This window comes from Pecten maximus, chromosome 17 (genome assembly GCF_902652985.1).
Source record: "Pecten maximus chromosome 17, xPecMax1.1, whole genome shotgun sequence".
NCBI classification, from domain to species: Eukaryota; Metazoa; Mollusca; class Bivalvia; order Pectinida; family Pectinidae; genus Pecten; species Pecten maximus.
This window is the reverse complement of record NC_047031.1, coordinates 19,674,413-19,738,034: the sequence shown is the minus strand read 5'-3', so window position 1 is coordinate 19,738,034 and position 63,622 is coordinate 19,674,413. Positions and strand designations below refer to the sequence as shown.

General features: G+C 35.0%; 2 protein-coding genes across 3 annotated transcripts in view; both read left to right on the top strand.

The window, feature by feature from the left end:
* Positions 1–3,246: 3,246 nt before the first annotated feature.
* Positions 3,247–18,838, top strand: LOC117316018 (blastula protease 10-like). The gene is made up of 10 exons (XM_033870507.1): positions 3,247–3,307; positions 5,857–5,927; positions 7,076–7,169; positions 8,103–8,212; positions 8,701–8,862; positions 10,408–10,510; positions 10,792–10,913; positions 13,957–14,091; positions 15,784–15,789; positions 18,701–18,838. Exons 2-10 carry the CDS (start codon positions 5,882–5,884, stop codon positions 18,796–18,798), a joined length of 876 nt encoding a protein of 291 aa, XP_033726398.1. The 5' UTR covers positions 3,247–3,307; positions 5,857–5,881; the 3' UTR covers positions 18,799–18,838.
* A 38,486-nt stretch (positions 18,839–57,324) lies between these two features.
* The window catches only part of LOC117315759, a 7,833-nt gene continuing 1,535 nt past the window's right edge, over positions 57,325–63,622 (top strand). Inside the window, exons 1-5 of one of the 2 annotated variants that reach the window (XM_033870112.1) lie at positions 57,325–57,459; positions 58,736–58,801; positions 60,258–60,352; positions 60,933–61,118; positions 61,808–61,915. In XM_033870112.1, coding sequence (XP_033726003.1) covers positions 58,748–58,801; positions 60,258–60,352; positions 60,933–61,118; positions 61,808–61,915 — 443 coding nt within the window. In that variant the 5' untranslated portion in view covers positions 57,325–57,459; positions 58,736–58,747. Of the gene's footprint in view, positions 57,460–58,732; positions 58,802–60,257; positions 60,353–60,932; positions 61,119–61,807; positions 61,916–63,622 lie in introns of both variants that reach the window. The other variant, XM_033870111.1, reaches the window with a different exon arrangement.

Sequence of the window (63,622 nt, the reverse complement as noted above, 5' to 3'; positions counted from 1 at the left end):
ATTAGTATCTGAGCATAGCAAAAGAACGAGCATACGGGCACTAAGAACTTTTTAGATTTTCTGCTATGTCATTAATTCTCATTTCCAAAAATGCATACGAGAAAAAAAGTTAAATGCAAAATTGTGTTTTTACATCACAGGTGTACATCCTTAACATAGATTTATAGTGCAGTACGTATTCTAGTGAAATAATTAGGTTTTCACACTCTGTCCTTGTTTGTCTATGTAGCAAACATAGGGAGTTACTAGTCTTCAATATTTTAAAATTTTCGAGATTTCCCCATAATATTATACAGTTGTTTCATGTCTTATCATTCAACAGTCAATACTCTTCCTCGAAGTGTTGGTCCAAACACCGATGACGAGAGTTTCGACTTTTGACTTATAAGACATAAAACAACTGTTTTGTTACCTGAATAGCCGACAATATTTCACTCATATGCTATTTTGATTAGGCTGAGGAACGCGTAAAAAGTCTCAAGTATCTCTTACTAGAAAGTTGACGATCCTTTGGTCCCGCAGTACGCTGTAAAAATTCATACAAACATTTTATGCAGTAGCCGAATCCCTGTTTTCTACGAAAGCCTATTTGATTCATTTTGAAAAGCACAATACGAATATATATCGTTAAAACGCGTTAGTTATCTTGTTAAAACGCGTTAGCTATCTCGTTAAACATGTTATGTTATTTTGTTTCTGATCGAGCTGGACGAGACTATTATCGCGTTAAAACTAGATGAAATCGTACGCGTTTTAATGATATATTTATCGCGTTTTAACGAGATAACTGTCGCGTTTTAAAGATATATATTTGTATACGCCCGACGAAAGATGGGACGTATTATACGTTATCATGTTGGCGGGCGGGCACATATGGTGTCCGGACCATAACTCAAATACTACACAATCCAGGCTCTCCATACTTGACACAGATATACATCTTGATGAGCCGGAGTGTCGCATACCAAAATCATGCCCCTCACCCCCTTATTAGCGGAGTTACCCCACTTTGATGATTTTACTTCGGGCACATATGGTGTTGAGCTCTCCATACTAAACACAAATATACGTCTAGAAGAGCCGGAGTGTCACATAACAAAATTTTGCCCCGTTCCCCCCTCATAAGCGGAGTTATTGCCCTTTGATGATTTTACTTATCCGGACCATAACTTCATGCTACCCAACCCAGGCTCTGTATATTCTGTATATAAACATGTGAACTAATTTTGTGTTGTTGTGTCTAAACCAACGCTTCCCATATATGCAACATATATACATATCATCATTTAAAGTTGCTCTTCGGTTTTAACTACACACCATTATGGTATCAATATCTCCTTCCAACTTTACGACAATGATACTTCATTTTAAAGCATTACAACCTGTGAAACTACCCCCTTCCAAGTGTCAAATATTGCGGCGGGCGTATGTTTTGGCTCTCCAACGGGCCCTTGTTTTAGTTTACATTTCAAAATGACCCTGATAGGCTTTCGTAGTTTTCAATTACAAAAACTCTGATTGGAGAGTATTTCTGACTTCGAATCAAGGGAGCGTTGCAAGAAATCTTAACTGTTTAAAAATCACTATCAGAAAGACGCTTTATTGTAACCATTTGGGCGCGTGCGGATGTTCCTCGCTGGTCATATATGGGTCAAGCATGGCAATACCTCAAACTAGTTCGTGTTTCAGGGCGCCAAGGTTAAGGTCAAGCTCTCTGTTACTATTTATAGAAAGTCTTTGTCAGCGTTGTTGCGACTTCATTTCTGAATGGATCCTGACTAATCTGCATATATTGGTCCAGCAAGGCAATACCTCGAAAATGCTTATACATGCATATAGATACACACATATTTGTAATAACTATCAGGAAATGAAGTTGCTAGTGTGATGCGTAACCAAATACTGTTGAATGCATAACAATATAAACCATATTTATCTGGCAATGAGCCGATGCCTGATAATAAGCCCATCCATGTCTATTGCAGTTCAGTGCAAATGACAACTGATGTTATTTCAATGTCCTGCAATAACCCCATCCCTCATCTTGCGTCAGAGTTTATGTGTAAGCACGCGAGGGGATTTGTATCGTTTGCGATGCCTTGTTTGTTTTAAAAAACTGATTGAAAACTTGCAGTTAAGCAATGAACTATTAAACGTGCGAGAAAGTATGGTATTAATCGTTGATGCTTAAAAATAGCAAAAGTTGCGCCTGAAAGAAATTTGTTTTGCAATGCACAAAATTGTATCAAGTCTGGTACGTGCTTTTTTATTTTTGAAGATATACCAATACAGTGTGCTATATAACTTCTACCATATTTTATGTTTCTTTTTGGGGTAACCGAAAAATAATATTTAGGTTTTCGAGTAATTTGAAAGTTTATTTATTTCTGATACTTAAATACTTGATCATAATTATCAATATATTTAAAAAAAAATTGCATATAAAAATTCCCCAGTCACACACTTGAAAACATAGACTCACATAAACATGTTCGTCGAGATAATCAAAGATGAATTAGTCCTTATCTGATACCTTAACAACAAAATGTCACTGTTTTGCCCTCCTTACAGTCCTTCGTGCAATTATTAAAAAGAAAACTGAATCATCAGTACTAATGAAGTTCCTTAGACTAAAGAACCAGGCTCAGTGCATCGGATGCAATGCTCCAATCTTAGGGGGGGTGCAACCTAAATGAAAGTAATGAACCTGTTACCAAATACCAAAATTTAAATTATCCAAAAGTTGTTCGGTCTGTAGCATATGGTATGAATAACCATAGCCGTATTTCATTTTAAACTATATACGCTAGTACATTAATATATATTTTCCATATTGCGTCTTAGCTAACTAACACAAAATTACTTACTGTTTAGCAACAGTAAGAACTTCCAAATCTACTAGAATCCAAAGTCTTGCTGCAGTGGTAACGTTTTAATTCTGTAAAATAATTGATATAATTGAAAATTGGTTTATTATATTGTGGAAACTCGATATAAGTTCTGGTTTGTCAAAATACTATAAAAAGCGAAAATTTTAAAGAAAATTTTGATAATATGCAAATTATATTTTTATTTGCTTCTTTGAATGATCTACAACATTGCACGACACTAGCATGACCACAACACATTCATCACGTATATGGTACCTATACATACACTTCCTACTCCTGATGTTCAAGGCGTATACAGCAGTATAAAAATTGTCGGATGGCAGGGAACTGCCACATTATATAAACTGTGTTTCACCAATACGACAAGTCTGGTGCCGTGTAAAGTTTAGTTATACTTGATATCACCAGCTGAAAAGGTAAGAAAATGAGTGATATTTCAATTCTTTCATAACATCTGATTTATAAGATTTGGTTAGTTAGATTTTATTTATTTTCTAGTACAGGATGTAAATCCTCTATACCAGAATCAATGCATACAATGTATGCATTCACTTAATAATGGGGTTAGGATGCTGATTCCTTACATAAAGGTTATTTTGGTGCGTGGCATTACTTTTGTATGGATAAAACTGAAAAAACATATTTTCATTTTTTGAAATATTTGCATATGATCTTAACTTTTTTCTCTGAATTCTTCATGTTAAAGTTTTTGTTTAAGTTTTATAATAGCACACTATTCACTTAATAATTGGATTAGGATGCTGATTCTTTGCATAAAGGTTATTTGGGTGTGTGGCATTACTTTTGTACGGTTAAAACTGATTTTTGTTCACTTTTTGAAATTTTTTGCATGTTATAAACTTAACGTTTTTCTCTGTATTCTTCAGGTTAAAGTTTTGGTTAAAGTTTCATAATGACACACCATTCACTTAATAATAGTATTAGTATGCTGATTCTTTGCACAGAGCTTCTTTGGTTGTATGGCATTACTTTTGTACAGTTAAAAATGAAAAACAAAATTTCCATTTTTTGAATTTTATTCCATATTATGGACTTAACTGATTTCTCTGTATTATTGAGGTTGAAATTTTGTAATGACTCTCCATTCACTAAATAATGGTATTACTACTATGCTGTGCTATGCAGAATCATGTTCATATTTTAATCCAAGGCTGTTATTACATATTTCATTTTAGATTATTTTACTCTGTACAGTAGACATACCAAAAGAATACATGAATATCTTTCAGAGGCAGGAAACATTGTTTATTCACTCCAATAGAGTTGAATTTTCACATTGTTTGGAATGAACTTAGTTTCATAAAATGATCATGTTTCAGTTTTGCCTAAAATTTTTTACTCAAATTTGGCTAAAGTTTTAACTTGAGGGCACCGGCACAGAATGGTTGTTCCTGTAATGTTAACTATAAAAATGTATACATAATTGTAATCTGTACAATATTTTCAATTATAATACAGTTGATAAAACAATTAGTAAACTTATTCTTCTCTGTTTTTCAGACCTGATAAAACCATGCTAACCACATAAAAAAGAGAATATCACAAATTAGGGCCAAAATAACCTGTGCATCTTTTTTTCTAATAGTTATTTCAAAATCTAACATGTTCATCCCAGTAACAGAATTAAAATTGCTTTGACATATGTTCATTTGAATAGAATGATAATCTGCAATCTTACTTTGTTACAAGCCTACAAGGTATCATTTGTTGTAAGTAGAGTGACCTTTTCTTGTGAAACACATTTTCCAAAAATCCTGAACGCATTTATTTATTTGTTTTAAGTTTTTGGCAAATTTGAAACCTGTATATACTACTTCATATTACATAAATATACTAATTATAGTATGCATTCACTTTTTCAGTTTTTTTGCATGTCAGAATTATCTATTTAACAAAAAAAAAAAAAAACAAACAAAAACACACCCAAGGCCAGGCTCTCCTACTGTGGTTCAGCTATGTACAGAGTGCTCATTCATGGGACATTGAAAATATTTTGTCCAGCTGCCAAAAGATCTTTCCACCTTGTTTCCTTTGTAGAGTAGCTTTTAATAACAATTAATTTGTAATCGGTAATTTACAGAGAACACCTGAGTCTAAATACAATTTTAAAACAGAAGAAGAGTTATAATAACAAAATGTGCCAGAAATGGCCGACATCTGCAATTCATTGGTGTCTAAGTAGAGGTACATGTAACAAATATTGAATATGGTTGAATTTGACTGCAATATATATGTAATATATAATTCACAATTGTGGTTGACCTTTGCTAAGGAAATCATATGCAAAACTCCATATATGGCTGTAACTGTTCCAACTAAGGTCAACCAAACTTTGCCATATTTTGATATTTTTTCAGTTAGAATTCTTTGCTGTTTTCAGGTTACCATAGCAACAATTTGTAAATATTGCCAATTATATTTTTTTTAAAATTATATGTTTAAGGGGGGGGGGGGGGGGGGGGGGGTTACCATTATTAAATTTTGGAAATAAATACTTTAATACTCACTATCATTCAGGAATCAGAGATACTCTAAATTCTAAAAACAATATGTAGTCGATGTCTTATTTGAGCCCGTAACTAAAGAAGTCATATTGCTTGGATACAGAACCACAGATATAATCGAAATTCCATTTTTGTTATTCATATCCACCAATTATAACATAATTTAACATTTAAGGTCACTTCTTCTAAAATCTATATTTTTTTCACTTTCCACCTAATGCTCGATGCTTGCTGACGTCCACTCTTAACACGAACATACCGCAGCCTCCCAAAACATACATACACACTCACCACACGCATGCATGTCGCAGGCACGGTAGGCCGTCCTTAAATGACATAAGCTGTAAATAGGACGTCAAACAAAATCAACCAAATCAAAATCCTTCTAATCATGTATTACATGGATCAGCCATCTCTTCAAAGTATATTATTTGTTTCAGTTTTTAGCAAAATTCATCCTAAGAGATGTTGTTCCTGCATGTTCTGGTGATTTTAGGAGCAGTTTCATTTGGTAAGTAATTAAAATTCAGAGGTAATATTGACAGGGATATTATATGAAAACAATTTTTTACTGGAGAGTAAAAACACCCAAAGGCAGTAAAACAAGAGGTAAATACTCTGTTATCCTGGATATCTTTCTGGAATTTTAGCATTATTCTCCATTCTTTTGACTCATATAATGGACCGTTAGAATACTACCTACTGGGGAAAATCATTATCAACTCCTCTTCTCGAATGGTCCTTACCTTCTATACATGTATTTTAGTAGCTTTTATCTAAATACACTGACAACTTTGTTTTTTTATCAACTATAGCAAAACCTGCTGTAGAATCCACCTCTCGTATTTTATGTGACCTTTGCATCCCCCCGTGGAAAATCTCATGTCAGGTGGCTAAAGCAATATCGCTTTAAACGCATAGTTACCATAGGCATCCTAGGTGCCTTGCTAATACCTAAAAAGCATTATTCTGTTTTGATTCAATGACAGGCTTCTGTTCAAATTCGGTCTGAATCATCCTTTAGTTAATAGAATTTAATTTCAAATAAAAAGTGATTATTTGACACCTAGGGTCTGAGAGGCGGAGCCCAATGGTGGAAAGTCGGCTAATTGCTAAAAATAAATGACAAGATTTTTTTCGTTATTAGTTGCCCTATAGTAGTAGTCTGTCTGGTTAGTTCAGTTAGCATATATATACTTAGGTCAATAATCAAGGTGAAGCTCATACTATCATTGTCAAATTTTGAATAATCACTGATGAATATTCGGATATTATATTACGACATTATTAAGCAAAATTGGTTGGAACAAGGGGTAAGCTGACCAAAGGTCAAGGTTACTGGGTCAAAGATTACGGTCATTTGGCTCAAAACATCCGGGACAATGTTGATATCTGACAATGACATTGGCTGTAAATTCAGCTTCAGATAAAACATATTAAATCAACAGTCAATCGTAGATTACGTTTAATGTATGTCTATTTTTCTTTATATTACTTTTGAAGTCTAAATGTTAAAGGAAAGTGTGAAAGATCTCAGACTAGAACATTATTATATAACTTAAATGGGAGTGTTTTGTCGTAATCACTGAAAAGTCCATATGGGTGATAAAAGCAAGTTGGGCCTTGTGTTTATTTAAACGTATAACTTGCATTTTCTAGGTAGCAGTCAAAACTGTTGTCAACCCAACACAAATTTAACCGCTCCACTCAACCAACTCCAGGCTATCAGAGTAGCATGTCAACCAAGATTTACGTAAGTATTATTTTGTAGATAAACAATCTACAGCTGTCTTAATGAACCTCATTTCATCAACTATGCGAAATTTTCAGGAAATCAACATATCAACTGATTGAAAATATGACGTAATATATAAATCCACACTCGCCACAAGCATGCATGTCGCACGCATGTGAGGCCGTCCTTTACTGACCTTAGCTGTTGATAGGGCGTTAAACAATAATAAACAATACGCAATAATTTACAACGGTATCGTATTAAATGATTGTAACAGTTCTGTAGCCATCGCTGCATTTTCATATGTCATATCCTACTTTTGGATTTGTTGTCCTCAAAATTATACAATCAGGTATGTACATGTACTTCTAGCATGAGAATTGTCTATTATAGGAAATGCAAACAGTGATACAAACATGAACACATTCTTTAGAAAAAAGTCGAAATATGATATTACGTTTATGAAATTAAAGTTCAGTTTTGTTTTATTTGATTTGTACTGGTAAACGACCTGTCGTTCAACAGGTATGGTCATTTAAGGACTGACCACCCTTCCCTTGCGTTCAAATGCATGAATTTGTTTTGGAAGGCATTGGTATAATCGTATGTTTTCGTGTAAAAACGCTTTCTCTGTAAACTGAAAACATGGCTATTATATGTACTTTATGTAAACACTGTTAATACAAAAGAAAGTATTTAAGTCTCAGTACAACTTTACAATGTCCAATATTTTCTATGTGGATTAAGGGTTTGGTCTCTAAAATGTCAAAACAATAGAAGGCATGGAAGAGATACCCTGGTAGTTTCTGAATTGTTTGTCCTTCTTTTACGGAAACGAATGATATATAAGTTTACGGATATATATAGAGTTGCCTACTCTTCAAAGCGGAAAGCAGCACCGTTCTTGCAAAACAGTATGCAACAAACAATGATTGTGTGTTATGGTTTCAGCTCGCCCTGTAAATGGACCGTCACAGCCCCACCAGGAGCGGTTATAGGAGTGGAGATTACTTCGGCCACTATCGAATACCCTTCCATTGTAGAAACTAAGAACGACGCAGGTAAGTAAAAGGTGCGATGGAAATGGGTTTTTAGTTGGTGTTATCTCCCTTTTACATACGTTTATTTTATCTCATTGATTGACAGATGATTACTACTAGTCTTATATAACACTAGTCAACATTTCCTAAATTCTGCAAAGCCTACTTTTTAAAAATAAGATTTAAAATTTGCCTTGATTTAGAGAATATTGACGAAAATGTGGCATTAATTATGAAACTTAAGACACATAAGGAATATTACATTGTTGATATATACATTAAATATCTGGAATATCTGTGTAACTGTGTACAGATATTTATAGATATAAAATATCCCTGTTAATATTACCTCTGAATTACAATTACTTACCTAGGTAAACTGCTCCTAAAAACACCAGAACCTGCAGGAACAACATCTCTTAAAATGAATTTTGCTGAAAACTGAAACAATTCATGAGGAAACAAAACCATTCGGTATGTTAATATGGGAATGTCTGATCTATTTACAGGAAGTATCTTAAACACAGTTTATGGGGAAGGCATATTCACGGAATTAAAAGCCGCAGGGACATTTTTTACCATCGAAATTGATCCGTCAGGCCTTAGCGGACCCGAAACGGGAGAAGAGGTCCTGGTTTTTAAATACGTCGCCTCCATTCCAACTGACACAGGTAAATACTATGTATCCTTATTTTTACATTCATTCAGGAATAAACCATGAAAGGACTGACATTTATGGCCATATTTACAGATTGTCAAATATGATTATCATCTTTCCGGATATCATAGTATTTTTGTTAAAACTTTTTGAAATGAGAGAAACAATATATCTCATAATATGTATGTAGGAAAAGTATATTCCACCCCGAGGTCATACAATGTGACTAAACCGAAAACCCTCGGCATGACCCGTGACCTCTTAGTTGAAGTATCCCTGTCTGACATACCAATATGATATTCTTATTTATTACTTCTATGTGTATGTAGTTATAAGATCGAAAAGGATCGACAGTTAATTAATTTCCTGCAAGTACATTTCAACATTTTGTGTGGTATGTTGGCACAGTGGAAACACTTTTACCTAGGCGGACGGGGTTCAATTCGCCTATCGGACGTGAAATGGTTATGTATTACCTGTCTGACCTCAGAATTTCCCCCCGTTTTTTCTCTGTTTCCTCCCACAATAAGACCCCTATAGCGCTTCAATCCGGGCTAACAAGCATGATTGATGATTGCATTGTGTGATTAAATGCAGGTAAAACTGTCAGGTAACTGTTAGTTCACACTATTTCAAGGTATTTGCCCTTTTCAGCAAGATTTAGCTAAGCATTGTCATTGCGAGATGATACATGTCATCTACATTTGTACGATGTAATTTGACACATCTGTCTTATAGATAAGCTGGGTTATCTTTACCTATTTTACCCATCATTTATTTTCTCTACTAAAAACAGATTTGCTGTAGTCATTTGCCGTTAAGAGGAGTATAATAATCATGAAATTATCTCTATTGATTGTTTAATATAGTGTAAACGTGGTCACTTTCGCGGTTGGTTACTCTCACGATTGAGATACGTAAACTATATGCGTGGGGGTAGTTTTCGCGATTGGCCCACCTTCGTTTGTAGTTCGAATCTACTCAAAATAATATCAAACTAATACACGTGGGGGAAGTTTTCGCGATCAAAAGGGATCCGTGTAATTAGTGTAAATTTTACCCTCGCGTAAATGTTACTCTCGCGTAAATATCCACGTTTACAGTAATAGAGAATACTAAAACCAATTATTTCCATTTAACTTTTTTTTTTTTGATGTCTCGTGTTGCTGTTAGCCAACATTAATCCATTGTTTTATATATTTTACGATAACTAAACACGACGTAACGATTTTCATTGTCGTTAAAGCTTCAAAAGAAGCGACAAAACCCTGTTTGGTTTGATCCACGTTGTTGAAAAGCGGGCTAAATTCATAGAAAAGGTTTAATGACACGATTTAAATTTGCAAAATTAAAAAAAAAAAAAAAAAAAAAATGAGGTAACTCAAAAACACTACGATTTATTTCTGTACTGTCAAAATGTCCAATATGTTTCATAATTAAATAAGTATATTTCTTAAATGAAATTAATTTCTTTTTAAGTATATTTCCCTGGTATTTTCAAGCAGCGTTTGCCTTAATGTAAGCAACTGTTAGCAATAGAAATATGTTTCGTTTACAGCTACTGCATGCGGAAACCCTCCAGGGGAAACAATTGAATTGGATATGTTTGGTGGTGGGAAAAAGTGCATCTCCTCCCCAAATTTTCCGAATCGGCATGACAAGTAAGTATGTAAATGTGATTTAATTCCTATATCATGTGAATATTCCCATTTACAACTCCCACTCATCCAATAGAACTTCACAGGAACATTGTTATATAAACTGCTTATATAGACTGCTTTCGATGTTTAGGAGATATACGTGTTACCCCTTAAGTCAACCTAACATAAAACTAACAGTATAAGTTAAGGTAGTCAAGTTTTCTACTGATTGAAACATCAATTATGGATAGTTCTCATGTATATGACATTTACGTAACTTTTATGTTGTCTTTTTTTTTTAGTGACGCACACTGTACATGGACGATTGAATCAGCTTACGGCATTGGATTCAACGTTGTTTTCTTTTACCTAGAGGACTGGTCGACAGATGATATCTACTGTTACGATCCTGTGAAAATCAATGGTAAAAGCGAGCGAAATGTTGTCTTCATTTTTACAGGCTCCAAACTTCCATTTGTACAAGGGCCTTCTTGTCAAAGTTCTTATCCAGCCGTCCTTATTTATAGGGGACAAATAAGGTTTTTCCCCCTTAAATCATACTTTGCATATGCTATTTAATGGTCGATAAACGCAATTAATACATGTTTTATTCAAGTGTAGAGCGTATCCCACAACTTTAGGAGCACTGATTAACGTTCTTCATTATATGCAAAACATACGGAACACCTTTACACATTGTATGGCTGACCTAACATCTGTACCTTGTGTTCTTTCCGGGTCCCGTACCGGAAGTAGTTACTGGCCCCAATAAGTTTTAACAAATTGGCAGACTGCACATTCAGTCACATTCTACTGACAGCGGGAGATGTTTCGAGGATTCATTTATATATAACATCCTTAAATTTTATTCAACTGGGCATGACCTAGAAAAGTTAAAACAACAACATGACTTATCACATGTAACAATTGTTGTGAATGGACTTTGATTACCAAAAATGTAGGATTTCAGCTTGACAATTTAATGACTACATCTTCATAGGACCAATGGTCAGTGCAACGGAAAGTCGCGCGCGAATCTACATTGGTTTTGGTATCGTGAAGTCCATTCACATTCATACGTACTTACCTGAAGAGCATGTTTTGTATTATCCATCGTTAACGATAACTATTTAGAAATAAATTCTATTGAAAAATCGGAATATTTCACATTCATAAGATAGTAGTATCCTTAACGATAATGAAGCTTCTCTTTTGACCAATCAGATCAGTATCTTTTATTTACCCCATACAATTCCGACCATTCGCCGGTTAAGACTCTCCAAATAAAGCGAAGGTAAAGTAATTCGTGTTTTTGCTGCACGTCTGCAGTATTTAATTAAAAAAAAAAAAATAAGATACTTAACAACGGTTCTGCAAGTAAACCTCAACAGATGAGCGCATATCAGACTGAAATTGTGATCAATAGCTCATCTCAATATGACGCTGTCTTCTTGTCAGGCGGTACGTCATAACGATACGTATAGCAAAATGGGCAAGATAATTTGTGTTTAAGGGAATGGAAGTAGTAGCCGGTTCAATGCAGGTGTATGTAAGTATTGCAAAGAGCAGTGCTTATATTAAAAGTCATTGAGGTGAAACAACATCCATTGATTGACAGGTTGTTATGTAACGTTTGATAATAGGGCGCAGTCGGTTGACAGTATGGCGCCAAGTATCCTGTGTGTTGATTAATTACCTGCGTACGGCTAAGAAATTCGACAGGAGTTTTCCTCCAAAGCTACCAGATATAACAGTTAATGTGATGTGTGTGTGATGGTGGGGAGGGGCTTAATGTCTGGTTCTGGTCACACAGTCGCATGTGGATTAACGTTGTACCCGATTATGTTGCTCATTAGTGCATTCATGTACAATATACATTGTTTTACATTATTGAAACTTGTACATTCCGGTGACGTCGTTTTGTTAACAGGTCCCTTATTGTGTCGGTGTTCCCTCACACGAAGTCTTTATTTTGTTTTTAGTGTTTTTGTTAGGTTTCTTATGTTTTAATGTCAGATAGAATGAAAAAAAACATCAGTGAATACGAGGTATGAATGTAGTTTTCCGAAAAAAGGTATGTTGTGGTGAAAGTTTCAACTTTCTCTTTGTCAGTGCATTCGTGATCGCAGCTTAGATCGGCTCCTATGAGAACGACAGTGGTTTGACTGATCTAAAAATCGTATAAGAGCATCCGATTACCCTAAATCATTATTTATAAAACAGGTCAGAGCGTTAAGTTATGTGTATGTGAATAACGAAAAGTACTGTACATTATTACGAAAATGACAAACATCGACAAAATTATTAAAAAAGCAGTCAATTAATGACCACTTAAAATCAATGCAAGTTTGTAACGGCGTTGAATTAAATAGAGGAATGTACAGCACTTCTTTTCCAGTTTCTAAGAACGATGAACAAGTGTATCATTTTATTTCTACGAACACATACATTAATCGGATGATCTGGCCGTATTTACCGAAATCATGTTAATGTAGGCTTACGTTACCACATTAACCCACATGCAATTAACGTCAGACAAAAGAAGTTAAAAGTTAGTTAATAACTTAACATTACAAGGTAATGAAGTATAAAGGCACCAGCAGCGAAAGCTTCTTCATACGAGGAAGGGACTATTGTAAAGTGAATGGGGAGGGGGGACTCCTCCCTTAAGGGAAAGGAGGAACATCAATTGACGACAATAACAATCATCCGCGAGGAAAGTTCACAATTATAGGTAGCAGAGTACCATAATGGGAATACGCTACGGAAAAACAAGATTGGGTTTGGGTGAGAGAGTTAAATAGCAGAGCTGTGAAGACAACGCTAAGTTGGTGTTATTTTATTTGTTAAACGTTTTATTAACAATCAAGGATGACTTCCCATGCTTGTGATATGGATTCGTGATGGAGTAGCCATAAACGTTATTATAGAATTATATATGAATAGGAAGGCGACAGAACCCAAAACCTTATTTACTGCGGCGAACAACTAACTAAAGGTCAAATGTGAGGCAGTGTCAAGCGAAATGTTAGGAGGAAGAAGGTGTTTTATAATAAAGAGAACATAACAAAATATAGTCGCCTGCTTCGAACATACAGTGGGGGCAGCAATAAACAAATATGACCCCCTATATGTAGATCAGCACTAAAAACCATTTTCAGAACCTAAAAAAAAAACATCTGTCCGATTCTATTATGTGTAAAGTTTGAGAAATCTCAAGGTGTCTGGATTTTTGAAATGCTTTATTTAAATAGTGACATCGCCTGAAAAGATAAACATGTATTTCTAAATACACTCCCTATCATATATGGTACCTTTTTTTTTTATCAAATTAATAACTTCCAAATGGTGTAAATGAAGAGAAATTCGAATGTTTTGACACTCTTTTCAATACCATACGCATAACGCTGATAAATGTCAATAATTGTCTTTCGTGGATTTCATATATATAAATGGAGTATTTTCAGGGGAAGCAAAGGAATACTGTGCAAGATCACTCCACAGTACTTCCAGGACCAACCAGATTAGTCCAGTGGTAGTGGATTTTACAACTGACTTTTCAGTGACTTTGCCAGGATTTCTGATATGCTTCGAAACACTGGGTAAATCAAAATCTTTATTTTTTCTCGTGAAACAAAAATTCCGACATATGTCATTTAATCCAATAGTTAAGCAATACTTGGTAAATCTACACGTAAAACTGCTACTTCTTATACATAAAAATTACTTCTAATAATACACCAAAAATACTACCACGAATACACCAACAATCGTTACCATTAAAACACCAAGAACTACTTCCACAAATAAACAAAAAACTACTTCCACAAAAACAGAAACAACTACTACTACAACTTACACACCAACAACTACTAGCACTTACACAACTACAACAACTACCACAAATACACCAATAACTGCTACCACAAATAAACCAATAATTACTACCGCTAAAACATCAACAACTACTACCACTAAGGCACCAACAGCAACTAGTACTCATACACCAACAACTAATACACCAAAAACTACTACCACTAATACACCAAAATTACTTCCACAAATACACCACTAGCAAATACAACTAATACATCAACAACTACTACCACTAATGCATCAACAACAACTAGCACTTATACACCAACAACTAATACATCAACAGCTACTACCATCTACACAACTACTACCACAAATGCACCATTAACTTCTACCACTTACACACCATTAACTACTACCATAAATACACCAAAAACAACTACCACTTACACACTAATAACCTCTCCTTCTAATACACCTACGGCTAATACCACCTTTACAAAAACAAAATACAACTAATACGCCGACAACCTATACCAATAATACACCAACAACTGCTACCTTTTATACAAAAAAAACTACAACCACTTATACACGAACAGCTACTGCTTCTATTACTATTCTTACTACGTATACAACATCTACTGCACCTTATAAACCTACAGCAAATACACCAACATCTACTACAATTCGCTCAAAAGTATCTACTAGCGCTTACATAAGAACATTTACTATCATAGATACAAAGCCACTAATACTTCTACACCAACAGTTACAAACACTTTTTCTTCACCAACCGCTACAATCACTAATTCACCAATAACTATTACCACTAAGACACCAACAGCTACAACCCTTCACACACCAAATACTACTACCTTTAATAAACCAACATTTACTACCACATCTACACAAACAGCTAATACCACTTCTACAAAAACAACAGCTACCACATACACACCAATAACTACTATCATTTATACACAACCAACAACTATCACTTACACACCAACAGCTATTACCACTTACACACCGATAACTACTAACACTTATACTTACAAACTACTACCATTTACACATCACCAAACTACCACTTACATAACAACATCTACTACCACTTAAATACCAACATCCACTATTACATTTACACAAACAACTACTACCACCACTTATATACCAACAACAACTTATACACAAACAACTTCAACCACTTATACACAAATATCTACTGCAACTAAGACGCCAACAGCTATTATCCTTCAGTCACCAATAACTACTACCTTTTGGAAACCATCAGCTAATACTACTGCTTAAAAAAACCTTATCACACATACACCAACCGCTACTATTTCTACAACTTATCCACCAACTGCTGTTGCGTATACACAAATTACTAACAATTTAACCTATGACGTATTCCTTTCTGTGTTAATCATTTTTATCTCCCTTTTAACTGCTACAACAACGTCGACCTCTAGAATCCGGTGAGTACTGAATAATCATTTGGCGATTTATTTTTTAGGTCATCTGACCCGAAGGGTCCGTCGTCGTGCGCCGTGCGTAAACTTTTCACATTTCAAACATCTCAAATTCCACCAGTGGGATTCAACTCTTAACTTACCAGAAATGATCCTGAGATGGTCCTGACCAAGTGTTGTTATTTTTCAGGTCTGTCAGAAATCCAAGATGGCCGCCATGGCAGCCATCTTGAAACACACATTTTAAACTTCTTCTGCAGTTCCTCTGCTACCATTGAGCTGGAAATTGGTGAGGATGTTAAGGAAGGAGAGCCAACAAAGTGTTGTTATTTTTCGGCCTCATAAAAAGGTTGACATGGCAGCCACGGTGGCCATTTTGTAACATGATTGCGCAATCCTTGTTTTCCTGAACAACACCTATTTCAAACTTTCAAACTGTTATTTTCCGGGTTGATCCAAATTCAAATATGGCCACCAGGGCCAACATTGCAACTATACCTTCTACAGAGAATGCATACTACAAAAGTATAAGGGTGTTTTACTTTGAGTCAGATGACCGTTAAGACCCTTGGGCCTCTTGTTTAAATTATCAATTCCTTTAAGGAAAACGATGATATCAATTGAAAATAGCAATTCATCCGATGTTTAGTCTGGGGAGTTAGGTCTTCTGATACTATGGGTAGTGTGCTACATAAGTGCGACATTGTTAGTACGATTACTTAAAATCATGAGGATTTTCGATAATTTTCACTCGTGCTTCGCATTTGTGAAAGTATCGATATTTTTTCATACTCGTGAAATGTATGTTATATTTAACGGAACCCTTTCAATATTCTCTATATATTACATTGTATTGTGATGGTGAGGGTATATACTGTCTGACGCTTGTATATACATGTTTATCCCATAACTACGCTTGTTTCACAACTGAAATGGCACGTGATAAAATTCGTAGCAGTGTGTTATTGTTTTTGTTTACACACCGCAGTGTGTAACCACTTTCTAAGCCTCCGATTGGTCATTTGTGACCTACAACAAATCTGATTGGCTAACCTCTGGCCTTTTGCAACGGACTATTTTTTTTACTCTCATTTTGTTGTCGTCTGTCTTCAAAACATCAGCATGGACGCGTTTTGTGGATTTTTCGGTGCTCAACATTAGCATAACTGGGTGAGAGGGGTCTCCTCATGGAAATGTCGATTTGGGTTTTGAGTCGTAAGAAATATAATTGGATGATGGTAAATTAGACGACGCACGGAAGCGAGATATTGCATCGCTAATAGGTCTACAGTAGCGAACCAAAACTTCCCCTCCCCCCCCCCCCCCCCCCCTTGATAATGATTATATATTGCAGTGGACCCCGATAGCCATGTATGAATTATCAAAACAATGAACAAATGTAATACAAAATGGTTAAATCGCTGTCTCTAATCGTAGTCATTTGAATGGAACGGTCGCAGCATCTTAACGTTAACTGTTCGCAGCTTCCCTTTCAGTTGGGTGTCATTCGGTACGGTATTGTACCAGCAGAAAAAAAATCAACGAATAAACACTTTCTTATCATTCCACTTACCTTTATTACGAATATATTTATCCCAAACACAAAAATGTAAAAACCATCTTGGAACATTAGTCTCGTGTCAGTAAACTGACAAGATTTCGTGTAAACACACTGACAAACGTAGACTACATAGACATATATTGCTCAACGCTCCAGCTCGGTTTCCGAAATATTTGTTGAAATACACGATATCTAGAATGAATAAATCTCAGAATGAACATTTAACATCACAATAACCAGTAACCAGTAACCAGTACCTACGAAATCCAGGAAAGGACCGATAATTGAATCTGACAATGATTAGACTTCGCGATGACTGTGTCGTCTTCGAATATTTCAAGCGGAGTTATTTAAAGAAGTTACCTATTAATGAATTACACAAACACAAGGACTTTCAAACTAATATTTCGTTTGTAAAATTATATCGTTTACAAATATAGTACAGAAGATATGAGTCGTGCATCTAAAACAGATGTTAAGCTTTCGTTCATAACGACCTATATTTTGTGCGATAGTGATTTGGTTCACGGAATTTAGTTGCTACGTTGGGAGAATTTGAACATGACTGGCTTACATTTGTAATTAAAGAAGTTATGGGATAAACATGTTCCCCTACACGTGATGATTGTTTATCATTTTTATCCAATTTTCGTGTCTTTTCAAAATTAAAAAATTAACTAGCTCGAGTTGGATAAAAATGATAAACAATCTCCACTCGTTGGGGAACCTCTCTATATACATGTATTATACTGTATTGTGATGGTGTGGGTATATACTGCCTGACGTTTGTGTATATATATGTATTATACTGTATTGTGATGGTGAGGGTATATACTGGCTGACGTTTGTGTATATATATGTATTATACTGTATTGTGATGGTGTGGGTATATACTGCCTGATGTTTGTGTATATATATGTATTATACTGTATTGTGATGGTGAGGGTATATACTGCCTGACGTTTGTGTATATGTATGTATTATACTGTATTGTGATGGTGAGGGTATATACTGCCTTGTGATTGTATATATATATATATATATAATACTTTATTCTGATGGTGTTGGTATATACCGCCTGATGTTTATCTATCTATATATATATTAAACTGTATTGTGAGTACTGAAAAGAAATGGGCTAATTTTCGGTGTAATATGTGAAGATTTGATATTTTTGTTATCATGCGTTTTGTATTTTAAATCTAATATATTTAAAACGAAAAGATTTATTGGGATTGTATTATTTAAACAAATGATGATATTTTTTATTTATTTTGTTCCGATTACCTATATATAATTCTGTACTACTTTTTGATTCATTTAATGTTTGTATAACCTTTTTTTATGTTTTGTTAGATAACGACGATGTGATTATTGACACCGTTTTCCCACTGGCAGCGGTCTTCGTCGCCTTTAGCTTGCTTTTTCACTTTTTTGATACTTTTCCTATGTAAAACAATTGACACTTTTGTCTTTCAATAAATCTGTCCTGTTTACGGGTTTTCTGTTGTCATATGATATAAAATTAATATCATTTACAGAACATTTTTTCTCTCACCTTGGACATGGATATCCGAAGTTTTACGTTGGTGAGATTTCCTTATCTCACCCTACGGAAAAGACAAGCTACATGTATTTTTTTAGGTTCACAACAATTACATTTCGTCAAGTACACAATACCATGACGTCACAGCGGCAATACAGTGACGTCACATCGACAATTATATCACTTCACGTAAACATTTCCTTGCGTTGATTTAACGTCCAGTGAAAGAGGAGGGAAAAACAAATCATCCTCATAGAAGTGACAAGGGGATATCTCTACCCGAGGAGGAAATTATTAATTTGCCTAACACGAGGCTTTAGGGTTTGGAAATCTTAATCATCGGGGTAAAATACTTTAGACGTCAAATACTCCGCAAGCCTCGTGTTTGGCAAATTAAGAATCCCCTCCCTCGGGTTTAGATTCCCAAGGGGTGAAATATTATATTTGTCTACAATGGCCACTCAAGGATCAAGAATAAAGAACGAGAAGACATAACAAGTAACTGTTATAATACTATATACAATAGGATCATATTGTCATTATCTTAAGAATGGCTAGCTGGCCTACTATAAATCTCGCCTTTCCCCCTCAAAAAGTCAATATATTTGTTTAAGAGTTTGATTCTCACCAGGATAATAAACCCAACCAGGTTTCGATCGATAGAAAACTGTAGAAAAGGATATTTAAAGTCTACAGATAACCAAAGGGCACAAGCGTCGGAAAAAAATGTCGAGTCTCATTTTATATCATGACTATAATGCATCCCCAGTTTCAGAGAAATCTCGAAAAATACAGTAGATCTCAGATCGCTAGACACAAATAAATATTCAAAAAAGCAAAGGGAAGTAACTTTTGAAAAATTATCGAATCAAAGTTCTAGCTGTGCAAATACAACATATAATTATAAAACCTACGAAGTTTCTAATAAATCGGTCAAAAAATGCTGAAGATCACCTGACAAAAATCAAATACTCAAAAGGAACAAAAGGTCTGTGCGTTACTAATGTACCACCCGACTACGCCTTAATTGACTAATTCGGATAAGTGTAATGTTTTATTTTATACCAATTTATCTCTCTTTTATCTTTGTAAATTAAACACAGATGTTTCGAACACTTCATTCTGATAATGAATATATCTTAGGATCCCTCCCTTCAGATAAAATATAACCCCTCCCTTTAGATAAAATATAACCCATGACATCGCGATCCTTACGGACAACAACTTGTTGGTTTGCCTGGCCATTAGTATCAACTAGGCTAACACAATACAAATATTTACCATCTTAAATCCGTTTTGGTCGATTTTGAATCCAAACTGAAGATAACTTCATACGTATAGAGTGTTAATAACTTCCAGTTATTGAAAGTGTTGTTGCTGTTTTCATTTTGAAGAGTTAAAAATAATCTGAAATATTCTTATAACATTGGATGTGCCGACACCAGGAATCAGTGTGTATTTATTAATGACTTGCAAATGAAACATTGATTGGTTTCTAACAAGTAAATGTAAGCATTTTTCCAGAAGTCTTATTTTCAGTTGAAATTTTATGTTACCACAAATGGACAGCGGCGTACATAATTTACAACAAACATTTAAACAGTTTTAGTGTCAGCTTGAATTGTTTGAATAAATTATTTATGATCCTGGAAAAGTGCATCCTTCCTTTTTCAAATAATGTCATTATATCAAATAATGGAATGATAGTGCTTCATGATTTGCCGATAAAACATGACATTGCAAAATGATGTCATTTGTTGACGTTATACGTTAAAACATGCATATTGTGTATGAGATACAATTCTAACGGATGTTCCATTTTACCAAAATTGTAATTTATTTTATCATTCTCTATAACTAACCTCATTTGCGGTGGGGTATGAGTTTGCCCCCGGACGACAGTTCTTGTTGAAAAGTAGTATGTATCTTTTTACATAATAGAGCGTTAAATTTACCCCAACAGCATGCTATTGTTATCATTAACATAATCAATAACATTTTATTCATTCATCAGTATTGATATTTAATAAGCCAATAAAATTCGTCCAAACCATAAAGACTAGTCTAAGCACAAATGTTCAGCAACATTTTACATTTGTCTACACAGTGTCCTGTACAGCTTTATTGATATGGATTTACCTGTTCTCGTGTGGCTGCTTCACTGTCTCCTTCAAGGTAAATTGAAAATATGCCTGCCACTTTTGCGAATTTTTCTATAAACAGTAGACATGAAAACAAAATCTTAATTTGGTTTGATAACCTCAACTTATTAAGTTCTATGACATACGACATTCAATATTCAGAATTTGAATGTTTTGCCAGCGCAACGCAATACACTGCATTCAACATAAATACAGGTGTGAAAGCACGACATATGACATTCAACATTCAGACTTTGAATGCTACACAGGGAGACACGACATATGACAATCAACATAAAGGGTTAGAATGCTGTACCAATGTGACATATGACATTCGACATAGGGCATACAGCATTCAGAATTTGAAATTTGTGCCAGCGAATTTCACTATTGCGACAACGTGACTTATGACAAACGTCATTCAAAACAATGGCATTATATCTAAGTATGAAATGATACCGAAAAACGTTTTTTTCTCAAAATGTGTAGGCATGAGAGATTCACAGTCGGCCCGATATTATTAACACACAAGTGAACATGTATTCTTCTGTATTATGTTAAAATGTAATAATGGTATTACCTCTACTAATGAAATGATTCCGAAAAACATTTTTCTCCAAATGTATGCATGAGCGATTCACAATAGGCCCGATATTGTTATATATTTCTTTGTTTGACCATACCGTAATTCTTTGTGCAATACCCCCCCCCCCCCCCCCCCCACCCCCCCCCCCCCCCACCCCTCCCAGCATAATCCATACTTGTGGGTGAAGTGCCTAGCCTATACCAGAATAGGATTATTCATGTTACAATCAAAATCCAAGATAATTGTGGCATTTAAAAAAAATATTTTAATGAGTTAGAATATATCGCTTTTTAAATTGGTATTCAAACGTAATTAGTATGCTTATTACCCCGAAATTATCTGCTTGCAAATGCATACAAAGGCATGATCATATTTAGCACAACAAAGCTAAATATGTTTTTCAGCTTAAATATTTTTTTTAGCCGTTGGATATACACAATACTTTACGCGACCGTCTAGACGGACGTACAAAAAAACCCGACAAGGATTAGAAGGAATTCCGGAACGATAATATAACACAAAAACATTCATAATTTCACGATTGCGCCAACGTGACTTATGACAAACGTCATTCAAAATTCAGTAATGAATGCTGTGCTAGCGCGATATTCAGCATACAGTTTTTTAATGTTGAAATACAACCTACCTAGCGTAGGTGGAGAATTTTGATACTTTTTGGGAATTGCTGTGCAAAAGCATTCCATCTATATTTTAGACGGGAAACGGCGCTCTGCTTTCCGTTAAACGATAGTATGCTGGTGCGTCAAAAGTCGTTATCTAGGTTTTCTGCAATTATGTGGGAAAAAAATCTGCTTTAAATGCTGGAATACCAGGTAACTCGCCTGATAGGTAATTTGTTACAAAACAATCCATCCGGCCCAATAGTCAATTATTTTAACACCAATTTCGGTGGTCTGTAAAGCATACCATGTTACTTTCGGCAAGGACACTCGCCTGAATGAAAACTTTTCGCTGATACACACAAAAACCCATAAAACCTGATATTCATGCGGGGATACTCTCACGCTTTTCTATTGTTGAAAAATAATTCCTTGGTTTGTAAAACATTAGGTTCCTGTTGTGCAAGCACACTCGCCTATAGTATTCTGTTTGTGCATAAAACGTGTCATATATGTCTTTTGACGAGGAGACCAAATTTACATTATTACATTTAGTACTACATGTAATATTTCCCTGTGTATTAAAATACTGTTACAAACTTTATACCTATATAATATACGGTCCATATCATAGAGTATTATAGTATCAAGAGATATATTACAAATACACACACATATATATATATATTAACTAAGGGATGGGACTTCGTTCCCGGTTTATTATACTATGATAGTCAATTGGAAGTATCATTCTCTGGCTAAGTGTTAGGATTGAAGTGTATTTTTAAATGGTTGTTGGATGCAATCGCTTCTTTAAGACAACCTGTCGATCACTTAAGACATGGAAGTGTAGGAAAGGAAATATGAAATATATACGTCACTCTATTGTGATATCTTAGAGTCATGGTATTTGACGCATTGTGACGTCATCAAAAATAAAAGAAATATGCAAGGGAAAAGTTCAAGAAATATTAGCAATTATATTGTGACCTTTGACCTTGAGGTCAAGATCACAATGACCTACAGCAATGTACTGCATATTATCTGTAAAGGATGCAAATATGCTTCAGTTTCATCGTCACATCTTCAAAAGCGTCGACAGTTATATCCCCGACAAGAAATTATTGGAAAATGTGCACTTATTTGATCTTTGACCTTGATGTCAAATGACCTAAGATATAGGCTTTCCCTAGAAAACCTTTCCTCATTTTGACCATTATCACCGCCTCTTTGAATACTGAGAGAACGTAAAACATAGATTACTGGTTTCCATTGCCGAAAGGTGCTGTCTAAGTATATTGGCGAATCAATATAACTTCAATACACGCTGCGCCTAATTAAACTAGAAAACAACAATATCAGAGAAAAATAAACAATAATCAATACCTTTTGTTTCAGTTTGGGCAAGTTTATGTCCGAACGAAAACTGGATCCCGTACAAGATGGAGTGTTACCTTTTCATGACTGCAAGGAGAAATTGGTTCCAAGCCAGGGTAAATATATATGATGTTAATATATTCCACAGAATACTAACTCTCCCTTTAAGCAATATGTATATGCTAAGCTGTATTACAGTTATATAGAGGATCTTACACCAAAAGCTTTGTCATAGTGAAATTAGTAATCGAGTTAGATAACTAGATATGTCACTCGCCTTAAAAATAATGGCATATCAAATTATTGAGCGAGCTAAGACAATTTCATATGACATAGTCACGAGTATATTATTATATTTATCACAGTGTAACTAATATTCATCTAAATATAAGCAAACACTTTCAATTTCCGTTTCGATGTCAGGCTTTATTTAAAGATCTATTGAAAGAGATAATGCTTCACGCAATTATGAATTTGAGTTTTTGATTCATGAATTTAATGATCTGTTGACACAGAGATCATTACGACTACAAAGGTAAAGACAAAATTTGCATTGTGCTGAATTCACTGGGCCATATAACATATTATTGTATCATGTATCATAAAACAAGTTCATTACTAATGTAAGCAAGTGAAAATGGTAATTTCAAGTTTTTACAGTGAAAATATAATGGAAATAGTTGGATGCCGTAGATCGTGAGTTCGAGGCCCGGTCAGGGCACGAGACAAAAAGTTGTCTTCCTTCGTCGTTTGTGTTTCTAAGCTATATATCTATTTATTAGCACAATGTATCATATACACTCTGTGTTGGTGATCCGAAGATAGAGATTTGAATTTCGTGTCGTAGTTGTACCGAGAGAAATATATACAGTATAATATATGTACAATTCGTATACATGTATGTAAATACATTGCGATCCAGGTATTCTATATCACCTTATAGACGACTTCCACAATGATCATGTCAGGGTATCGGGCCGACCATCACTGCGCCATTGAAACGTTCATTTTTAAGAACGACGATGTGGCGCAGCGGTATAGGCTGCGGGTATTTCTGGCTAGGCGATTGGGTGCAGTAGATCGTGAGTTCGAGGCACGGACAGGACACGAGTCAAAAAGTTGTCTTCCTTCGTCATTTGTGTTTCTAAGCTATATATGTATTTATTAGCAAATACACTCTGTGTTGGTGATCCGAAGATAAAGATTTGAATTTCCTGTCGTAGTTGTACCGAGAGAAATATGTGGAAATATTTGATATATATGCAAGTGTTTATTTTAGTATACTTTTCTTCTTTATAACAAAAAACAAACAATGAATTTGGATTTAAATGACCGCAGCCTCATTTAATATGAAACGTATACAACCTCAGAATATGGCGAGCAGGCTTATCAATTTATGAATTTAGTATGACAATGGCCGCAGCCAAAACTTAGTATTACAAGTGCATGCAAAGGCAAGGACCCATGCTAAATGTCTACCCGCAGGTACCCGGACATAAAGCCCCTTGCCCTCTGACCTAGCAGATTTTGCCTGCACTTGTAAAAATCCGAAACCACCTCTCGCAAGAGGAACCAACATCTCCAGCCTGGAGAAAACCATAATCCTGCCTTTAGCTCCCAGGATATCACGTGGCAAGCATTACAAGATCAGGATTATTATATTTAGACTTAGCACTGGCCTGCCAGAAACTCCTAGGATACCTCCTTAGCAAGATTTAGTCCCCCAGGGTAAACCATAGCAAGACTATTGGCCGACCAGAGCACAGTCTAGTATAATTAATACCACCAGAATTAAATAATATGACACAAACAATTATAATTATATGCCTGCCCGCCATATCCTGCCCTGAAATAAAGACTGCAGCATAAAAGTATAGCACTCGCGTAGTCGCGATCATAGTCCAATACACAGTATTACAAAAACGCTGACCCGCGTTCCAGTCCTTATGCCGTAATGTAATTGCCTCCCTTCATCAAAATTCAAAGTCACTCAAGATACATAGAACTCATATGGTTGATGATTGGACCCAATTCACAGAAAATGTTGTTACACTCAAGTCCCATCCACTTGCTGATTTTCCACAATAATCAGGTACTGAAAGAGATAAACTCGACAGCAGAAAAGTGGTAATATAACACAAAAGTGTTCAACTTTCAAATGCATTAAGGTAGACCGACCCTTCGGGTTTCCTCTGATAGATCTCCTTAATTTTATTTTTATTTCAATGTTAATTATGCTCTTATCACGGAAAGCACATAAAAAACATATGTCACCACGTTCGTTTTACTACCAGGGCCACATAAAGATACGTATTAATTAATAGCTGAACCATATTTTTAAGGATTTTGGTAGATTTTATCTTTCCCCGATAATATTCACCTCAAGCATAAAAAGGAGTTTATATCCTATTTATATCATCAGTATGAGCAATATCATTCATAATTATCAAAAAAAGAGAAGATTCTTTGGGTGGTTAACAAAATATGGCTATTTTTATACGAAAAACCTGTTATTTTTAGTGAAAAATTGATTTAAAAAAATACACGTTTATTCTTTTCCTGAAAAAATGAACAGAAAAATTACCCCCTTTTTTTTGCTTAATTAAAAATTTCATATGTATGCTTTAAGAGAAAAAAATAAAAATAACACCTCACCATATTACTTTTGACACTATGGCCGTTTACTTTGCTGGTACCCCAAAACTTTTGCTTCAAGTATGGCTCAAATTACCAAATTAGAGCAGTTATTTTGGAATCTGAGATTGATGAATTTTTTTGTTAAATCTTTACCATTTTCTTTCATAAATTATATTGTAATCTATGTTACTGGTGCTTTCTTTTTTTCTAAAAGAATTTTATTTGTTTGATTTCCCAAACGCAATTAACATTTTCCGGATATTTTCCTCTTTTCCGGATGAAAATTAGAACATTACACTAACGGTCCTTCAGACGCTTTCTTCTAATACGCCATGTCAAACGAAGCGTATCGGTGATACAGAATGCCAGAATATGCACAATATGAGCTTCATTTGCAGCGCTAAACAAGGTTGCTCGAGTGTCGAGCGTTCCAACCTATGCGATAATGTAATTTGAATTAAGGCAAAGCCTTAGAAGAGCGCAGCCTATGACAGTAATCACTCACCGTAACATGTATATGTAGCGGGGGATGTTATCATGTATGTACTGACAGGTTAAGCTGACAGGGTTGAGCTTAACGATAACTATATGTCATGCCTATATGTCGTGTCTGTACTATGTGTACCTGTGTCACCTTGACCTTTGCTAGTCCTCTGTTCACGTGTGCTGTCTCTGGTCGATGTTTTTGTCGTGCATTGTTCGTAGTCGCTTGCTTTTTCGTCAGTGTCTGTCGTGCCTGTGTATCCTCTGTCGTGATTGGTCCTTATAGTTTTGTATTGTTAGAAAGTGGGATAAATTTAGGGTGGTGTATCGTATACTGGGCAGTCTGATGGATTAATTTCCTGTGTGCTGTCACGTCTTTCTCGCTAGTACTAATGTAACGTTAGGGTATGTAGGGTCTTGGGTGGGTAGTACTAGTCTTGACTTTAAACATATTTTATTGTCTAAACAAGAACAATAGGATTAGGCACAAGTTATTACAACTTATGAAGCCTTCTCCACTCAACATGTTAATATTTACAAGTAATGACATAGGTATAATATATAGTAAATCATGTAACATTTAGGAGGAAAAATTGATAATTTAACATACAATGTACATTTACATAATAAAGAGATACAAGTATATATATTCAAAATCTTCTGCTGGACTTTATGAAAGACTGCACATATCCAAATACATAACTATTCACTTCCAAAGCCAAGTTTTCATTACCATATAATAACAAATTTAAATTTACATGTATATTTAAATCATTAAAATATTGGAACATTTCAGCACGAGCAGTAGCATATATTGGACATTCAAAAAAGAAATGATGCGCATTTTCACAAATGTTACCTCAGTTTACACAAATAGAGTCCTCTGCCAAATTTACACGAAAGTATTAGTCGGGATGTTGGGTTTAGTTAGGTCGTACAGGTATGGGGGTGGTTTTAGGTTAGCATGTTTATTATATAGCTAGGCCTATGCTGCTGTCCGTTTATATGTAATTTCATGTTGTAAATGTTTATGTCATCGTTAATAAAGTGTTAATTGTAGTTCAAGGCGTTTGTTTTCTCTCTATACGACAGATACAAGTTACCCATCGAACCTGGGTTGTTGGTCCACAAGGGCGAGTCGGGTGCAGTTTAACGTACGCTCCTGTTACATATATACTACCACATTTTCAGATTTTAGACTTTTTTTTTAGGGGGGGGGGGGGGGGGGGGGGGTTTAATTTAAAAGAATGACACAAAAAAATGCTACAACACATTGTAACATAACTATGTATTACATCTAAACATCTATACATGAAAGTATATATGAAAATTCCTTAGACAGTATGTCTACAGAAAATTGAAATCCCATAGCCCAAGTCATTTTCCCACAGACCCATTTTGTAAACATATTGTTGAAAAGTAGCATTACTGTCACGCAAACGCTTGCATCATCCAGTAATAACACGCTATTATGGGTTAAAAAAAAACTATTTTAAGCTCGGATTTCATATCATCATTTGTCAGAAAATATTGGAATGTTGTTTACATGAATTGTAATGTATGTCAGGACTCAAACTTTTCATAGCCATTGGGGCCAACACTGAGAAATTTTACATAGACCGACCAGGTTTTCTATAGCCTCTGGCCATCGGACCACCTTTACTTTCGAACACGGCAAGTTGAGTGACAGACTTGTTTATTGTTTGTCCTGATGTGAATTTCATTGTCTTTACTTTGCATTGTTGGATTCCAAATGATCGTGCACTTAATAATGGCATCAGTATTCTACTGCCATATTTCTTTGCTACTAACAACGTAAAAGGGCAGACGATACAACAATATTTTCATATATATAACAGGAAAGCCGCCACAAGGGGTTAAACCCGCGACCCTCTGCTTACTGCTCCGTCGCTCTACCGACTGACTTAATGGAAATTCCCCCACCTGAAATCACTATGTACCCTATTTACAATTAAAACCTGCGTCACTATTCCTCACTTTTCAAACGTGTTCGCCCCGAACACACATTGACCCAGGTTTTATCCCCAACGAAGCCTCTCATTTTCATATAGCTTGCACTTGGAGTGGTCAACCGATGTAACAGAAAAGCAAGTAGTGTGCCTCCACCGTCATCGAACCGCGACCCCAGGCTTTACTCACCGGGTTCAATCGTACTGACCGGACGCCGGTGCTTACACCTGGGCATCGATGAATTTTACACCCGGACAACGATAATTTCGATAGAAAATGAACGCCGAAGACGGGATCGGAAGAACGGTTGGGATATTTTTTCTCTTTTTTGATGTGATAATGATGTCCTTCAAGGAAAATAACCCGACCACGGAACAAAATGATAAATTGGCTATAACTTGCAAGGATAACTGACAGGAAAAACACCTCTCATTTTCTGCTAATTCGCCCACATTGTAGGCGGGTATGACCAAATTATGCCGCAATCCACGAATTATGCAACATATACAGCAAAATCCGCGATCGAAATGACTGTAAATCTCACAGTTTATCGGAATTATATATTTTGACATCATCAAGTCTTATTGGATTGATTGGTAATAGTTAAATAGGAAAATTAAACATTTCCGTATTTTACACCTGTGGCAACGAAGACGCTCTTGAGCTTTACACCCGGGCGCCGCAATTTGCTGACATGGTAGTGATGTAGAAATTAACAGAGTTGGCGTTTTGATGGTTTTTGTTTATGTATTTCTTGCAATTTATGCAACTCGTTACAATTCATTAACGGACATGCCTCTTTAAAGGGTCCGAATTTGTGCTTGTCAATCCGTCATCCGTTTTTGTTGTGATCTATTTATAAAACTGCTCGAACCTGGTAGAGAGCTCCCCATGGAGTGAAATCTCCAGCCTAGACGGATCACAAGAAACGTGTTTTATAGGCCTACAGTTAATTAAATACAATATTTATAATATATCCAGAATATGAGTAAAAAGGCACTTAACATCTACATCAATTTCACGGGTTTTAGGTTTTTGAAAAATTGTCGAATGTCAACGTAAATTTCGTGAGAGTTTATATAGATCTTTTATACCATCAATGCATGTTGCAAGTTTTGTGTTTACGTCCCATGCGTTTCCTCCTTTTTCTGATCTGTGTCTAGCCGCGGTTGGAATATGGTTGACTACCTCGTATTCTGAATAACAATATATCACATGTAAAGTGCGCAAGGCCGAACTTACGTTCCCCTAACAATATACAATCTGACAGATGGAGTACATGTATACTGAAGTAATTGTTGGTTGCCGCAAAGTGCATGTACTTTTTAGAGCATCGGCCAAAGTCCCCAACTCCACTATGCGTCGGCCCGTGCGCCATGAAGTGTCCTCTTGTTCTACATTGCCATAAATTGGAGATGTGCTAACCTCTTCCTGACTTGATATAAATTGTCTCCGCCGAGATTGTAACTAAAGTTATATGGTCGTCACACATTGGCACATTATGTGATACATCGGCGCTGTCCTTGTTTTCAATGGACCATCTTTAATTTATGTTCTCACTTCATTGAAAGCATAAGCCTTACCTAGTCTTTTAGTTTTACAAAACTGACCCCTTTACCTCTTGACCGCATCGTGCTGTAGGCCTAAACATTTATCTCCCAGCTGACTTGAAAATTAAACCAGATGTAACTATTCGTGAATATAATCAAGGGCCCGGATCGCCGGACGCCGGATCGCCGGAATCATGTCTGTGACGTCACAGAAGGGTCGGTCTACCTTAAGTAATAATTAAATATCAACTTTGAATGTATGCGTATAACTTTGTATCTGTACATCAGCCACAGATACGTATACACCGTCAGCGGTAAACACGTGTACTAATACAACATAAGAGACCTTGTTTTAAATACATGTAACCTTACTTTAAAATTGAAATACTGAATTATTTGAAATAGGGCGGTGTGAAAGGGGTGGATGGTGGGGGAAATTTAATACTAAAAACCGGTTGTTATAAGAGTGCTGCTCATGAACGTGTCAAGTGCTACGAGATCTACTGAGAACTGATCAGCTTCATGCAGGATACTCCCGATATACCTTTACATGACAAATGATTAATTAAACAATTATCAGATGCAATAGGCATGAAGCTAATTTGTGCCTCCCTTATCCCGGAGGGGTCATCAGTTAACCTTATCTGACATATACAAACGGCCACCGAGACCGGTGCCCTGACAGCTATAAAATTTATATCCCCCTGCACTGCCTAATGGCAAGACCCTCTGTAATTGAGAGATAACTGAAAAGCCATTAAATTAACCTTTGATATCCGGGTCATTATTTCACTCTTAACACTCGCCCTTTACTCAAATCTATTGATCGAAGATCCAAAATAAATTTGTTTAATTATATATTATTAATTAAACTGTATTATTATAGAATTCTTGCTCCGCTCAAAATGCCCACCTGGTTAGGATTGACAATGCTGACATCAACGAATTTCTTTTGCAACAAATGAATGAAAAAGGTTAGTCTTTATCATGCATTCAGGTATACATGAAAATGGCGGAATGTTTTAATTTAGTTTTGATTTGGTTTTTTTCTTCTTGTTTTAGGTTTCGTTTTGGTGTTCCCCTAGATAAAGGAAAAGTTTATGATTATATCATTTTAAGGATTTTGTTTTAAAATCTTGGTTTATATTTATTGCCCTTAAACATCATATGATTCAACACTTTTTAAAACTTGTCTATTACTTATTCTTGTTAAATGTCCAAACTTCAGAGTTTCATGAATGGAATAAAATTTATGATTAATGTTGCAAAGACTTTGAAACGCTACTTGTCATGAACAGCTCAGTTCTGTAAAGATTCTGATTAAACTAGACTATTTTAATGCCCTAGGTATCTTTTCCATATGGACCGGGGCCAATGATCTAGACAACGAGGGGTCGTTTATTTGGGAGGACAATGGCGTCTCTGTCAATTACACGGACTGGTGGATGACCAATCCTGATAACTTCGGCAATGAAGACTGCGTAGCCTGTAGAATTCATAATAGGTGGAACGATGTCCTATGTATTATGGACATCCAGATTGTTTGTCAGGTAGATAATAGATACTATTTGACAGAGATACACCATTAAAAAATACGGCCAACAAAACCACAAACTTGCATGCACACGTAAAACATTGTCCAATACTCAATACCTGTTAAATTGTGAATCAGATAAATTGCACGCACATAATTATTGATCACCACGATTTTGTTCTGGCATATTCTATTGAAATGTAAAGCGTTATCATGGTAACGCTTTCTCATATAAAAATTCTGTTCTGGTTCCTATGACGACAGGGAACTCTTTAAAAAGAATCGTTATTTGGCGTAACAAAGAATAAAACTTTGTCTAAAAACCAGTTTTAAAGTTGTGCATAAATCACTTTTAGTCAAAGAACACAATAAACTTATGTGTCAATAGTTGATGCCAGTTATTTTTTTATTTTCTGTAAAATACAAATCATCTGTGCTTCCTTTTTTCTATTATGTTTTATTACTTTAATGTGTTCTATTCATAAATGTTACGCTACGTGTGTTTCAGAACTGTATGCAGTTTTTTTCCATTTCATTTACTTCCTTGTTGTGAAAGAGTAAATCAAACTACATGCTCATAAATGAAATAATACTAATAAATGCAGTCACATTAAAAAACTTTTGAGTCTTCATTCTTATATTTATAATAATAATGTATTTATAATGTAACAAACCTGTGCGGTAATGGTCACTGAAACAAAAGCTAATTTAAATCAAGATATTTCTATTCTACTATTTTATTGAGACTTACTTTTAAAATATTTTTTCAATAAGTTTCATTTATTTTTGAACAGGTCTATCGAAAGCGCAATAACAGTAACAGCGACCAGGAGGAGTCTACAACATGTAAGTATAATGGAATAAAAAGATTCCCTTCAGGTGCAATATAACTTAATTCGCTGGTGCCTATTAGAAGGATGGTGTGAGTTTTAGCGGAGGAGACATTGCGAGGGTTATTGCAGGCTGTTATCCGTATGTCTAATAAACACCACCGAAAACAAAATAAAAAGCGTTGAAATAATGGCCATGCATCTGACCGAAAGTTACATACAAAATATGGAGACAAAGTCTTATGGAATATCCTCGGGATGTTTTTCACACTCAAAAGCTTAAATTAGAAGCCGACAACTTGAAAGGTTGGATATATTTTATATTATGTTTTTTTTTTTTTTTTTTTTATGAAAACACATATCAACCTATTCTTATTTTCAATCGATCTTAGTTACTATTTTAATGGCGATGAGGCATATCTAAGATACAGGAAAAATAATTAAATTAATCAAGTTAATAACATTTAAAATAATAACAAATCAAATCCTAATACCACTACCGATAAAAAACATTCAAATATAGTTACATTAAATTGAAATGTATTAGCTATCATATAGGTATTTTTTCTCATGTATATTTATATTGATCATATATCTAGTTGTTACAACAAACAATACATATATCCAAATCCCCTATAAACGATATAATAGATAATTAGAAAATGACATTAAAGTATTAGTTAGTAAGTGATATGCATAAATACTCTTAAATGATTTGTCCATGATTGCTGTATAAAGCATTATATATCACCTTCTAATTAACGTTTGAATTTATCCTTTTTTCTTCACATTGTAGGTGTACATATCGATTTCCTCTATTCTTTATAATATGATAAATATAATTTACTCGAGGAAATTCTAGGAATAGTCTCCCTTTGCTTTCAGTAATTAATTCATTTAAAAGTGTTTCAAAGTGTCTTTTGAAAACCCTTTTTCGGTATGGGACATTCTTCCGACAGCATATGTATAACAAAGGAACAGAGAATGAAATATCCAAATGCAGCAGTGTTAAAAGTGATTTTGTTCAAATTATGTGTGACATTGTTCGATTTATTCACTCTTTTCCAGTGGTACACACGACCAACTCCAGTGACGTGGTACACACGACCAATTCCAGTGACGTGGTACACACGACCAACTCCAGTGCCGTGGTGCATACAACACACTTCCTAGACGCGGAGCACACCTCTAGATCAGGCAACGATGGACACGAAACTACCCCGAATGAAAAGAAGTGTCTTTTCTGTAGGTACAATAAGACACATTTGACAAACGTTCAAAAGCAACAGATCATCGATCAGTTAAAAGGGGAACTCTTGGTTTCAAAAACAAACACGTCCGCTAGTCGACGTAAACTCATCAGCGTGTATGACTCCAGACCCAGCAGCGTCGCCATAGGAGGTCTGGGGTGTGTCTTACTTGCTGTGATCCTAGGCTGTATCGTTGTACCCGATGTAATCAACCTCGGGAGGTTCCTCTACAAGACTGGTTCAAGACGGAAACCTGACATGTGTTAGACAGAAACTGGTGTATGATCATGTAGATATGTAACTGTTGTTTTGTATATCATTTATAAGTGTACACGTCACAGGGGCGCTATACAAGTGTATATTTATCAAATAGAAGACAACTCAAACAAATAACATCAAACAAAAATTACACATTTTATGTTGGTTTTATTTTTTTGCTAACTGTTATGATTATGTGGCAAATGATGGCAAATGACTTCAACCACGCTAGCTAATGAAGTTGGGGAGAAAACTGGGAGCAGACCCCCCCCCCCCCCAAAAAAAAAAAAATCATAGCATATACTAACCAATACTATTTGATATCTTTGAAATCAAATTTTAAGTCAAAGTTCGAAAAACATGTTGCAGCAATCTGTTTTGCAGGAGAAACTCAGCCACCTCATGGTCTCTGGTCGAAGTCTTGACGTTTCCTTAGTGAACCCTGCGAACATACAATGGAAAAAACACACAGCAGACCCAGATTTCCATCTAAATTGGGAGGGTGGGAGGGCATTTGAATCTCACAGGCTAGCAATGGCTACCAATATCAGGAACTGCCAAGGGCGATAACTCTAATTTCAAATATGGAAATAAACTACCAAACCAAGGGAAGTAACCGTACAGGATAAATCAAACTATATTGCTACCTAACAACAACTTACCAATACAGAAATTAACAAGTAGTCTTCATTTTGATAAATTAAATTATATTCTAGGAATAATTTTTAGTATTCCAAAAGTTACTATGGAATATATTTTGGATATGATAGCGGTCCATAACGAGCTTCATTTTTTATTGAAGGGGGATTGAATTTGCTGGTGCAAAACAACTGTAAATATTACATTGGACAATACTTTTTTTAAACCAGGATAGTTGCTTACCACATTTGAGGAAATAGCGTATGATATTTTATGTTGTTTTAACATCCTATTTAATAGCTATAGTCATTTAAGGACTGGTCTATTTGTATACAAGACGTATGTGTACGGAGAGTGTGTGATATGATAGGAGGCTAAGTATGTGATTGCGTTCTTGTATAAGTGCGGGAAAGTGACCGACGATATAGTGCTATCTCACTGGAACATACATCCGCAATCCATCAGGACTGTGATATGTCTTAAAGATTGTTCCATACAGAACAACAATACAAGGAATACAGCTTTACGTGGAATTATAGGTACTACAAACCCTTTGTTGTATAACAAAAGTAAGGGTAACCTGAAGAAATTTTACCTGGCTTCATCCTTGTATGTTATTGGCAACTCTTGGACAAATAAGGGACTATTTTCACAATGCTGTCATTTATTTGTGTTGCTTACCTATATGTATGTATGTGCATTGGGTGCCATTGTATTAATGTTTCTGACAAACAGTGAATACGCTGTGCATACGTATGCAGAACATGTGATTAATTTGTGTTGTACAATAAAAAAAACCTAGTTGTACCATTTGTATCTGTTTTTTCCTTATTAAACTAGATTTTATGAAGATCAAAACACACGATTTTCATAAAGGAAATGATCTAAGATGTGTTATCAATCAGTCGGTCGCTTTTATACAGTTGACTACTGTAACCTTGAAAGTCCAAGGTCGATTTTGAATTTTGGCGGTTAAACTTCAAAGTACCATATCTGCTTAATATGAAGGTCACAAGGGTCAAATGATAATGAAAAAAGAAACTAAATGAAATTATTTTAAAACGGTTTATTTGGATCACATTTTAAGGAATATGCTCTTATGAAGCGTGTGCAATATTTGAAGGTCAAGATCACTGAAAAAGCATATTTTTTGTAGAAAACCACTAGTGTTATCAATATGACAAATATCAAGTCTATATGTGTAGTTAGGGATAAAAGAGCAGAAACATTTTAATTCAATTTTGAAAGATTTTTTAATCGAAATAGAATGGTTAAGAAGTTATGATAGTGCATTCTGAATGTTATATGTATAGATCTGTGTCCTTGACCTTGTGAACTATCGATCATGAAATTGCTAGTGTGTCATCAGCTCGTTGTTCTCTCTCTTGTACATGTATATTTTATCCAGGAAAAATGGGTTAGAAGTGCTGCCCCCGTTGCATAATCATAGGAGCGACTAAATTTGGGATCTTATCTTTTCTCCGATACATACCGGAGTCGATAAAAAACGGTAGTTGCTGCTGTGTTAGCGCACACAATTTAAGAGAGTGGGACGACTGGTTTACCCTTTGTCAGAATAATGTGACCGGATGGGGTGTCCTGCTGGATGTCTTCGGCAGTATGCTTCAGTGAGTTAGCACTATAAAGTCGACATCAGATTCGCGATATCACAAGGAGACAATCACGAACATACCACAGCCTCCCCAAACACAAACACTGCATGCATCCGCCTCGCACACAGTGGAGGCCGTCATTAAATGGCCATACATGTTGATAGGACATTTCTCAAACCAGTAATAGGGTGAACCAATGGGAATTTAGCTGCTCGTAGACGTTAGAGTCGTCTTTTTTTCTAATTTGCAAGACTCTACATTGAATAAGGATGTATTTACATGGAGTGGGTATATAGGTGACCACTGGAATACAGATTGAAACTTAATAGTAATACCCTGACTCCGTGAGCTGGACTTTGATAACTTTTGTACATGTCCTGCTAATACTGAACGCTTGTTTAAGGTTTGGTTTGGTTTGGTTTGCATAATGCCCTCTACAGCAGGTCTTTTCAGGCAGGCCTCCTCTGTGTGTGATGTGTGAGAGTATGTTTTTATGGCAGGGGTAAAATCAGTGCCTTAGTTCTGAAGAAAAAAAAATACGTACATACAAGTTTATTAACGAGGACGAAAAGTACAATATGTTATATATATAATGCATCAATCCCATCCCAGTGCTTTAGCTATATTAAGGTGTGGAGTTATACCGATACACAACGAAACAGATCGTTATGAAAGACTACCTGTGAGTGGAAGAATGTGCTAAAAACGTGGTAAATGTAACTTGTGAGTAGTGATAAAACTATTAGTAATTCTTAGAAACCCTTCCTTGGCATGGCCCCCTGCCAAACCCTGTTTTAACATTATTAATCGACGTCACAGCTTGCTTTGTGATAATGTAATATGTTTTCTACCACAATACCCTGTGTTATTCCACCCTCAAAGCATTGTATAAATATGTTGGATATATATATTTCTACCACAACACGTTGTGTTATTCCACTCTCAAGCCATCGTATAAATGTGCCGGCTGTTGGATAAATATATGTTATATACCACTTGTGGTATATGACCCTCCGGTCTTTTGATTTGTCAAAAATTCGAACTTTGAACCAAGCTGCAATTGTTATTGACGTCATCAATAATCGAATGACGTCACATCACCGGGTCCCGGACGTTACCGGTACACTTTATTTGCATACGCAAAATTATACTTGGCCACGTTTCCTCCGATATTATTGTGGTAGAAACAGGTCACACGACTCGTGATTGTTGGATATGGAATTTATTTCACACTCGTAAGTTATTTTTAAAAAGTTGCAAAAGACACTCGCTAAAGCTCGTGTATTTTGTAACTTTTTAAAAAATAGCTTACTCCTGTGAAATAAATTCCATATCCAACAATCACTGGTTGTGTAACCTTTATCTATTGTATACTTAGTAATAAATACAGTTTTTTTTCATATACATTATGGCGCCAAATCGCCCGACCCGTAATCGTCACCCATGCATTATTGATTAAGAAATGCACCCCAAACCCCGTATTAGCCCTCTTCGCGGAACCCCTCTAGATTTTGTGTCTCATCAAACCATTCGGGTCTCCCGGGGTTTGACGTAGCTCCTGTGTTGCCAACGAAACAATTCAAACAATATGGCGTCCAGAAGACGACGTAATGCAGGCACTGGAGAGGAGATTTTGAATGAGGCAAAATCTTTTGTAATTCGTGTTAAGGATCAAAAGGCAAAGAATGTTGAATTTGCAAAATCAATTTTGAGTGGGGCAACTATATCGGGAAATGTGATATTAATTTCTGTTCTAACTCTCGGCAATGTGATGATCAGAAAACAAGTACTAGTACTAGGAAAAGAGCAAGGATGATCATTGACAGTGATTCGGACTGATTAAAATATTATTAATGCTTACTCTTGATTTTCGATAGTATAAATGATGTTTATTTACAATACTTTGTACATTAAAAAATTGAATTTGATTATTCTTGTGAAGTTATGATTGCTATTTTAACTAATTTTCTGTGATTTATTACTAAGGCCAATTACCGAGGGCCAATATTTGGGTATCAGGGCCAATATTGGGTCCGATATGGAAAAAGGTATGTTTTATTCTCAATGCTACATTTTTCTTGTATATACCACAAGTGGAATATGACCTTCCGGTCTTTTGATAGGTCAAGAATTGGAACTTTGACCCGAGCTGCAATTGTCATTGACGTCATCAATAATCGAATGATGTCACATCACCGGGTCCCGGCTGTCACATGTAAACCTAATTTGTATACGCGAAATAAGACTTGGCAGCGTTTCCTTTTGATTCAAGCCGCTAGTATTGTGATAGAAACAGGTCACACGACTCGTGGTTGTTGGACATGGAATTTATTTCACACTCGTAAAGCTCGTGTCCTTTTTACAACTGGTGTGAAATGAATTCAATATCCAACAACCACTCTTTGTGTATGTAACCTCTATATCTTTAATGAGCAAAATATGCTTATATTAGTATATTTACATTTTGGTGGCAAAACAACGATATAAACTAAGTGAAAAGATTTGCAGTCTATGTTAGCATAATTGACACCCAAAACGTGACATCAATCCATGCTGCGCGATTCACCCACCGGAGCTACTTGTAATTAACGTAAACAATCATGTGGCTCTATGAAAAAAAAAGCCTAGGACTACGTCGTTATTTTGTGTTAATTAAAAAGTATCAAAATGAAATTTTATACAATTTTGTTACACAAATAATAAACAGAATTGAATAGACCGGGTTTTCTTCGTATTATTTCAATGCACTTTTTTGTTTGCCAATCTGCACATGGCAAATGGATTTTGAAAAAAATAGGGTGTTCCATTTGTCGAACCCCATTGATGAAGTCGCTGAATATTGGCATTTTTATGCTAACTCAATTTTAATTTTAAACGTGTCATGTTGTGCTAGCGCACAATATGACATTTGTTTGCAATGCTCTGGCATCTATATCGACCATAGACACCAAAAAAGACAGTTTAATCCTTGAATACACCTACTGACAAGGTCAGTAAGACTATAAAACACACACGTTATATTCCCGCCGTGTGATTGATTTTTTAAAAAAATTTTCGGCCATGGGTGAAAGATTGGGCGATATGTCGGTAAAGATTAGTCAAACAAATCTCATCTCACAGTCTTATCTTCTCATTTTACACGTCTCAAAAGTTCATATATAGTCAGTATCAAAATAATATTATTATTCTTATTATCATTTGTATATGATTAATTTTCCATTGTTTGTATGCAGAATGCAGCTTTCTGATTGGTTGAGTTTTTCTTTTCATACCTCAATAAAAAAAACCTCAATGGCGCGAAAAACGTGACGTCACAATACAAACAATGACGTTGCATATTGATTTGTTTAAAAGAATCCTTCATTTCAAATTCCAAATTTAAAGGACAGTGTTAGAAATTAATTTGAGCATTTACGTCAATGCTTTTTTAGTTTCATAGGGATATGAAAAATGTTTTTAAAATGTAATACTTTTACATTATAGTATGATAGGGGAAGAATGAGTGTCTCATAAGTCTGATATACATATGGACTGGATGTGGGTGAGCGGACTTATTTGTTTACTACATTTAATCTTTACATGTAACACTTTAATAAACTGACTATAATTGATTTGAATCTTTGAACATGTTTTTACTCGAGTTTACTCGCGTTTACCTGAATTTACCTAAGAGGAAACAGAACAATTTGTTAAGGGTACAGTTTCTCTTACCTGGGAAGCGGAGATGCACTCACAATTCAAGCACATAAATTACAGTATTACTTTCTGGTTTTGTGTCGTTAGTGTACCGGGGTACCCCATCGATATCACTTACACGTCTACGATTCGTCATTCACATCCAGGAAGAAACACCACAGTTTAAACATTACAAGCAGCGACAGCTATTGCTTGTCTACCTCCATTCGAATTCGTCACAGTATTGCTAGTTTTTAAATACTGCATTTAACATTTAAACTTGATTTCATTCTTTCCACGTTAATAAATTATCATTAAGAAATAGACGATCGCACACAGCAGCTATGTCATATGAAATCTATCAAACGAGTTCATTAACTCGATGTTCAAATGACTGAACAAAATGTCTTAAATACCACATGACATAGGCACGAATGTAAGATTGTTTTTATCACAAAAAAATATGAATATAAGTGAGAAATGCTCCAAGTAATTTCTATTGAAGACAATCGAGTGCTGTACGGTATGTTTTTCCAGTTTCGTATTACGATATTTATCAAATATGGTAGTATTATATGGAAGAAGAAGCCATTCATACGGCAAAACATGTTCAACCATATTCCGTATCCATGTATCAGGACATACTAACAATGCTATTATAGTTGTTTTGTCTCCCTTAGTATGCGCGGGTGTATCACCGTTAGTTAGAAAAGTAAAGAATCAAATAGTTATAAAATGGTCTGATAAATTCTCCGAAGAAACATACTGTTTTTTAATCTATACTTTCTGTAAAAAGATTAACGTACAAAAGTGTATTAAATCCTAACGCCATTATCATTCTCCAAAACCATTGTCTTCTAATTTGATATTTTGATTTAAAAGGAATAACTAATTAATCTAGGTAGGAACTCGGACATGATCCGGCGTTATATCCTGAAGGTAGGAATCGGTCCTATATTCAATAATAATCGGGATTTCAAATATATTTTACATTTTATTTCATGAATTGTTTATAATGATCTACACATTATCTCCAAACATGTACATTAGTTGTAGCATCCGGGAAAGGGTTATATGGGTCTAACACTCGGGAGAGGGTTATAGGTGTCGTACCCGAGAAGCTTCATGTTTAATGATCCGTAATCGGAATTCACACACAACAGATTCTGACCTGCAAAGTTTCTCTTACCCGGACATCCGCACATAACTAAAAATAAAAAAACTGTTCACGGTAAGAGGTTAACTATTGTAAAACAGACAATGCTGCATTCGTTTCTTTTTTACCAAGTATTTACATTGTGAGGAAATATTGCGCTGATAGTAGTCTGGATGTTCACAGAGTTGTGGAGCGCAGTTTGGTAGATGAACGAAATACTTATTGAGAGAAGAAAGATACTTTACTCAAAGCAATCTAAATAGCATCCTCATGTTTAAGACCAAATTTAATTAAAATCCATTAAGGCATTAAAGGGTAGTGTTTTAATGCAAATGTTCAGCAAAGCTCTCCTTTTGCTAAAGCTATAGCTATAGGACATCCCGACAATTCGGGTTCGACCTAATAATCATAATTTGTAAATGATAAAGAATTGCACTTTTACATAAGTATGTGGGATAGGTGTAAACTTTAAGTTCTCGGAGTAAGCTATAATCCTACATGTACATGCCACATCCAGATTTTTGTAATTGACGGCAGCATTTCATAATATTATTTTGATGAAACCTAACTGTTCATAACATTCATAACACAAATAATGTATTCCGTATCACTCGGTTATTGTAACGGGTGTCTTTTCCAGGGAATACTTACACATGTACATGTCACAATTGGACTTTCCTACCCGGAAGAAATCGTAGCGAAAATCAAGCCTGAATGATTATCATGAAGAAACGCCCTATTCATGACCTTGAATGCCATTGTAGGCCAGCTATTTAAATAATCACTTGTATCAAACGCACGGTTAAACATGTGGTATTTTTGTAACATTTTTTATATCCTCAGAATAGTATACCCTTGACTCAGTCATTCGTTCTCTGCATTATAGTATTTCGCACTTTAGAAATAGTTGTAAGCTTAAATGCATAGCTGCATGAGTCTTAGTCTGTTCATTGCATGACTCTGCACCGTAATCTTTAAGGTTAACATTTTTTTTATGGTTGACATCTAGATTTCGGATGGCAGAAGAAAAAAACAGATCTATGAGCGCGAGGCTGTTCCTTGCAATCGTAAGTGATAAATCAATCACCATTCAGACCTTCAACATGAGCAAACAATAACTTATAATCGTGTTATAAAATAATCATGTGAACGTCCTGGTGATTTTTGATGCGTTTCAGTCTTTTTATAATGTGATATCTCCTCGAAACCACATTATTTTCTTATTCAGCTGTAGAGTCCTAGCTTTTTAAAAAGAATGTATCCACTTAATTCCTTCGTATAATGAGCGGTGTAAACGCCTTTACTGTGTTACACAGACCAACCGGATATTATTTGTTAAAAGTTTAACATCCTACGAACATTTTGATTGGCTCATGATTTAGCTTTCAATTTATTGTTTGATAACATGTTTTCTTATTTAGAATTAAAAAGTTAAAACTTTAACGATTTTGTGAAACAGTACTTATTTTAATTAAAATGGGTGTCATTCCTTTTGCATTCGTTTTCTTTTATATTTCAGATTGGAAGCCATGTTTTAATATCTGTTACTTTATTTGATAGCGCTACATTACCATACAGAGTGAAATGATGGACTCGATAGAGGACTCCAAGTAAGGAGAGTTAAATATCGAATTTTTTACAAGTATTAGATAATATATATTTTGTTCTAATGTGGAAGGAAAAGGAGGGCTTTGGTCCTGTCCCCTGAACGAGACAAACATAGTCCTTAAAATGGTAGCTGCTGCTCCTGCTTAACGCTCAGGATTTTGAGAGTGGGATGACTGGTTCGCAATGCATGCATGTTGTGAGTGTGCCTGTTTTATTCGAGCTTGTCGCCTTGTTAAGTGTGAAGTGATGTCGGTTTTATAGTGCTACCTCACTGAAGCGACTGGTTCGCCCGCTCTCAGTATAACGTGACATGCTAATGTTTTCGGCAGTATGCTTCAGTAAAGTATCAATCCTGTGTTATTACAAGAAGACAAACACGAACATACCGAAAGCACGAAACAAACTACCATCTATTTAAATGATTACATATTCCACTTGCCTGAATTCTTATGGCACAGCAAAGTATTTCAAATCAGTATTTCGTAGTCACAGATGCAAGATCTGCTGTTCCCGAAGTAATACATCAGGTAAAATTGGTGATGTGTGTTACGGTTTGGTAAAGCGTAGCTGTCCATCTGGTGTAAACTTTTATTTTTCCGGGTAATTTCCCTTTTTTTTTTACAACTGACCTTGTGGAACTTACTATTTTATTATCATATGAAGATGTGTTTTCCCGAAAAGAATTTAGATTAGACTCTTTTTGCTGAAGTTATTTCCCTTTATCTATTTCTGTATTTGGCATTTTGTGAGATCTCATACATGTTTCAACAGATCTTTTTCTCTCAAATTTTGTATACAATATGATATTCTGTTGTGTTTCCATGAAAAGAATTTTGATTTGACTATTTATAGGAATTCATTGCCTTTTGTATATTTCAGAATCTGATTTTTGACCGGATATCTCCTCAAAGTTTTTTTGTCCGATTCCTTTAAAGCATGATAGGATTTATATTAATGATATGTTTGAATTTTTGGGTATATTTATATTTTGTCAACTGTTTCCCTCAAACTGTAAGAAAATTAAACATTTACTTCAGTGTGAAAGGTAAGATTTTAATATCATGTCATCTAGCCCCTCTTAAAGCGATGCAAACATCATGTTTATGCATTGTATTATATAACAATATATGACATTCGACGGCGGTACTCTTATTTTCAGTATTGCCTACAAGAATATTATTTTACTTCCATATCTCGATAAAAAGATTGCAGACGTTTCAAATTCAAACAACTGATTATACCATTTTATTATTTCATTTTTGGATGATGCACATGTATCTACAAAAATAGCGAATAAAAATATTATCAATTTCAACTAGACTACTAAAACAGTTTTCACCCACAACTTTTATTAAAAAAAAACAGTGTTTGTTCTTGTTAAGATAATTAACCTCATAAGTCTGCCGAAATGTATATTTGCGTTTTTATTTAGTTTCATGAATAATTTCATTTTCATATTTACCGATAAAAGGTTGATAAGATTTGTTTCGGCCAGTTTTGATTTTTGTTGACCAGCCTTCTGGAATCACACACTTTTGGTCAATAAACATCGTTGGCAAATTGTAGACGGGCGAAACATTTGTAAGATAAAGTTTTAATTAATAGCTAAACTTCATTGTCTACAACTCGATTATTCAAAGACCCTGATTAAACCGAAGTAAACATTCAGTTCCGATATTATGAATGATATGCATATGCTCTCTCAATCAGGTCATTTGCTCTACACCTAAAACAAGACACATTACATGTAGATATGAATTTCCTCTTAATAATTTTAATATGTAACATGTATGTTTACTATCTACCAATGAAGAAACTATAGTCATTGAATTCTTCCTATCCTTATGTCTGTTAAAATTGCCTTGAAAATTATCCTCTGTAAACCGCACAGCTTTGCGTCGAAATTTAACATACATTTTCAAAAATTCAATTTAATGAATTAAAATTCAACCACACCTTATAACTACCTTAAACTTTACCCACCTCCTCATCACCATTAGGTAGACCTCCTAAAATGACTAAAAGTAGCGTTCCTGTATTTAGTCCTGTCCCAAAACTAAACATCTATGTGTTATTTTCCATTTCAACATTCGATTAGTGTTTTAGTGGCAATCAAACATAAATAGGTAGATAGAAATACTCTAATTTAAACAATGTCCGGCCCTACAGTCCTTCCCTCAGTAAACACAAAGAGGAACCTGCCAAAGTTGATCATATCGGGTACAACAATGAGGCCTAGGGTTAAAGCAAGTAAGGCACATCCAAGTCCTCCTATGGCGACACTGCTGGGTCTGGAGTCATACACGCTGATGAGTTTACGTCGACTAACGGATGTGTTTGCTTTTGCTACAGAAAGTTCTTCTTTTAGCTGAGCAATGATCTCTTGTTTATGATCATTTGTCAAGCGTGTGACGTTAGTGTTGCTACAACAAAAACAAATTCGGTCCGGCTGTGTTCCTGCACTGCTGGTAGATCCATCAGGCGATCCAGGTGGTGTAGCTGTGCTACCTTGAGATCCAGAAGTAATATATCCCGGTGGTGTAGCTGTGCTACCTTGAGATCCAGAAGTAATAAATCCCGGTGGTGTTGCTGTGCTACCTTGAGATCTAGTAGTAATAGATCTCGATGGTGTATCACTGCTACCAGGGGATCCATCAGAACTAGATCCCGATAATCCTTCTGTGGTACTCTGAAATCCAAAAGCGCTAGGTCCCGGTGATGTAGCTGTACTTCTTTGCGATACATCAGTATGAGAGCTATCGGAGCCATTTCTGTGATCACGTTCATCGTGGGAAGTAGTGTGAGGAACATCATCAGTTGAGGGAGTAATACTTGTAGGCCCAACGGCTGGAATGTAATCAGACGGTTAAAACACAAGGATTATCAGTGTAATACTGTATAGTGAAATTATAAATATATGAATTCAATGATCAGTATTATGTGACAAAGTGTGGTATCATGCAATAGTATAGCAAAATTAAGCGTGATGACAATATACAACCGTTTGTCCCTTAATTACCTTACTCTCTGCATCGGACATTAAACAATTCCAGTTACATTTTTGGTGTCGTCAGTGTGTTGCGACTAGTAAGCCAGAGAGCCTATCAATTTTGAACAACATCCCAGATACTCCATATGTAACGTTCATTTTCACTCTCTGCAACCTTGGAATATGTTCATCCTTAATATTCCATGGATTACTTCATTCGCTCTCTGCAACCTTGGAATATGTTTATCCATGATACTCAATGGGTTACGTTCACTTTCGCTTTTTACACCCATTGAATATGACATGGCAAAATTAAAGACTTGGCCGCAACCACCTTAAGGATACAATAAATTATTATAGCAATATCGAGGTTTTTAAACTTGTCGGCCAACTACGACCTTAAAAAAGGCCTAGCGACAGGACACGTTTTCTTCCTGAAACCAATGAAATCGCTAAATGTTTGTTTTAATGTTATGATGGCATATTTTAGGGATGAAGGCCGCGAAAGTGAAAGTAACACATGGGGTATGGAGGATGACCTACAAATGACCTTAGCTGTAACGATGACGTAAGAAGAAGCACGACCAACCAACAGGTCATTTTATATTGAATGATGGCATGTGACACCCTTTAGTAGTAATACATGTACTTACTTGTTACCGTTCGGCGAGTGTTGCTTTCATCTGATGAATCTTTTCTCTGTGAAAAGATATGATATATTTTTCTTGTCAGAACAATACATTGTAAAAATCTTACAACAGAAACCAAAGATATACTTATTGAAGACAATGATTCACAAGTAATGTACAAAATTGTTTACAAATATTAATTGATTTGACATCGAATTTTGGTTCCATATTTTTTCTATTGACGTGGAAGACATGTAAAATGAATAGATTTTTCCAGAAAATGAATAGCAGTTGAGAAAGTAATACATCATGTGTAGGGAAGAGTTGATTTCCCTATACCGTTAAATGTCTCTGAACAATTGATTATCATTATATTATTTCAGTATTTTTTTTTCTTTAGGATATTGTGTAAGGGTGTTGACATTTCCATTATATATTGCTTTCATCAAATTCAGACAAACTGTGTGCGATCATGTATCCAACAACATTGTATTTCATTCAATGACAGGCGATTTATGAGTTCTTGAATTATTGTATACCTTTCGTGTAAAGAGGATTTCATGATCTACAGAACTTTGGAATTTTGAATTTATTTGATAACAGATGATAAATTACTTGCTACACTGATTTTAATTTATGGGGACCTGCTTAAAGCAGATTTTCTTTCCACGACAGGTTATTATTAATGAATATCTTGATGAAAGGCTAATTGATTGAAAGAAATAACGGGTCAAGGTCAAGGTCACCGTTACTATATTGAGAAAAGTAATGTAAACACTCTAGTAGCTTCATTCCTTGAGGGACTTTGATCAAACGTCACACAATGATTAAGGGCCATAATATTTCGGACAAGTTCGAATTTTAGGGATTTTGCTTTGCACAAGTTCACCGTCATTTTCATATCCTTGGTACACATAAGGGGATGTCACGTGCATGACATTGGCTGTTGATAGGACGTTAAACAATAACAAACAAAACCAAATGTCACGTTACTGTTCGGATCTAGTCTGATTTTTTTTGCTAGATTATTTTGTGGATTGGAAAATTTTAAGGATAATGATTTTCTGTGTATCTTTTTCTCATTATTTAACGGGGAAAATGTGGATGCTTCGGCATATATACATAAATGCTAGCTACGTAAATAGCCAATGTATGCCAAGATAATGCATAAAACGCACCTGGCAAGCATATGCATACAGCTTATAGCATTCAAGGTCATTCCAACTTTTGGTTGCATAAAGACGGACGCAGTGCTGCTTATCGCGATAGTTGTTAGGACTATTCTCCTCCCAGTCCGTGTAATTAACGGGGACGTCATTGTCCTCCCAAACAAACACTCCCTCAGTGTCAAGGTCGTTGGCGCCAGTCCATATGGATGTAATACCTTTAGCAGTAAAAACATCAATTGTAACGTAATAAGTACACTACATGTGTTATACTGTGTGCGTTTTTACAACCGTTCTCATGATTGCAATGAAAACGTCATGTTTTATTTTGCTTTCACATGTATTATTCATATTTATACATATATTAATTACATACGTCGTAAAGTTTCGAAACATTACGAATGCCCGCTTCATCACATGAAATGTGATCCTCTCGTAATGCAACAGACATCCTTAAAATAACATTCAAAATTATCCAAAATATAAAATTCAAATGTTTTTTTTTTCATTGGTGTTACATATATACACGTGATAATGAGCACAACTACTACATAAATTGCCGGCTGCAATAGTTATGCAAATAGTTGACCTTGACCAACAAAGTTAAAGTCACAGTGATCAAATGACCGGTCAAAGAACGGGAATGAAGAGAAAAAATCCCAAGAAAATCGATAAGATATCTTAGATATCTTGGATGTAAATTTCTTATTTTGAGTCAAATTGACTGGAATTTCAAAAGTCTTTTCAAGACTCGGATTAGGTAGAATCAAATACTTTATAAATGGAAAGGTCTTAACTTGATTTTTATTAAAATTGTGACTTTTATGGCCTATATATTTCATGTTCCTGCCTAAAGAGCTACTTAAATTTATGCAAGAATATCACTTTATTTATGAACTGTTTAGGAATACATTGTAAATTACATAGAAGATAGTTATATGTTAAAGTTTTAAGTGACCGTTAAGGTCCATGGGCCTCTTGTTTCCTAACCAAAACCTGAGTAGTTTTTACTACTACGTACGAAATAAATGACATTCAGACTACCTATGTATTGCATAAAGTCATGAATCGAATCTGTAAATCAAATGTGGTTATTCAATGAAAAGATGCCTATTCTTTGATGTATCAATGGACGAAATCGTTTAGTTTAGCACATATAAAAACACTTTCTCGTGAGCATGCGTGCTGCATATTGCTTATTTAAAAGCGGGAAGCTCGACGTACCTACATTTAAGCTACTTAAATATCTTAATGGCACTGGTATTGTAAAATAAAGCACACGGCAGGCCTAGTGCTTATATGTGCCGACTCAAAGATAGACATGATAATGTGCATGTGCCTCACGTACTTACTTGTCAACGAAGGGAATTTATGAAATGACGTGATTGCCGATTAATAGCATACGTTACCAGGAGTTTTCAATTTTCACCTTTAAATTCCACTTCAAGCCTTATTTTCGATTTTGGAAAATTCACTAACGTGGATTACCACCTTTAAAACATCGCATATTGTTATAAACTGCCTGATTACATAGTGTCAGTTACCTTCGCCGTTGCTAAACTAGAGCGCCATTTTTGCGGGACCGGCATTTTAAAGGGGCCCCAAAAACCCCATTTGAATCGTATCAGCTCATCGCACATCATTGTAAACTGCCCGCCAATAAAATTTCAGTTACCTTAAGCCTTCCATATATTCTTATCTAATAGAGATAAATAGAATCTTTAAGAGGCCTGTTCAGTTCACAGAGATCAAATTAACAATTTTCCGTTTGGTTTGAGATCCCCGATCTCACCCCAAAAGGGTTGAACGATTCTATAGATTCCATTCCCAGCAACCACGGGACCAAGTATGTGAGATAAACTAGGTGTCTTATATGTAAATAGAAAATAGATTACCTTTATCTTTCATTGCCTCCTTTAGAAACGCATCGATTTCAGCATTTTCATTTCTTACCAGATGGGAATTTTGGACAGCGCAAGCATTCTGTAATGAAATGTGATAGATTAAACGCCATGGCAATTTTTCTTTGTTAACCTAATAATTCAAAAATTGGAAATAGTATCAGGCTGCTTGATATTGATGAATTCGGTGTTCTTGCCTTACGCTCCATTGACTGCTTTCACATCTGATAGTTTAAGCCAAGGTTTTATATAAACATTAAAATGTAATCATTTGAATATATCGCAAACAGCTTTTTTTGAAAATATGTTTGTTTTTGAAAGCGCCAGAAAAGTGGCACTTTTGAATGGCATAAAAACGTGAAATATGGAAATTAGGACGGAAAACCATAAGGATTATAATCATAGATACCCTGGCTGTTGTCCAATTGACTTTGTCCGGCAGGAAAAGGTAACACTCCATCTCGAGCGAAAACCAGTTGGCGTCAGGGCATAGGTTAGCCAATGCTGGAACAAGTACAGTTTACAATAAAATAACTTTTTTTTTTTTTTATATATATCTATATATCTCCATAAATGAAACTCAATGATAATATTGTTGTAATGTTTATCTTGAAACGTTGTCTTCAGGTTCATATATATGAATAAATATAAACAGTCGGTCATCAGAGGACGGGGTTCTTTTGCACAACAAATGTTCAGCCACATGTGGACGGCAGTTAAAGAAACGCCAATAGAAGGAGACAGTGTCAGGGTTCAAATGTAGACAGGAAATTATAAAACAGAAAAAGGAAGTACCAAAATCATCAAAGCAGCAATCTAATTTGACTTCTTCCATATAAAATAGGACATTGTAAAAGCTGGTCTTCCGATGCGCTTTATGTCCAAACAAGATTTGAACACTTACAATCAAACCTCGAAAGTTGCATATAGCCTGATGTTAAATAAGAAAAAATATTTGTTAAAGATTCAGGGTTTGCATTCAAAAACTCAGTTTTTAACATTTATATATAAATATGTATTAATGATATTCAAATAATACTGATGTAACTTCTAATTCTGTTATCTTTTATTACGAAAGCCAATGAAAACCGGATAATTGATAATCCTGCAATCATAGGTAAAAGAATTCTTAACATGTTGTCAAATTACGAAACCTAACTCAATAGTAGCATTTGTATTGTACCTACAGCAAAGTTGATATTAAAATTTCTTCCAAATTAACCATGGCGGTCGATTTGTCAAAGTTGGAAATTAATGCACATATTGTTTTTACTCCTGACATGCCTATTTATAATTTCTACTCGAACTATGCCACTAATATTTTTAATCAGCATTAAACTCACCTTGAATGAGACTGTGAAGCACCCACACCAAAACAACTAAATCCATTTTAACTGATACACACCTGAAAATCAACCGTATAGAAAAGGAGAAGAATGTTGTTGAACAACTATGCTTACGCTAGTAGTTTCGAAACTGACTGATCTGTCTACTGTTGTATGTTAAACAGAAGATTATTGATTTTGTTCATCTTATCGATGAGGTGCTGTAAGGTAATTTACCGCCATGAGTTAAATGCTTTTTTCATAAATATTCACAGCGTCTTTATCCAAATAAATTTATGTCGGTCCTGTTATTCGCGGCCAACTCTGAAATAAACACGTGCAACTTATTAAATTTCTAAAAATAAATAGTGTTAAATTTCAAAATTGAATTGAAAAAATAAGTTAAGTTCGTGAATTTCCAAAACAATTCAAGTGATCGAGAGCTGAAAAGTGGTTTTATAAATCACCATTAATTAAATATCAAAATGAAAAGGATTAATATTTTTCACGAAATATTTGTATATTTTATATGAAAAACTACATGAATCAAAACACCATTAACCTTTTTAAAGTTGTAGCATAAACCATACATTGTTTTTTATAATCATTATTAAAACAATAGTGTCCTAAATGTCATATATAAAAACATTTTTTATTTTGTGTCCATTTTAATATATATCCTTAACGTTACAGAGGAGTTGCTTACCATAAACATGGACACCGCCTTGGTTATACCATCCTTCAAACATCTAGTAGCATATATACAGAATAGGGCTTACAAAGAAAGAAGAGGCAAAAGAGAAAGGAAAGCTGTGGGTTTAGCCTCCGTATATTTTTAATTATGGGGACATCAGGTAATATTTCGACTGTCTTGCAGGACAGGTGCAATGTGAATGGTTGTTTAACAACTAGATTACATAATCAACAACATGATATTCATAAAGATAATTAGTAATATTATTGTTCGTAAACCCGTCAAGGAACAGGGAAAGTATATTCAAGATTTTAATCACTATATGCTGTAACAGTCTGCAAATCAAGATGGAAGTTTAACATCAAACTGACCAATCAATTGATCTCCAAGGTTACATTGGCGCTGGATAAGTTTGGTAAATTTTGATTTCGTTGTGTTTCTTTGTATTTTTTTTAAATTTTAAAGCGATAATATTTCCCCTTTGCCGTTGTCGGAACTACTTTGCGAGTATCAAAAATCTACAATCTGAACTCTCTGTTATAAACAAATATACATGGCTGCACATCTGTGTGTATAGATAGTGCAACGCAAAACATGTGTTTATGTATAGTCATTGGTATTAATATTCTCTATTTATAATAGTTTGTAAAATCTTTAATGACAGAAGAATATCATAAAGCATATACAGAGAACATAAATGTCCGTATTATTTCAAAGCTGTTAATTTCTACTTGATAGATCTAATCCCGACACGTATACGGTATGGCTTCCACATGATAGTGTATTGTAACCTATCTCAAGCAACCGGAAAAGGCCGGTAAATTATTAACTGCTTTAAACTATGAAGATGGATTTAATGTCTTAAGCCCCTAAAAAGTGTCTCGCCTAGCAGAACCAATCTCTAACTCATTTACAGCTAAACGTTCACGGTACATTAGCAAATTCTTATTTTATGGATATTGATTTGTGTTGGTAGAGAGAGAACCCATTCCTGTCTTCGCTCGGGCGGATGTTCAACAGTAAGGCAGATACACAGGTATGTAGCTGACATTGCCAAGAACCTTAATTGTCATTGTCTGGAGGATATTTGTCATATTTTAAACTAATAAAAGACCATAATATCTAAGCAAAAATAAAATTTTATAATTTTATATTAATCAGTTACAGGCTAATTGTATGCGTTTCATTTTTCAAAATTAACACCAAGGGCACCATCATATAAATCATTAGTGAAAAAGGTAGCGGGGCCGGTATGGAAATATGTATTCATTTAACAGTACTTTTAGTTAGGTTAATGTTCTTTTTTAATTATTACGAAGTAAGTTTTTCACATATTAAACTTCTTCTCGGGTTCCACCAGTGGGATTGCGCTGAAACTAGCCTGTAATTATATTGAGATGGTCCTGACCAAGTGTTGTTATTTTTCGGGTCGGTTAGAAATCTAAGATGGCCGCCTAGGCAACCATTTTGTGTTGGTAGAGAGAGAACCCATTCCTGTCTCCGCCCTGGCAGCCATCTTGAAAACACATTTTAAACTTCTTCTCCAGTTCCACTGGTGCCATTGAGGTGGAAATTGGTGACGATGTTAAGGAAGGGGAGCCAACAAAGTTTGGTTATTTTTAGACTCGTAAAAAATTTGAAATGTCAGCCACGGCGGCCATTTTATAACATGATTGCGCAATCATACTTTTCCTGAACCACACCTATTTCAAATTTCTTCTAAAGTTCCATTAGTGGGATTGAGCTCTAAACTTGCCTAACATGATCCTGCGATAATCTGGATCAAGTGTTGCATTTTTGGGGCCGGTCAGACATCCAAGATAGCCGCTATGGCAGCCATCTGGAAAAACACATTTTAAACTTTTCCTCCTGTTGCACTGGTGCCGTTGAGCTGAACATTGTTGATGATGTTAGGAGAGGAACCAACAAAGTGTTATTTTTCAGACTCGTAAAAACTTTCATATGGCAGTCACGGCGGTCATTTTGTAACATGATTGCGCAATCATACTTTTCCTGAACAACACCTATTTCAAACTTCTTTTCAAGTCCTACCAGTGGGATTCACCTCTAAACTTACCTGAAGTGCTCCTGAGATGGTCATGACCAAGTGTTGTTACTTTTCGGATCGGTCCGAAATCCATGATGGCCGCAATGGTCAACAGTGCCACTATACTTGCTACAGAGTGTGTATACCATAATAGTATAAGGGTATTTAGAGTCAGATGACCGTTAGGGCCAATGGGCCAAATATATGAAATTTTATATAAAGAGGTAACATCGTTGTTGTGTTATAGTGATGTGGCGGAATCAGTTTTCAATAAGTATTAAATTAGGAGTTTTACCCCTTTTGTTCGGTCGTGTCGTTGCATTAGCTATGTAGGCGAAATAGTTTGTTACCTTTGGGTTCCATTTTTGTCGTGCCGGATGTTATTTATGGCCATATAATCCCGGTATTTTGTTGCAGTACGCTTGTCGCCTGTTTGTTATGCCTACTTGTGCCGTTTTTGATTTGTCGTCTGGTTACCCGGGAACCAATCGTTTGACTTGTAGGATTTGTTTATGGTGTCACTAGGTTAGAGACTATTCTCACCACTATATAAAGCTTTGTCGACCCGGGGTCAGTTCTCTCTATACTTCTAGACCGTTCTACTGTAGTTTTACCGTCCCGTCAGCGGGATGTAGTTAAGTATTTTATAGTTAGTTATGTAGTAGGTATACCGTTCCGTCAGCGGAATGTTGGGCTCGTTCTGTATTGGTTAGCTTACTTCCGGGTTGGGGGTGGCTTGTCAGTATGCTATCGTAGCTACCTTTCGTTCCGTCAGCGGAATGCGGCAGCTTTGTTTAGCTATACCTCAGTGTTAGTTTGTCAGTTTGCAGCATGTTCCAATATCTATTTAGTACTACCTATCGTTCCGTCAGCGAAATGTGGTAGATTTGCTTGTAGAAACGTTGTAGTCTGTTGACAATTTCAGTATGTTATAGTTTCCTTTATATGAAGAGTTGTTGTTGTAGTTTGGGAGGTTGGGTGGTTTTCATACATACACATCTGCCCTTGCTGAGACAATGCAAGGTAGACAACTGGGGTGGGGTGGGGGGGGGGGGGGGGGGGGGGGGGGGGGGGGGGGGGGGGGGTGGGGGGGGGGGACTTAAATGTTAGCATACTTGTAGCTATATTTATATTCTAGCTTTCCGTTGTTTATCTAGGGCGCACCAGTTATTGACATAGGATACCATTATCATTTCTGAGTATTATGTAAACAGCAGTGTGCAGTATTGGTTGTTTAACTCTGTCACGGGCGTGAAAGACAAATGAGTCACCAGTCTAACTACGAGGTTTTGCTTCACGTTCTTCACTTTACTCCTACAGTAAGATCCTTCAGGATGCTTCCGTTCGGGCAAGCGAGGAGTTAATGATAAAAACATGTTTTGTAATTGTTTAGATATATCATATTTATGTATTTATGCATTTATTTGCCAACACCTGGTGCGATTCCATGAAACATTGATGTCTAGCGATAAATAAGACACAGCAAAAATAAACAAACAAATAAATAAATAAAATAAAATAAAAATTAGCAGAACCTGTAATTGACTGAGTTTTAAAAGGTTTTGGCGTTTTCAAGAATTACAGGTATGATGTTCTTTTATAATTTTGATACAATACAAAATGTTACTGTACATACTATATCCCCCTCCAAAAGATTAATATTCTATTTCGAATTTGAAGTGGAACATCAATTGTATCCCGAATAAATACTATCATGTGTCCTCTATATTTTGTCTGTAACTTTCTGTCTTATAAACGATCATAATTAGGACACTGCTTGATATTGTTTTTATTTCGGTGTTAGATATATTTCTATATCTATCTTTTAGGAGAATCGGTTGAAACGTTCCCAGGGATGTGGCGCTTTTAGGCTGTAAAGTTATCTAAATTTATCCATGCAGTCAAAAATGTATTTAGCCTTATGACCTTTTTCAATTATCATTACAATCTAGATTTTACCTGAGTTAACCCGCATGTACCTGGTGTAACAGAAACATTTCTGAAGGATCCGGTTTTATTGTCTGGGAAGCGGACATGCGTACAATATTCACTCAAATAAAATATAAAATTTCACTTCCTGGTTTGGTTTTTGCCGGAGTCTCGGATAATATTACTATTACTTTACTACGATTGGATATTCACTACCGAGAAGGAACACCATAGTTGAAAAAATGATAATCAGGCATCAATGATTTTCGTGAAATAACGCCCATTTTAGTATTGCTAGTTTTTTTTTTTTTAAATTACGTTAACTTAAAATTATACACTATAAAGACATGGAATATCGTATACCTGCAGGCATGTCATAAAATCTGTCAGTTTGAAACGAGTAAAAAATTTGATTATCAAATTACTGAACAAATTTCATAAATACCATATGACACAGGCAGAAATGTAAGGGTGTTTATCACATGCATGATAACAATAATAATATAAAGAAAACCCTCAAGCTAATTCTTATATTAACAGGCGAATGGTGCACGGTATGCATTTCACGGTGCATTGTACATGTGTCTAACGACATTTATTAAACATGGATGTATGACATAGAAGAAGAGCCCAGTTATGTGATAAAACACGTTTTACTTCGATTGATCGCTGAAAAGCGTTAAACTAGACCATCCTCCATAACTAATAACTAATAACTAATATGATTTTAAATTTAATGTTGATAAATAAGTAAGAGCACCTCATGAAGGTAACATCCGGTCTTATATGCCATCATAATAGTGATTGTTTTTATTGCTCCACAAATAATCTGTAATATATAATTGAACATTTATTCTTTGTATTGCTCCACAAATTATCTGTAATATATTATTGAACATGAATAATGGGTATTGCTCCACAAATTATCTGTAATATAAACTTGAACATTAATTCTTTGTATTGCTCCACAAATTATCTGTAATATATAATTGAACATGAATTGTATGTATTGCTCCACAAATTATCTGTAATAAATAATTGAACTTGAATTGTATGTATTGCTCCACAAATTATCTGTAATATAAACTTGAACATTAATTCTTTGTATTGCTCCACAAATTATCTGTAATATATAATTGAACATGAATTGTATGTATTGCTCCACAAATTATCTGTAATAAATAATTGAACTTGAATTGTATGTATTGCTCAACAAATTATCTGTAATATATAATTGAACATGAATTCTTTGTATTGCTCCACAAATTTTCTGTAATATATAATTGAACAGGAATTGTATGTATTGCTCAACAAATTATCTGTAATATATAATTGAACATGAATTCTTTGTATTGCTCCACAAATTATCTGTAATATATAATTGAACATGAATTCTTTGTATTGCTCCACAAATTATCTGTAATATATAATTGAACATGAATTCTTTGTATTGCTCCACAAATTATCTGTAATATAAACTTGAACATGACTTCTTTGTATTGCTCCACAAAATATCTGTAATATATAATTGAACATGAATTGTATGTATTGCTCCACAAATAATCTGTAATATATAATTGTACATGTAGATTTTTACACCCACCTAATTCGTCAGAAGGTATTAAGACCCTACCTGAGTGGATCTATATCATCGGAATTCTCATAGACCTGACCTACATTGTTATACATGCACCCGGACATCCGCATATACCTCAAATAAAAACGTCCCACGATAAACATTCTACTATTGTTCGTCAGACAATAAGCAAGGGCGTGGAATGCGGCTGTTTGCGCACGACATTGAGATCCTTTTTTGTTTTGTACCAAGTATTTAAATTGTGAAGAGACTTTGCTCTGATAACAGTCCGGATGATCACAGAGGAAGGAAGCTCAGTCTGGTAGATGAAGGAAGTAATTGTTAATAGAAGAAGCATATTCATTTCATTGATAGAAATTTAAAGGTAAGATCATCTTTGCATCAATCTGATATTTATATTATATAGTCACTGAATATGACTCTCAGCCTTTAATCGTATTGCACGTATATACCCGCAGGCTGTGAGTTATTTCTAACTCTGCAGCTAACTTGTATTTGATGAAGCGAGCTACAATTATTTATATTTTCTATTACATCTTGGCTATGAAGTACTGACTAAGTGAAGCTTTTAATTTGCTTGTGTGTATACGAATGCCAATTATATGTAAATGTAACAGTTTCGAACATATTTTCATATCTTACAAGTTACAAGTCAACTATCAATGTAAGTAATATTGAGCACCACTAAGATTCTCCAAACATCATAAATTACAACTTTCGTTGAAAATGTTTGTAAATGATGGAGAATGATCTGTTAACATTAAGTGTCGAAGTGGTGTGGGCGTCTAGTTCTCCGAATTTATCCTACACGCCACATCTAGACTTTCGTTACTAACGGCAACAATGGCAACTTTTCAGAATAAAATTTGGGTGAAATGATATTTTTCCTTTATTACACAAATAATATACTCCGTATAATTCGGTTATTGTATCGGATGTGTTTTACTTGTAAATGTACACGTCACGATTGGACGTTCGTACACGAACAAATAGTTTAAAGCAAAAATTAAGTCTGAATTATCATCGCAATGAAACGCCTTATTGACTCTGAATGTCATTGTAGGTCAGAATTTAAAAATTCAAATCCATCAAACACTCATTGTTCCATATCCGTAATTCAATCACCTTGTGGTGTCGCATGCCTACATAACACATTGTAACAATTTCACGTTTACGCTTTACAGGCATGACCTAGGTTTAGCATGCGATATCTTTGTAACATCTGATTACATCTAAAGATATAATATACCTTGAACCAAGTGATTCTATCTTCTGCCTTCCATTCTATAACATTACACAGGCAGTATATTGCGCCATTCATGAATGTCCTTTGTTGGAGGTTATACAAGGTATGGTGTCAATTTCCCTTAGCATTGTATCGTTGTTAGCTTAGATACTTAGCTAGATCCCTTTTTGTCACATACTTGACTGGGTTATCCCGCGGTTGCCAGGGAAAAGATAAATCGATAATCGATCTCGCACAGGGAGGTGGATGGGGATGGGGTGAGGGGGGTAGAGGGGTGGGGGTGGGGGTGGGGTGAAGTCACACGCAAGATGTTAGATTCTGTTAGTACATGAGTTATATCGTTATCCTTTAATTATATAGTAAACAAGTCTGCCCTTTTTATCTTCTTTAGCAGCTGACGTTAGAAATGACAGAAGAAGCATCACACAGATCCATGAGCCCTAGGTGGTTCCTTGTAGTCGTAAGTTTTCTTGTTTTTTGTTTGTTTGTTTGTTGTTGTTTTTGTGTGTGTGTGTGTTTTTTTGTTTTTTTTTTTAATTTAGACATTCAACATAAGAAGCAATATGTTTTAAAGAAATGCGCATGTACTAGTGCTAAAGAGTTCTAGTATTACTGGAACGATCCATTTTGAAGAGAGGGATACGAAGAATTTTTTTGTACTTATGTGCAAAGGTACATAATGTAAAAAGATTACCACATAATGGCAAAAGAGGTTTTTTTGCATTATGTGGTTTTTGCACTTAAGTGAAAAAGTTTTTGCCATTATGTAATTTTTTGCCATTATGTTAATTTTTTTGCACTTAAGTGCAAAAGATTTGCACTTAAGTGCAAAAGTTTTTGCACTTAAGTAGTGTCTGTATTTTATCCTAAAACGGCCGCCCATAGTACACATCTAATTTCACAATCGGTGATTATTTGGATGCGTTTCAGTCAATTTTACTCTTTTCGCGCATTAAATCTTGGTCACTCAAATTTTAGCACATTTTCAAATTTTAACACAATACCGCAAAGATAAATAACCGCAGAGATATATCTTAACACAATACCCAAATATAAAAAAGCGTAGAGATATATTTTGCAATAGAACTATTTATTTGTTTTATGAGGATCACATACTGACCTAGGGCTACAAGATACTCTCTTCAACACATAAACAACACAGTATGTACAAGACGTAATTACATCAAACGCTCCCTCACACAATACCATAAGGAAATGAAAAGGAAGGAGAAGAAAGAGGATCAAGCACAGACAGTACAAACAATTATTAGCGGAATCATCATTGATCGCAACGATTCAACCTCAATAAAATCCCATAAAATATTACAGCTAAGATAACAATATTGATATTCCTATTGAACAATAGGTTTATACTTAGGTTACGTCTCATTTTATATTCAGGCAACTTCTGGAAGCGAACATTCTTTTCAATCAGCTGAAAAATTCTACCTTTTTTCAAATATCTCCGTTTAATTCGTCTCTATGACAGTGAATCATACCTATGAATTCCATTGATCCTAAAAGCGACATATTTTTCCGATTCAGCTGTATGTTCTAGCTTTTTCCAAAAATTTTAATTAAATTCATTGGTATAATTGTAAACCATACCAATACATTTCATTGATCATAGATACCTTGCTATAAACTGCAGTACTGTGTGACACAGACTAGTCGGATATTATTTGTTTAGAGTTTATCATTACGGGAATATTCTGATAATATCCTTAATTGTCCTTCAATGCATTCGTTTATATTTTTCACCTAACAGGGCCAAAATGTTACAATGTTTCGAATTCTGCCTTTTGCTAAGAGTTTCAAAACAACATCTGATTTTATCCAAAATGATGTTGTTGTTTTTTTTATTTACTTTTTCTCCAATTAAGGGTTTACATATGTACTACACTTTAAACTTTCAGATTGGAGGCCATATTTTGATAGCGATCCCGACATTATGTCTAGTATCGCTAATGTACACCAGACAGAGTGAAATGATAGACTCGGAGGACTGCAAGTAAGTGTTACAAAATGTATTGTCTAATGTGACAGGATGAGGTTCTATAGACCAAAGTGGTCATTAGGAAGGCTGATGGAACATCAATACATGTTCTGTCTAGAATATTGTGATATAACGTTTAAAAGATAACTCGAACAGTATTGCATTTAATTACATCTGACATTTTATAGATATATCCGTTAAGTTCATTGATTCAAATGTTTGTGAGTTGTTATTCTTACAAGACCACAGTTAATTATTCAATATGAAAATGAAACTGTATCTAAAAACTAAAATAATGCGAAGGTAAAAAGTGTACGGAATTGTCATGATGTTCATTGTTCAATTTGAAGAAATTATGTTATTTCCTTTCGTGCGCGATTAAAACTATTTTCTAATTTTTAAAAAAATCATATAGGTTGCTGGCCCAAACTCGTGTAGTAAAATCCTATCACTGAAATCTTTTAAAACAATTCAAATATTACATAGCCAGGAATCTTCTATCTTAAATTTCCAAAGAATTAAATCGGTTAAAATTTTGGTTTAAGCTAGTGTTATACCTGCCATGTATTGACTTGGAAGTCTTTGTTACTCACAGCCTTTTAGAGAGGTTCCCTGGCTATTTCCGGAGTGAAGAGGAACTGTACGAGAACAGCCCTGCACGTTTAGTCCCCTTCACAGCTAATTATACTGAGGATGACTGTAAGAGCTTAAGACTGGAAGGGAATTCAACAATGTGTGAATTAAAATTCACATCATTAACCTACCACGGCTGTTGTAAAACGTACGTTGATTTTAGAAATTACACTTTCTTCATTCACAAAAAATAAAATCATATTGCCTTCAAATGTACATGTAAAACTAATACAGTGGTATTATATTTTGATTTCATTGTAAATTTAATTTACGGGATAAAATTACATCTAATTGATCAATCATGGTGTGCTGTGGTTTCTTTTACGAAAATATGGACACCAGTTCTGTTGACTCATTTGGATCAGTTATATCACAAAATCTTGTAATATAAGAATATACATGTTGCAGAAAATGTCATCAAAATATTATGTATTGTTTTCGTCTATTAATTTCTTATGGTAATGCTTTCATAGTCTATCAATAGTTGTTTCGGTTATTGATGATCTGCAACCCATCGAAATGCAACATTTTCTGCAAAATCACGTAATTTAAGAATTTTGTAAATTTCAAACATACCTTCACAGAATACATTTTCATAACGTTATAATGCTGTGGTATATCTTTTAAAGAATTTGTTTTTATGCAGTTTTGGAATATTTTGGAAAATAAGTCCCTCCTTTTCATTATACCATATCTTCTCCTTCACTAAATTGTATCTATATAAGAAGTCCCTCCCTTTCATTAATCGATATATTCTCCTTCACTAAATTCGTATATATATTTGTTATTCATTTTTTTCTGTCTTTTATAAAACTTGTTCAATGTTTATAATTTCAGAGTTAAACAAACAAGATACTTTGATAATCAAATCAAGTGCGGAGGACAAATGAGGACTTTGGCGACATTTAACAACCTCAAACAAATTTTTCAGTTTGATAATTGCACGTAAGTTGTAAAAATATTCTTTAACTATTGACATTGTCAAAATTTGTTTTATTAAACGATTCCTATAAAACCATTTTAGGTTAAAAACTACGAGTAAGTGACCTTTTTGGATCCATCTTTTGCCGCCGTCATGTTTGTGGTTTCCGCCGTAGTTAATTGCTATATAAATTCTTAATTTTACACAACATTGAAGTAGCTAACCTATTAAAAATATCATATCTATTTCACAATTGACACCTCTTATAATACATATACAACACAAATATTGTAGCGGTATACATATAGTGGCATTAAATTGAAACAAAAAAAATGAAGCGTTCTTTTTCCACATGACAGCGGCGTCTGAATTTAACGTCATTGCGTTTCATGCAAAATAGTCATGCAATATCTTTACCCTTTACCCGAATCTCCTACGGTACTTTAATGTTATTCTATGTGAATGTTTACCTTAATCTTCTGTAGATAGGTGTCCCAATTACAGTCAAAACGTTTCTTATTAAGCCCGACAGTAAATTCGTCTACAACTTTTATTTAAAGGTAATAGCCCGTTGATCGAAAATCCTCTTTTGTGATTGATCAAAAATACCGAAGCCCCCGGGAATACCCTGTTTTTAATTATAGCCGAAGATAACAAATTCCGATGTTACCTCTCGTGCAGGAATTCGCCGATTTAAAGTTAACACCGCGTTTTGTCGAAACCTGTAGGAGACCTCTCGGCCAAACACAGAAGGGAGATATTATTGTATTTAATAACAGTAATGACATACACTAAATACAATTCAATACTTATGTATGTGCAGTCTAACCTCATTATCTCAAACACTGATGAATCAAGGCCTTGTTTTATTGGAAGTAAACATTCAGCTCCAACGGTAAAATTCTATGAAAGACTACTTGCGATATCTGGAGGTATCATTGACAACAAAGATATTTGATGTTCGTTGATATTTTTGTTAACAAATTTCAGAGCTGATCATTGCATAATATAAAACTTTATTGCATTTTGCCAGTGAAATATAGAAATTTATCAAACTAATAAAACGTATATTTTCACGCAGCGATTAGCAGTGAAAATATAAGATTCTGCAGTGAAAATATAAGTTTTCCGTTTTTTTTACCAATCAGAACGAACCTTTGTATTCACCTCATTGAAACATGCCGATTTTTCCAACCGAAGCGAAGATAAATAAATTGGTTAATTTTTTTCTGAAATATTCAGGTAGGGTCTTGAGGTTTGGAAAATCAAAAATATACACTCCTACTGAAAAAAGAATGTTGTAGGATTCGAGGTGTAAAAAGACGGAAATTCCCCTAGTGTACTGTAAATGTCGGGGTTACTGTCTTTCGAGTACCCGTGTGCTCTTATATGCCATTAAAGTTATGCAATAACAACATTTATCCGGTAGAAAAACTTCCAGCTTTAATTTGATATCAATTTCACATCATTTGAACTTCAAACGAGCGAATAAAGGGATGGGGTCACTAGTAATAATATATAGTTAATTATTTAGTTGTGCGAGTCCTTCAAGCACGCATTCTCCGATAACACCTGAAAACGCTTAAATTGTGTTGATCAGTCCTTTCAAAATGGCGCCGTCAAGTTGACGTGGAGTAACGACACAAAGAGATGACGTAATGGATTATGTTACTGATTCCTTCACTTTTCGACACTATTAATTTTTCGATGTTTTAAATTTTGTTTCTAAG

What these genes read in the sequence shown, in the direction of transcription:
- LOC117316018 (XM_033870507.1), top strand. Translation starts at nt 5,882, where the DNA reads ATGTTGTTCCTGCATGTTCTGGTGATTTTAGGAGCAGTTTCATTTG. An exon ending in CTCCATTCCAACTGACACAG is followed by an intron (nt 8,863 to 10,407) that starts GTAAATACTATG and finishes TTTCGTTTACAG; the next exon opens with CTACTGCATGCGGAAACCCT. An exon ending in TTTCCGAATCGGCATGACAA is followed by an intron (nt 10,511 to 10,791) that starts GTAAGTATGTAA and finishes TTTTTTTTTTAG; the next exon opens with TGACGCACACTGTACATGGA.